The 72,089-nt window shown below is 36.6% G+C and overlaps 2 protein-coding genes across 5 annotated transcripts; both read right to left on the reverse strand.

Moving 5' to 3' along the window:
- Positions 1–10,139: 10,139 nt before the first annotated feature.
- On the reverse strand, positions 10,140–16,976 carry LOC121265041 (transcription factor MYB3R-5). 4 transcript variants are annotated; one of them, XM_041168484.1, is made up of 9 exons: positions 16,812–16,976; positions 16,220–16,374; positions 15,889–15,940; positions 15,426–15,483; positions 14,966–15,060; positions 14,772–14,875; positions 14,375–14,503; positions 12,281–13,482; positions 10,140–10,662 (listed from the first exon to the last, which is right to left on the reverse strand). In XM_041168484.1, exons 2-8 carry the CDS (start codon positions 16,363–16,365, stop codon positions 12,291–12,293), a joined length of 1,776 nt encoding a protein of 591 aa, XP_041024418.1. In that variant the 5' UTR covers positions 16,366–16,374; positions 16,812–16,976; the 3' UTR covers positions 10,140–10,662; positions 12,281–12,290. The 4 variants fall into 4 exon arrangements, with proteins under 4 accessions (XP_041024418.1, XP_041024415.1, XP_041024416.1 ...); XM_041168481.1 differs by having other exon boundaries at positions 10,140–10,666; positions 16,812–16,969; XM_041168482.1 differs by having other exon boundaries at positions 16,220–16,392; positions 16,812–16,968.
- A 5,625-nt stretch (positions 16,977–22,601) lies between these two features.
- LOC121265042 lies at positions 22,602–24,282 on the reverse strand. The gene is made up of 2 exons (XM_041168486.1): positions 23,186–24,282; positions 22,602–22,872 (listed from the first exon to the last, which is right to left on the reverse strand). The coding sequence occupies exons 1-2, from the start codon at positions 23,568–23,570 to the stop codon at positions 22,838–22,840; spliced, it is 420 nt and encodes a 139-aa protein (XP_041024420.1). The 5' UTR covers positions 23,571–24,282; the 3' UTR covers positions 22,602–22,837.
- Positions 24,283–72,089: the final 47,807 nt, after the last annotated feature.

Raw genomic sequence — 72,089 nt, forward strand, 5'->3', positions numbered from 1 at the left:
AATTGCAAGGTGATGATCTTCTCCTTGGGGTTCACGAATGTCACCCAAGTAGCCCAAGTGCAAAAGTACCGAAGTGTTCACAAGAACAAGCCTAAACCGTCCACAATGGAAAAAAATGTCAAATGATCAAAAGTTCTTAACTCAATGCCTAAGGGTCCTATTTATAGAGATTACAAAGTAGAAACCCCCAATAGGTCCATTGGAATATTATTAAATAAAATAAATGATAAATAAATAAAAATGATAAAATGATAAGGTCTTGCATGGCCAATGTGGCCCGTGACATGTTTTGGCCCTTGGTGGCCTAGGCTGGCCCATGGCATGGGCTATGGGCATGGTTGGCACGACTGGCAGGCATGTGGCTGACATGGCTAGTGGCTTGGCCATAGGCCACAAAACATGGGGTCCTACCAGTAGGCCTCGTGGGACAACTTCCATCATGTTTAATGAAACGGTACCTTTAGTAACTGGTGTTGAAACAATGCATGTAGCGGAAAAGAAAAAACCCACATAGAGAGAATTGGAAATGGGAAACAGGCATTGTTGCTAAGAATGAGACTCAAGAAGTGTCGGTGGACCACCGATCTAAGAGAGAGGAAGAGAACTGAGAAGATAATTTTGGATTGGTTGCTGGGAAACGAAGGGAAAAGAAAGGGGGTGGGGGAAGCTCCACGCAACAAAATTTAAGATATTTCTTTTCTTTTGCTCCAAATTCCCCGCAAAAATGCTTAGTAACTAGGAGTATAATCGGTCCGGTTTTAGACAAAATCTAGGACTGAACCGGTATATACTGGTTTTACATTTTTTAAAACCGATTACGCCCCGGTTACCCTCCTAAACCGGTACCTCCAACTTTACTGGTTTCGGGTCCATTCCGGTCCCCTTTTTCATTTTTTTAAAAATGTAAAAAACATATAATAAAGTGTTACTTCTTATGATAAAATGTTATTAGTAATTTAATATATATTATGTTTAAAGCATATGATCAATTAAATTTTCATCTTTAAGATTAAACTTTTATTTTACAAATGAGAACTGCTTCACACTAGTCGGGCTGGTTTTCCCACAAAAACAGCCCTCCATTCATCTCAAGTCACCTAAGGTAAAACACTCTAAGAGAAATACACCCCATCATAGACAATCACGTCGTACGTGCTAGCCTTCTCTTTCTCAACATCGTCCTTTGCCTTCTCTTCCTCGCTGGTCTCTCTGCCCTCAGTCTGACGCCGACGCCGACTCAACCATCTTTGTCCGACGCATCTCTATCGCCAATCTCCCCCATCTCCGTCGATCATCTCTATCAAAACCCAATCAACCAAAATCAACTCACAATCAAACCAAAATCAACCCACAATAAAACCATAATCCATTCAAAATTACAGTGAAAACCATCTTAAACCCACAATCTCAGATCATCAAGTACAGAGAATAAGCTCAAAATAACAGTGAAACCATCGCAAACCCGCAATCTCGAGTTGAGCTTCAACTTCGAGTTGAGCTTCGATTTCGGGCCCCTTACTCACCTCCTCTAAAAACTCCCTCACAGGATAGAGGGGGCGCGGGTCAAGGCTTAGGACGGGCATAGTTGCTGTATTCAGTCTCGAGGGCCTCGTCGCGACAGAAGGAGGGCTCGGCATATGAGGTGTACTGGGGGCGATCATAGTTGAAGTCATCGGAAGGCGTGGAGGAGGAGAGAGGGTAGTAAGTCTCATTGGATGGCGGGAGAGGCCGTTGTAGGTGAGCACGATGTCATAACCGCCCCCGTACGGTGCGAGGGACGAGGATGAGGGATGAAGGGGGGTGGTGCGAGGGACGAAGGGGGGTGTAAGGATTTCTGTGATTGAAATCAATTTTCTGATGTTTGCTGGTTTAGGATAGATATGATGGAAGGCATACGTGTAATTGTATAAGTGGTAGGCTATTTTTGTGTGAAAACCAGCCGGACCAGCTTTAAAGATTTCTCTTTATAAATTATAATAACATTATCTTATATATAATTATATTAATAACACATGATCAAACAAATTACAAATGTTCATATTTAAGATTAACATTTTATGTTATAATTTATAAATTATAATATAAAATCATTTCATATATGATATATAATTATATATATATTATATATAAAAATTTAATATATAATTAAAACTTATATATATAAATATTTTGTATAATATATAAAATTAATTTTTATATATATATTTTTTCCAATCGGTCTGGTTCGGTCCGGTCCGGTCCCGAAAACTACGGAACCGAAACCGAACCAGATCCTGCCGGTTTTCATAATATAGGAATCGGTTCTGGACTAGTCTGGTTCAAAACCGAACTAATTGGTCCAGTCCGGATCGGTTTTCCAGTTTCCTAATTTAAATTTACACCCCTATTAGTAACTGAAATTTAAATACCAAACAAACAAAAAATAGCAACAACTCACATACTAAGAAATGCGAAACTACCTCAAGAAATCAAAGTAAATCTAGGAGATGAGAGAAGAGTCGCTTATGGAGTACTTGTTCGGTGATGGCAGTGAAAAAGACAGTGGGTGGGCGGTGTGGCGGTGAAGAGTTTGCTCTGGGTTCACTGGCAGGGTACAAGGCTTCGGCCAAGAGTTTTTTCAAATGATATGCATGATACCGATACTGTAACGATGGGAGAAAAAAGATGCAAGATTAAACAAAATATGAGAGAGAGGTAGATGTCTGCGTGAGACTTTCTTTGCTACTTGAGAGAGAGGAAGCGAACTGAGAAACTTTCTTTGTGTCTGTATTTTCTTCTTCCTCAATTTTTTTAATAATAATATAAGCATGTCAGCAGCTTGCACATACAATTGTTATACTGGTGCAAGGTACAACCTATTCACTGATTTTTTTTTTACACTATCACTGGGAGGTTGTGATATAGTGTTGGAGTCAAAATTGGGCTCGGGGCCTTCTTATGCTTGGAGAAGCATCCATGCAAGCCTATCGTTGTTAAAAATAGGTTTAATATGGAGGGTGGGAAATGGTACCAGCATCAACATTTGGTGGGATAGGTGGATTCCAACACTCCCCTCTTTCCAGATCTCATCACCGAGAGACAATAATGTATGGTGTAAATCAATGAGTAACATAAGAGACCCCAGCCTAAAATTATGGAGAGAAGACCTCATGCAGGAGATGTTCTCAACCCAAGAAATTGAAGCCATCAGAACCATCTCCATTAGCTTACGAGGAAGAGAAGATAGAATGACATGGCAATTCTCCAACAATGGATAGTATACAGTTAAAAGTGGTTACCACTACCAGATGAGTGTGGATTCAGGAATAGAGGGGAAGTATCGAGAAAGCATAGTGACAAAGATGGGCGAAAGAGGTTATGGAAGGTGAAGGTTGCCCCTGCTGTAAAATTCTTTGTTTGGAGAGCCTGCAGTGAAGCCCTCCCCACTTGTGCCAACTTGAAGAGGAAGAAAGTCATTGAAGATCCCCTTTGTCCAATATGTAGAATAGAACTTAAAACATCAGGCCATGCACTATGGGGATGTTCAGCTGCAAGGGATGTGTGGTTGCATCAAGGTCCAGAAGATGTCATACCAAAATGATTTGTTCTTCAATATATGGATGTCTCTAGTGCAACAATTGGATCGAAATGAATTGGAAGAGGTGGTTGTAACATTAAAGGGGAAATGGACCAGAAGGAACGAGTGTATGCATGGTAAAGGTTTCAGGCATCCCACAAGCATATCCCAAACAACAAGAATTGAGGTGGTTTCTTTCCATGAGGCAAACCAGTCTCACCAACCCAATCTAATAGAGAGCAATCAGAAAGAACTCAAGTGGCAAAAACCAGCAGCAGGCCTCTTGAAAGCAAATTGGGATGCACCTTTGAGTTTTAATACAGGTAGACTGGGGATGGGATGGGAGTAATCATTAGAGATCACAATGGTCAGGTTATAGGTGCACTCAGGGCATCTCGGGTAATCACAAAAAATCCTTTTGATGCTGAAGCTCAAGGTCTCCTTTTAGCAGCAGTCTTTTGCAAGGAAATTGGCTTGAAGCAGTTAATACTGGAATGGGATTCGAAACAAGTCATTGATCTCCTACAAAAGGGATCCAACTGGAGCAAAGGGGAATGATGATTGAGAATGTAAGACAAATATTGAACACTTTCAGTCAATGGACAGGATCACATGCGTGTAGAGAGGCTAATATAGCTGCACACTACCTAGCTAAATCAGCTCTCAATTTCTCTTTAGACCTATATGATATTGAAGAATGCCCGCTTTGCATTCAATCAATTGTAGCTACTGAGATGTTATAAGTTTGGCTTTTAATGAGATCAATTTATCTTTAAAAAAAAAAAAAAAGAAGTGCAGTGGCTTTTGTCATTGGGTCCCATTCTTTGGGACTTTGTGGAATTAAAGATGGAATTTACTTACAAAGGCAAGCTAATACGTTTGAAAGGTCTCACCTCCACATGTAGAAGCTTAATTGATGATAGGGAAATTTCAAGAATTTCTTAAATAGAGCAAGAGGGCTTATTGTTGCAGCTGGTTTAAGTTATTTCTGCACTATTGGGACTATTGCAGTGCTAATGTTGCTGGTTGTCAGGTTATTTTTGCATTGTTGGGATAGTTTGATAAGGTTTTTGAGGAACCAAAGGGTTTACCTCTACAAAGAACTCATGACCATGAAATACCTTTGAAATAAGAAGCATTACCAGTGAGTGTGAAACCCTATCAATACCCTTATTATCAAAAGACTGAAATTGAAAAAACTGTGAAAGAATTACTAGTCTGTTGTGATTAGACCAAGTCAATCCCCATTTTCTTTCCCTGTTTTGTTGGTAAGGAAGATTGATGGTTCATGAAGGATGTGCATTGATTATAGTGTGTTGAATGAAGCTACAATAAAAGACAAGTATCCCATACTCGTGGTACATGAATTGCTCAAGGAACTTTTTGGCTCAACTATGTCATGTAACTAGACTTGAGACCAGGATATCACCAAATTCGCATGAAGAAGGAGGACATTTACAAGACAACGTTTATAACACATCAAGGTCATTATGAGTTCCTTGTAATGCCTTTTGGATTCACTAATGCACCTTATACATTTCAGGGACTTACGAATGATGTGTTCAGACCATTCTTAAGGTAATTTGTCATTGTTTTCTTTGATGACATCCTTGTTTATAGTAAGGATTTATAATCCCATTTGGTGCAATTATCCACTGTGTTGCAGACATTGGAGAAATATCAATTATATGCTATAAGGTCTAAATGTAAATTTGCTAGTGTTGAAATAGAGTATTTGAGACATATAATATCCGAGGAAGGGGTTAGGGTAGACCTTAAGAAGTTGGAATCTATGGTAAACTAGCCACTACCTAAGAATGTGTAATCATTGAGTGGGTTCTTAGGGATGATAGATTACTATAAAAAGATTTATCAAAAGCTATGGTTTAATAATGCCCATTTGACAACCTTGTTGAAGAAGGATGCATTTGTGTAGACTAAAGTTGCAATCGAGTCATTTAATCAACTCAAGGAAGTAGTGACAAAACCACCAATGTTATCATTACTTGACTTTACTAAAGTTTTTGTAATTGAGTGTGATGCGTGTGGAAATGGACTAGGACCTGTTTTCATGCAGGAGCAGAAACCTTTGGCTTTTCTCAATCAATCCTTAAAATGTAGAAAAATGCAATTATCCATGTATGAAAATGAGCTACTGGCCTTGATAATAGTAGTAAAAAAATGGAGATCTTATCTGCTTGGAGGCCCATTCATAGTCAGAACTAATCAAAATAGTTTGAAGTACTTATTAGAACAGAAAGTTTGTCAACTTGTTTAGTAGAAATGGATATCCAAGTTGCTTAGATATGAGTTTTGTATCGAATACAAGTAGGGTGTAGAAAACAAGGTGGCTGAAGCCTTGTCTAGAAGGGATAACATTGATGAGTCTATACCCTTAGCTGCCATAACTTTCCCAAATCCAATCTGGCTTGAAGAATTAAAAGTTGCTTATAAGGAATATCCATTAGTACAACAACAGTTAACCTTACTACAAAAGGGTTCCTCTTCTAGTTCATATGTCATTCTTAAATATGGCATCTGGTTTAAGAAATGAAGAATCTACATCCCTAACTGTGCGGAGTTGAAATTGAAGATCTTGTATTTTATCCATGCTAGCTCTCTTGCAGAACATTCAAAGTTTCACATATCCTTACATCGAGTAAGAGCTGACTTCAATCGACCTGTGTTGAAGGCTGAAGTTAGAATGTTCATTAGAGAATGTGATGTCTGTCAAAGAAATAAAGTTGAAAACATGCATCTAGCTGGTTTATTGCAGCCCCAACCGATTCCACAACAAATCTGGACAGATATTTAATGGATTTTGTGGAATGGCTACTTATATCAAAGGGGTATTCTATCATTATGATGTGGTGGACAGATTATCAAAGTATGCTCATTTCCAGGCCTTAAGGCATCCCTTTAGAGTAGCCAATGTAGCTTTCTTATTTCTGGATAATGTTTTTAAATTGCATGGCATGCCAGAAGCATTGTTTCATCCAAGGGATCTACATTTACTAGCTCTTTCTGGAGGGAATTATTCAAGTTACAAGGTGTGAATCTATCTTATTCTGCGGCTTATCATCCTCAGAGTGATGGCTATATTGAGACTGTTAACAAATGCTTAGAGCATTTTTGAGTTGTTTTTTAGAAGACAAGCTCCAATTATGGTTTGATTGGCTGCCATTGGCTGAATGATGGTATAACACCACCTTTCATTCATCCACCACATACTTTATGAAGTGGTCTATGGTATGCCTCCTACCAGGTTACAGGCATAGTACCTGGGGTTGACACCTGATCAAGTAGTTGATGAATTGTTGAAAAGTACCCAAGATCAGATTATGACTACATTGAAGAATAATTTGATGGCTACATAGGAGAGGATGAAGTTACAATATGATAAACACAGAACTGAGAGAGTTTGCAGTGGGAGATTGGGTTTATCTCAAGCTTCAAACCTATAGACAACATTCTTTGTAAGTTAGGTGAAATTTGAAACTGTCGCCACTGAATGGTATTGTGGTAATGTGGCTTATAGCTTCATCTTCCTTCCCAGACTCAATTTCATCTTGTGTTCCACGTTTTGTGTTTGAAAAAAAAGCTAGGCCAGCATGTGTCACCATTCTCTACCCTTCCACCAGTTGATCTACACAGAGAGCTTATGACTGAGCCTCAACAAATTCTTCAATGCCACAGTAGGGAGGTAAACAACAGAGTCTTAGTCAAAGTGTTAGTATAGTGGCAAGGTGATGGTGTTGAAGATGGCACTTGAGACTTGGGAGCCCTATTGGCAGCTTCGTCAAAAACTTCCTCACCTTGTGGAGAAGGTGCTTTGAAGGGGAAGGGTATATTATGGATTAAAGGTTTTTTTTTTAAAGGAGCAACAGGAAGTTATTCATCAAGTAGAGACCAAATGGCCAATACAACTAGGAATGTCTTCTAGTTCTATGATTACATCATCAATAACAGGAGCATGCTTAGCTAGAACATGAGCAATCCCATTGGATGCTCTTTTAACATGTTGGACAGACCAAGATTCAAATCTGTTTAGAAGAATCCTTGTATCTATGGAATAGACCAGCTTGAGACCAATTTTCACTTGTGTCATTGAGTTCATTCACCACTTGCAGGGCATCACCTTCAAGAATGTTTGCAGCTAGGAGGACAGCCTATTGAGTAGCATAGGATTCAGCAAGGCGGGGGTCTGGATATAAGGATATTTTCATCCTCATTGTTGCAATAAAGTTGCCTTCCCAATCTCTGATAGCCACACCAACTCCACTTGTACAACAGTGCCATTTAGCAAGGGAAGAGCTAGAGAAGGGGAAAGAAGGGCAATTAATTTCGTTAATCTTGTAAGGTGACGGTATCGTTTTGTTTAGTAAGAATGATGTCGTTTAATAGGAGTCAGTTTCTATCATAAATAGAGTGACATCGTTTTTTTATTTTGATCATTTGTAAACATAAGAACGATATTGTATAGTACAAGGAGGAAGAATGTTATAAAAGGGAGAAAAAAAGGAGGGAAAGGCATATCTCGAATTATACTCAGTCTATTCTTGATCTCTCTCTCTCTTGTTCCTATTCTTGGAGATTGACTATCTCGAATCCAGTCCTCAAAAGGGCCTACATTACAAGTATCCAAATAATGTTTAAAGAACTCTAGCTGAGATTTGTTCAGCTCCCTTTTAGCGGATTGCGGTATGTTTCATTAGGTGGGAATTCATCATCACATCAGTGGTGAGCTGCTGCCGCTTTAAGGATATTGTGAAAATCTACATTTCATCGTACATGTTGCTTTTCCTTATGGTTATGTAAGTAAGTAGTTGAAATTCCTCTATAAATGAGCATCTTGTGCATGAAAGGCCATCCTTTACCGATGTAGCAGTTCATTAATTCACTGATTTCTCGTGGGGGCTTATCTTTTTAAACCCCTGTTCTTTTTCTTTATGGCCTGTGCAAGTGTTTCCTGGAGTTTAGGACAGACTGGAGTACTGTCTTGAATCTTGACCATGCTCTTTAATAGGAGCACGAGTTGGCAGCAGCCCCCCCCCCCCCCCCCGCGAACGATTTTATTTTGTTGGCAAGACCTTAATAGCCATCAATAGAGGTCATTGGCATTTACCAGGAGCAGGTATCGTTTGGATGGTCTCAAGTTTGATTTTGATTATATATTACTCAATCTTAATCTGCTTTATTTTTAATTAAACGGGTTAATTTTCTCAATCTTATGATGCTAATTCCATATTGGTGTTCATGTCGGGTTCATGGGTTTTGACAAAATCATCAACTCTGAATATTGTGTGTAGTATTATTGTTTCGTAATATCGAGTTCTAATTATATATGATTTAACCTTAATCCCAGCTATTTAATTAAATTTGCATGATCTTTTAATTTTAACTCATTGATTCTGTATCCATTTTTGGATTTTCCTTTTAATGTCTTCCAATTAAACACTTGAGTTGCCTCAAATAGTCCATTTAGGTTAAATTTATGATCAAATTCACATATTTATAGGCAATGGGACGATTGTTTTGCATCAGTTAATTCTTTTTTTTTTTTTTCCTACTGTTTTTATTTTTAACGCAAAGATAAGTCAAACATGAAAGATCAAAGTTTTAAAAAGAATACTATTTATCGTTCCTTCAACAATCATCCTTTGGACCCCCTCAATTTTAGTATCAAATTATTATTGATATAGAAGTAATAAATAACAACTAATTTTTCATCATTTTGATATCTCATCAAGGGATAATAGAATGATTATGGTTTTAATGGAGGATGAAAATAGCATTATTACTCTTTTGGTATCATTGGTTGGTCTCTAACCCCTAGGGATTGGCTAAAGTGGTAAGACTTTTATTTTTGACGATATACTCTTAAGATTTTAATCCCGGTGCAAACAATTTTTATGAATCATCAGATTGAGAAATTTTCTTTGAATTATTCGATGTGTACTTACAAAAAACTCCTTACTGAAAGCTCGTGCACCATCGTCGTGCACCATCGAAATTGGTCAACACTTTGTTTCAAACATCCAATTTTAATAATAATAATAATAATAATAATAAAACCAAATTATAATTGATTCTTAAATGTCACAACTCAATTCAATTTGTATAATTTCGTATTTATTATCTTTTCTAATATTAAAAAAATAAAGAGGAAATCATGTTCCGAATTAATATGATATATATATATATATATATATTTAAATCCTTAAGAATATGATCATTTGTATGTAATAAAGATATTTCCTATTGCACAAACTCAATTGAACTCAACATTATACAATATAATAAAAATAATAAATTTTGTCAAAATTGAGTAACTCATCATGAATAAAACTTATTCAAAATTAAACTAACAGAGGTTGATCATCCATCACTCAAAATCGACTATTTAAGGAAGATTAGGATAAAAAAAATAAAAAAATAATAATAATAAAAAAAATCAGAAAATAAAAGAGAGACCATCAGAGTAGCTTGCTATTGGCTCTCACATAAAATAAAATGGTGTTCATCATACACATCTGCAAAGAATAACAAGGAAAAAGAAAGTGCCATGCTGAATACACGTTAGTAAGCACCATTGAAAGTAACACTTGGATTTTTTAAATACAGGGGGTCTTATGAGTTCAATTACATTGGTACCTCCCACTTCAAGATTGTATGCAGAAAAGAATCAGAAAAGGCATGAAACCGAAACCGGGGGAGTGCGCTAAATTTTTGTTTTTGAAAACATTCAAGCATCATTTCTCCTAATACGATGGGGTATCTCTACAATTCCAGTACAGTCAAATATATCTTCACAGGTAATTTGGGACCTTTCGCCTCTTATTCTACACTTACCAGAAGCCTACAGACACTCACTTTTGTCCATGTAGCTATGATGCAAAAAAATTGTCCGTGTACCTAGTAAAACAGCAGCGCTTGTGTCATCTGCAAGATGATAATGATGATGATGATGATGATGATGATGTCGTTCTGAGCGTGTAATGAAGTCATCCCCCACTGCTTTTGAGCAGCCTTTGTAGAATTCATAATTTGATCACCATATTGAAGGAAACGGTCAGCCAACTTCAAAACATTTCCAGCCATTATCCCTAACTCAAAATACACAAGTAATAATAATAAAAAAAATGTTAGAGAAATATAGGAGAACTTGTTCATAGTTTCATTGCATCACTAACCCAATAGAGAAATGTATAAAAGCTCAAGGAGAGAAGAATCTAGCCAATAAAATATAAACACCAATCCTCAATTTATGAACATCAGTCCATTAAAGTCTATAGATACAATCCAAGGAAGAGAGTGTTAATAAAGAAGATCTTGAGTTCCTCTATCATCCACGGATAGTCCTCGAAGGTTATTGTGATACCCCCCATACTCACTATGAGTAGTGAGTGTAGGTGGTGTATGTGATCCAACATTGCTTGGAAGGGAGAAGTTCTTGTTTTTTATAATCATTCCAACGGCTCCAATTGTACCATTGACTAGTTATTTGGAGTATGGGCCTAGATGTGGCTTGGGCCTCCCTTCGGACATTACAGTTCTATTATTTCACTCGGTTCTTGAACAATATCAGCCCAACAGGGAATTTTTGAATCGGTAAAACACTGATTGTGACTAACATATGTTACTAAGCCAAATAAATCAAAGCCGTGCTTTGCCAAGTCAAGTAGCTTGTACCAACTGTGGGTTCAAGATGCATTAAAGCTGCATCAGGTTTCTTCGGGTTCGCATTAGCTGATTAGTTGTTGGACCAATTCAGTCTCAGAACCACGCATTTGTAAAGCAGAATGTATCAACACAAAACCTAGGAATATATGCTCAAACAAAATCAAGCTTAGTTAATGGTAGCAGAGTATAATCTGATCAAATAATCATTAAACTTAGCAAGATCCAACTAGTTAACCTTGATTTATAACAGTCGGTAGACATTTCAAGTCAATCAATTCATTTATTTATACTCTAATTGACTTTGTTCTATTTGGAAAGGGAGCCACAGTTATGTACATGGATTCCAACAGATAACAGAATACGAGAATCTTATGTAGGTACAAGTTTAATTTCCTAGAAGCATTAACTATATTGATGAGTTAAGTTCCAAACATACAAGGCTAACGGAGGCAAGGGAAACAGTCTAAAGAGTCATATATCGTTGATAAGTAAATTTTATAAATAGTGCAGAGGGGTGCAACCCATGTACATAGGAACTATACAAAAAATACACATCCTACTAACTAGAAGAGGACAAAGAACAAAAGTTAATAAAATCTACAAAACTGGAAAATTGAGGACCGTTGTGGGCAGCTATCCAACAAAAAGAGATTTAAAGACGCATACATAGCTGTGACCAGGAAAAGTAACCCTAAAGTACTAAAACCACAGTGACATGTATTGAGATATCCTTCTCCTTGTATCCTAGATGTCTGTGCAAATATCCTGGATTTAAATCAGCAAGTACATTCAAAGATATGTCATAGACTGAGAAGTGATCAGACTCATCAATAACTTTCATTCAAAATATAAGAATTTCTCATTGTAGTATCCACTGTCCATCCTCAAGCAGAACAGAAACGAATTTTTGTTTTGATGATATGTTAAACAAAACGAAAAATAATCAAAGGAGCCACAGTAGAATATGGAATTAGTAGTTCAAACAAAAGATCCAATGGACCAGAACTTAAAAGAACTAGGGTTAGTGAAATGAGAGCTTACAATAAAATCCCTAGGTCACTCCAATCTTTGCTGCATGTGAGCAATCTGGAGTAACAGGGGAGCTTCCCTTTCTGGATAATTCCTTGGATTTCGTACTACTGTCGCGCTTCTCTTCGTCAAATGTGAACTCAAGTTGTTTCTCCACAGACTTGAAAACAGCAGTTCGTTTGGATCTTAACCTATACGGAGGAGATGCATTAAAAGCCTTAACATTAGCCTCACCAATGCTGTTACCATGACAAGTAGGACTCCCACACAAACTCCCATCTACAGAATCAGATTTCTCCAAATTGTTTTTACTTTTTTTCTGTTCATCAGAAGCATGAACGACATCCTCAACCAATTCCTCATCTGCTTTCACAATTTTACTGCGGTGCAGATGCTTTTGACCTTCTGTCCTCCTCTTTCTCAATATGGAAGGAGTATTAGGGAAGCTCTCAGCAGCCATTTTCAATATTGACTCAGGACTTTGCATGCTTAAACCACTGCTCTTCACACAAGGTGGAGTGAAGAAACTTATGGGCGACACAACTGAACTAGGGTTGTATTCATGCTGAATGTAACACAAGTTCATAAGACCCACATCCAATGGAATATAACTTTTTAACTGTGGTGGCTCATAGTATAAAGAACCATATGTTGGCGTTTCAAATGGCAAAGGTGTTCCATTAACTTTATCATCATCAGTTTCGCCATTGATTCCATATTTCTCAAACATTTGATCATTAATGATTCCACAATTCTCAATCTTCTGCTCACTGTTGATTGCACAATTCTCAATCTTCTGCTCGCTGTTGATTCCAGAATTCTCAAAATTTGGCAATGACCCCGAGTTGCTGCAGCTAAGATCCACATTGGATGATCCTGCCTTGCATTCTCCACATTCAGAATCAGTGGAACTATTCGGGATGGGATTTGGTGAGGCACCCATATCAGGAGGCGGGGCTGAGGACACTAACTGATCCTTGCTATTTTCATATGTCTTACAAATGTCTGTAGTTCCTGATGATGATTGGGCAGTTGAATCTGAGCCTTTATTTGAACAAACAAACAAGTTTTTATTTGCAGAGGATCTATTTGTATCTTTAGAACCATTTTGGGGACTGTTTTTTGCGATTGGTGGAAGTTTCCCAGTAGCCAAATAGAAATCCAACTTTTTCTTCAAGGAACTATTCCAGTGATTCTTTATAGCATTGTCAGTTCTGCAGAAAGAAAGTAAAATAGAGACTTCACTTAAAACTAATACATCAAAGCGAAACATCATTCATTGGATCTCAGTACAGGTAATAGAAACTAAAAGTTTTATTATCACTATCAAATTTGCTTCGGTTCTTATTGGCTTCAATTTTTGTTCTGAGGGATTCATTCAAAGAACAGATATGTATGACCTTTAATGTCTACTTGAAACTAATTAAAATGATTTCATCCCCATTGAACATCCAATCGAGCACCAAGTAAATAACACCTTAAAATCATTCTGAAAATCCCAAAAGAAATCAACCCAAATTGTAAATAGCACTGCAAGAAAGAAGTCCTCAATGCAGATGAGCAGAGTTTTAAATTTACACCTTCAAACAGATAACATAAGTCCCAAAAAACATCATTCAAAAGAACAGATATGTGTGACCTCACCTTTAACATCTACTCGGAACTAAATATAATGATTCATCCACATTGAACATCCGATTGACAACCAAGTAAATAACAGCATAAAACATTCTGAACATTCCAAAAGAAATCAACCCGAATTGTCAATAGCACAGCAAAAAAGAAGTCCCAATGCAGATGAGAACAGTTATTTGAATTTTACACTTTCATATCGATAATGTAAGTCCCAAAAGAATTGTGCAACAGTATATATTTTTGGGAACCACAATAACGAGAAGCATTTGGCTGTGTGCACACATGATGGTGGGAGAGACCAAGTATACATGTTAATATTTTACCTTGTTATGACTAATGAGATGAGATTCTATGCACATAAACCTTATTAATTGGAACATTTTCTTCTTGGTCAACCTCATTAATACCTTAATTTAGCATTCAACTTCCTTGAAAAAAAAAAAAATATATAGCTCAAACAAGAACCAGTACCTTCCAGGTAGAACCCTTGCTATTTCGGCCCATTTGTTCCCATGTACCCGATGGGCTTTCATGAGAGCTAATTCTTCATCTAAAGTCCAAGCATCTTTTTTTATATCTGGATTCAAATGATTGTGCCACCTGAAGATATCAGAAACATTGCTTTTGTAAATACAAACAGAGGTTAAACCATTTATTTTTCGTCATGTAGAAATCAAATTTTGAAGATCAATGCTATCAAAATAGAGACTCAGGAAATTTATCAATGATGATCATCATCATCATATGAAATGGGGAGAAATGACTTTCAATACCGTATTTTGAGAAATACACATGATGCACAAATGTACGACTGAAACTATAAAAATACTCAGCTAATCATAATCACTTAATAAAAGTATAAAACTACCTCTCACGGCATTGTTTCCCTATACGACCAGGCAAAGACTTGGCTATCAAAGACCATTTTGTAGGCCCATATTTTGCCACCAGTTCGATGATTTTATCGTCCTCCTGCAAAACACATAAAGAACAGGAATTTTAAAGCTTGAAGTAGAATATGCAAGGACAACTATGAAAGGAAGGAAAAAGCTGGGTGCCAACCTCTTGAGTCCATGGCCCTTTTACTAGATCTGGATTAAGAACTTTCTGCCATCGATGCAGACATTGGACTTCTGATCTATCAGGAAAAAACTCAGCTGCAAACAATTGAATCCATATATTAGACAGGTTTCACTAATTATAGAAAAGAGTATGTGTGCTAAATATCACAAATTTAACATTGGATGGTACCACAAATTTAATATTGTGTATCCCTCGATCTATATATTTTTTTTATAGATGATGTATTTATTCTAACTATTTAATTCATGATGTATTTAGTTCACCATTCTAAATTCAGAGTAAACATGTTTTCCAAACAGAATCATTGCTACTTTAGTGCAGCATGAAAATGGCCACGTAAAAATAGGAATTCACAACCAACAGCTGCATTCTAAGAATGTAGACAACCGAAGCAGCAAAAATTTTAACCATTATCAAGGCACTACTGAGGAAGAGAGACCTATTTTCTTCCAACTCTTCCCCTTAAAAGCTGCAACAGCATTTCTTAACGTCTCATCCTACAGAAAGTGAATATGTTGTTAGTAACATGTGCCCAGAAATTTTAATAATAATAATAATAATAAAAATCTGAAGCAGCACATGGCAGCGCTACAATAAGTGAACACAGGAGAACATATGGCAGCGCTATAATAAGTGAACACAGGTGAACGCAAGCATGTCTGAGCTACATCCATGTGATAGGACAGCAGTTTCAAAGATCTTATCAATCCACACGTATGACACAGACAAAATCGGTGGTAAACCAGTAGTTCCTGAACCATACACCTCGTAAAATCTATTCAGATAAGATAAAAACTGCTTTGCATCGATCTCACACTTTCATAAGCTGGCTGACAGACAGGATCGTAGGAAAACCTACTCCATCATAATATACAGAACTTCGTATAATAGTGAATACTAACCTCCTGTGCAGTCCAACCGCCCTTTGCTCGCCTAATTGGGCCAGTGGCCCTCCTGCAAGACCAAGTTCACATAATGGTCGTTAGCCAGATAATTTACTTAAAGGATAGCAACCGATGAGAATGGCCACAAAGCACTTCTAATAGACAGAGTACAGAAACACAATTAGAAAATCAATTATACACTTAAAGATGATTAATAAAAATAAAAACTCTATTATTTTTAGAAAAGTCCATACAAGACACAGAACAAAAAATCATTATCTCAAAATTCGAGCAACAGCGCATATAACTAAAAATAAATTCAAAATTAAAGTAGTTGAATGGTTAGTACCGATTAGAAGGTGATGTTGGAGCCGGGCTACACGTCCCTGGGGACTTGAGAGTTGCACTACCACTGCCTTCGGATACAGAGGAGCTGGAAGCAGCCGTCGATTGCTTATTCTCAAGACAACACTCTTCCAATTTCACCTCAGCCATCTCATCCTTCTACAAACACAATCATCTCTAAAACCCAAAATCCTAATGAACAAAAATAGCAGTGCAAAACTAAATAAATAAATAAACAAAAAACTATATAACAAAACAAACCATAATCACCCAAAACCCTAAAAATCCCACCCGTGGCGAAGATTTACAAAACCCCACCGCCAAAGACGAAAACAGAACATAACCCAGATCTTACAATCAGTTATCAGATCAAAACCTACGAGTAAGACCAATAATCCGATAGAAGAAACAAAGAATTTAGGATTTCTAAAGAAGACCCAACAAATATTTTAAAAATCAGAACTCCAGGTATTCGAGAAAATCCAAAACCGGTTCGGAAAAACACTAGAAAAAAAATAAGGAAAATAAAATACAGAAGAACCGCTTTTGGAGAACAAAAAAGAAAGAAGAAATTGTTTTGCGGAAGTAAAAAGCACCTCTGCTCGCTGAGAACTGGCGGGAATCGAAGTGGAGCTAATCGAAGAGACCGATAAATTGGAGCCTAAGAAAAGCTTCCCTGGGAAAGAAAACGAGCTTTCGTTTCGAAAAATCCTCGCCCGTTGAAACGAGAGAGAGAGAGAGAGAGAAGTGAAAAGAAATCTAATTGTATAAATATTTATTTATTTTTAGCAGATATAAGTTAACGGATACGTAAGTAAAGCACCGACGTCTCCGTTGATTATTACCGTTATCAAATTCCAGGGAGTGGGGCACTATCGGTTAACGGCCGTTGACGGTTCGTCAAAACGTTAGGGATCAAAGTTTGAACCTCAAACGGCACTCTCTCTCTCCCTGAGCTCCTTCCAAGTTCCAACCAAGCAAGGGTGCCGCGTTAAATGTCGAACGTGTTTGGAGATTGTGGTTCGCGGGTAATTCTCGACCGTTGGATTGAACATTAAGGTCGGGCTTTGAGTCAGTCTTTTGGGTTCGGCAGGAAACCTTATAACTATTTACTAACAATATGGGATTATTGTGGGGTTTAGGGTGTTTAATGTTTGTGTCTATTTGTTTTACATCTCTATTTCTCTTATAAACAACGGAGTCCAAACAAAAATTCTAGCTAAAGAATATTTATTTTTAACCGAAGATAAATTTCATAATTTGAGAATCCAAATTTGAGAATCCAACCCACAAAAACATAAATTAAAAAAAAAATATTTATAAGCCTGTAGGTAAAACATATATTTTATACTGTTAATGTAACATGATTTGATTTGTAAAAGAATTTATAAATTTAAATTTTACAAATCAAATCGTACCATAACAATGATATGGATGGTGTATTCTCACACCGACTTGTGAATAGAATGAATCAAATTATGAAAAATTCTACTCATCATCCCTACACTATACGCCACACTTGATTTTTTTTTATCATTTTTTTTTTCTCTTATCAAGTATGTGGTGTAGGATGATGAGTAGAAGAACTCAATTAGTTTAGAAGGAATAAAACAAAAAAAATAAAAATAGAAATAGAAATAAAAATAAATATGATGTGTGGTGTGTGAGATGATGAGTAACAAAACTCTTCAAATAATGGTGAAAAGCGATGGAGATGTATGCCCATTTATTTTTCCTTCAATTAAACTTTTACTAGAGTTATTAGGAACGAATACATTAGATCATCATCAATTAAGTTGATTAAGAGCTTAAATGTCGATGATATCTTTGGAGTTTCGAAGGTTGAAGTTAAAAGGTCGCCTTGTAACTGTTGAAGTTATAGTGATGCAAGCAAGCTCGAGAACCAAGCTTCTTGGTGAGTCATTAACCAATAACACTTGAGATTTCTATCCCTGCGACTGAAGTTCAGCAACATGATCTATTATATTAAGAGAAAAGATATTTGCAATCGTATATTATTCAATCGTCGCATAATCACTTCAACATGATTCATCCCGCGTCCCCCTCCCTCTCATCGCAGCCCCTCTCCCTCTCCTTTCCGTTTCTCTCTTCTCACGTGAGTCCTTGCCTTTGTAGCCCAGATTCGTCGCCACCGTCGACTGGGCCTCCCACTGCAGCCACCGAACACCACCACTGAGCCCTTCCTCCTCTCCCAGTCCGAGGCCCGTAGCTCCTCCCTCTTCCCTCGCACGCATGCCCTCTCTTTCTACACAATTTCCCTACGTCGCGGCTCAGACCCGCCACCTATGGCCTACGTCGCAGCCCACGAGCACGCCGAACCTCCACCCCTCAGCCATACTCTCCTTCCCCAGCCCACGCCGACCTTCCTCTCTACCTCACATGCCCTCTCCCTCACGGCCAAATATGCACCACCGTAACGCCACCTCGACAGTCGATGACACCACTAGCTCCACCATAGCTTCCCCTAGCCACCACCTAGTCAACCCAAGGCCCCTCTCTCTCTCTCTCTCTCTCTCTCTCTCTCTCTCTCTCTCTCTCAGTATTTCTCACCCACGGCCTTAGCCACCCTAGCACCATCGTGCTCCTCATGCCCTTTCCCTACATCGCGGCTTAGATCCGCCATCATGAGCCACCACGAGCCTCCCCATGACTACCTCTTTCAGATCCCACAGAGGATGGGCGATGCAAGGGTGGGGGAGAAGATGGGCAATACAGGTGCAGGTGGGGGGGGGGGGGAGAGAGAGAGAGAGTAAAAAGAATTTGAAATGGGTTGTCTACAGAAATGAGAGAGGAGGGAAAAAAAATTTTTTGCCGACATGTAAGGTGTGCTCCGACTGCTGCCAAATAGTGGTTGATCCGAAGATTATTTCTTAAACTTATGGCACTCAACAAAGAACACTATTTAGATGTATTGTCGCATGTCCAACAAGCCAAGCTTTAACTTGAGGTGATACGAAGTATGATTTTTCAATTTCAATCTGACCTTTAGGTGCACAAGCATGCGCATGGTTTAACATTGTGGACAAAACCACAACCTTCTTTTTTGAGCTATGAAACATGATCTCTGTGGTAGAAGTAAATAAATTGTCCCCATATGCAAAAAGGATGCAGGAACCATTACCATAGCCATGAATTGATCAAAATTATAACTAGGTCACAAACTGTGTAGCCCATCTAACCCCAAGTCATACTATATAGTCTTTTGGTGGCACTACAATCTAATGTACATATATGATCATAACTAAAAGGTTAATCTATTTACCGTGTAAATGATCATAACTAAAAAGTTAATCTTGGTAAATTATATGTACATATATGTATATACACGATGAAATCTTCCTTGCATGCAGTATTACCATCATCTCAAAAGGCACGCCGAACATTCCAGTCAACCATTGAGGTTGTGAATTTTCTGCTCTATGAGTCTTATCCAGACAAATTGAAAAAGGCAAATAAGGGGCATTAGAAGGAGATAATTCGGTATGTTGCGCGCGCACGCACACACATAGTAAGTTATCAGTCCTTAGTATTTTTCTTCTATATTCAGATTTGTGTACCGCTTTTCAGGCACAAAAATTGTTAAGAACTCAATTCTTTGTATTTCAATAATCTATTTTTACATTGAGAGTGGTCAAATAAATAGATACAAGGAATAAATCTATTTAAGGTAACTAATTTAGTATGGTATGAATGTATAATTACAGAAGTAACGGCTAATTATCCTAAATCATGGTGTTAAAAAAAATGGAGAAGATCTTGGCTTGATTAATGGAAGTAATCTGTCAATACGCTCCCTCAAGTTGGCGCATGGAGATTCGTAATGCCCAACTTGCATAAAAAATGGTGAAAAAGATCATGACCCACTGCTTTGGTGAAGATGTCAGCAATTTGCTCATGGGAGCAAGTGTGAACAACGGTAAGAAGTCCAGACCGAATTTTATCACAAACAAGATGACAATCAATCTCCATATGTTTAGTGCGCTCATGAAACATAGGATTGTGAGCAATGTGTAAAGCAGATTGATTATCATAATAGAGGTTGATAGGCTCGGGGTGAGAGACACTGAGATCAGTGAGAAGTTGTTTCAACCAAGTGAGTTTGCAGGTGGTGACGGCCATGGCGCGATATTCAGCTTCAGCGGAGGACCAGGCCACGGTGGTCTGCTGTTTTGTACGCCAAGAAACGGGACTGGTGCCAAGCTGAACAAAGTAGCCTGTGGTGGAGCGACGAGTGGTGGGACAGCTGGCCCAATCAGAATCATTATATGCAGTAACATGAAGAGTGTTGGCGGAGGGGAAGAAAATGCCTTGTCTAGGACTGCCTTTGAGGTAACGAAGAACTCGAGTGGCAGCCTGCATGTAAGGAGCACGAGGAGCGTGCATGAATTGACTGAGAATGTTCACTACAAAAACAATGTCAGGACGAGTAATAGTCAAGTATATGAGACGGCCAACAAGTCTAAGATAGAGAGAAGGATCTGGGAGGAGAGAGCCGTCATGTTTGGTGAGCTTCAAGTTTTGTTCCATGGGGAAGGAAGCGGTTCGAGCACCGAGTTGTCCTCTATCAGATAAGATTTCAAGAGCATATTTGCGTTGGTTGAGAAAAATACCTTGAGGTGATCGAGCAACTTCAAAACCAAGGAAATATTTGAGAGGACCAAGATCTTTGGTTTTGAAGTGTGTGGAGAGAACACGTTTGAATACCTCAATTTGGGAACGATCATTGCCGGCCACTAGAATATCATCGACATATACAAGAACAAGAATGACACTGGCAGAAGTAACCAAGGTGAATAAAGAATGATTCGCCTAAGATTGAGAAAAACCTGCATCAAGAAGCACAGTAGTTAGTTTAAAAAACCAGTTGCGGGAGGCTTGTTTGAGGCCGTAGAGGGATTTGCGGAGACGACAGACGGGAGTCTCTCCTTTTGAACAATAGTTGGGAGGAGGGGTCATGTAGACTTCCTCATCAAGGTCGCCATGTAAAAAAGCGTTATTGACATCAAGTTGGTGAATGATCCACTGGCGAGAAGCAGCAACAACTAATAAACACCGAACGATAGTCATTTTGACAACAGGAGCAAAAGTCTCATGGTAGTCGAGGCCTTCAATTTGAGTATAGCCTTTGGCGACTAACCGAGCTTTGTATCTTTCGACGGAGCCATCTGCTTTGAGTTTGGTTTTGAACACCCATTTGCAGCCAATGGGTTTCTTTCTAGGAGGAAGGGGCTCAAGGGTCCAGGTGGAATTATCTTCAAGAGCATGAAGTTTAGCAGTCATGGCATCTCGCCAATGGGCATGACGAGTAGCAGCGGAATAAAAGGTAGGGTCAGCAGAAACAGTGAGAGCATTTAAAAAAATAAGATGAGAATGTGAGAAACGAGAATAAGAAAGAAAAGCAGATAGAGGGTGAGCAGTACCTGAGGTCGATGCAGCAGGTGAGGATGCAGTGGGCTCGGTGTGTATGGTCGGGCATATATAGTCCTGAAGATATGCGGGTCGAGTAGTGGTGCGACGAGGACGATGAGGAGGAGGAGAAGGAGGAGAAGGAGGAGGAGTAGGAGGAAGAGGAGGAGGAGAGTCAGAAATAGTAGAGGTAGGGGTAGAGGGTGGTAAGATGGGTTCAGGGACTGGGAGGGGAAGAATAGGAAGAGGTGTAGGTGAAGGAGTAGAAACATCCTAGAAAGGAAACTGATATTCGTGGAAAGTGACATCACAAGAATAGAAGACAACCTGAGAGTCTAGATTATAGAGTTTGTATGCTTTATGAGTGTTAGGATAACCGAGAAATATACACTTAGAGGCACGAGGAGAAAATTTGTCACGAGAAGCGTGGAGAGTTTGGGCATAACAAAGGCAGCCAAAGACGCGTAAATGGGCATAGGTTGGAGGGATAGCGAAAAAAAGTTCAAAAGGAGATTTATTTTGAAGAAGTCGACTGGGAGTGTGATTGATGAGATAGGCAGTGATGAGTACACATTCACCCCAAAATTTCAAGGGTAAGTGAGCTTGAAAGCGCAGACTACGAGCAACATTCAGGATGTGCCGATGTTTACGTTCCGCAACACCATTTTGTTGTGGAGTTTCAACACAAGTACGTTCATGAAGGATGCCGTGATCATGAAGATAGTTTTGAAATTTGTGAGAAAGAAATTCTTGGCCATTATCAGTTCTAATAATTTTAACCGTGGTTTGGAATTGATTTTTGATAAGAGCCAAAAAATGCATGAAATAAGTGTATGCTTCAGATTTATAGCGCATGAGATAAATCCAAGTAGTGCGAGAAAAATCATCAATAATGGTAAGAAAATAATGAGCACCACAAATAGAAGAGGTATGATAGCTACCCCAGATATCGCAAAAAATTCTATTAAAAATCATAGTACTTTTATTAGCGGAAATGGAGAAAGGTAGTCTAGTGTGCTTAGAACGAGCACAAATGTCACAATTAGAAATAACACAAGGATTATTGAAAAGACTAAGAATAACTAAGCGGGAAGGATGGCCTAGGCGTTGGTGCCATAAGATCTTATTAGCAGTAGTTTGAGTGGAAAAAGCAGTAATGAGTTGGGGCCGATACACATAAAGTCCATTGCAAAGCTCACCCGCTCCAATTAGCCTCGTCGACTGTGGGTCCTGAAAAGCAACAATGGAAGAGCAAAAAGAAATAATGCAAGAATTAGTATTTGTAAGTTTGGGAACAGAAAGGAGATTAAATAAGAATTGAGGGACAAAAAGAACACTATGCAAAATGAGGTGTTCGGCCAAATGACAAGTGCCGACACCCTCAATGTTTATGATATGCCCATTTGGTAAAGTGACCTTCTGGTCATAAGAGAGGGGAGACAGAGTAGAGAAGAGGCGTCGATCATGGCAGAGGTGATTGGTGGCACCACTATCCACCACCTAGTCGGAGCGCCTGTCAAAGGAAGGAGAAGAAGAGACTTACCCATGAAGTTTGCGGATGGAGTGTTCGGTTGAAGCAGATCAAGGAGTTTTTGGTACATATCATGGGTCAAACCAGGAAATGGAGATGAGGTGGAGACTTGATGAGCCATCGATGCTGAGGTTGATGGTGGCTTGCCGAGGAGAGACAGTCGTGATTTGCCATGGGTGTCGCGACCTGCTGGGTACCCGTTTACACGCCAACAACGGTCACGGGAGTGACCCATTTTGTCGCAGATGGTACATTGCAGGGGCTGTTTCGTGGGTCCACCGGAGTGAGCAGCAAGGATGTGGGCGTCCGTCGGTGGTGGCCTGAGGTGGAGAAGACGTTGCTGCTCTTCCTGAAAAGGAATTGAAAAAACTTTTGTGATGGGCGGAAGGGTTTCCATGGCTAAGATCTGGGTTCTGAGTTGGGAGAAAGAGTCATTGAGGCCAAGAAGAAATTGATAAACTCTCTCATCTTCAGCTTGTTGCTGCAATTGTTTGAGGTCGTTGGTTTGTTGTAAGTGACTGAGTTCATCCCAAATTTACTTGATTTGGTTGTAATAATCATGGACAGAATGATTGTGTTGCTGCAGGGAGGATAACTCACGCTTGAGATGGTAAATCCTGGCATTGTTGCCATGGCAAAATCTGGACTGGAGATCGAGCCATACAGCTCGGGGATCAGTGTGAAATTCAAGGGAGTTGGCGATGGAGGGACTGATGGAATTTAGGAGCCAGGTAAGGACCATGTCTTTAGTTTGATTCCATTGTCTATAATCTGGAGAGGTAGTTTCAGGTGGGATAAGAGTACCATCGACAAAAACTAGTTTGTTTTTTGTGTTAAGAGCACGGGTCATGGCTTTTTGCCATTTGGAAAAATTGTCACCGGTGAGAAGGCTGGAAACAAGGATAAGGCTAGGAGAGTCAGATTGATGGAGGATATAGGGAGAGAGGACAGTGGAAGAGGAAGAGGAAGAAGAAGCCATGGGGGTCTCAGGTAGGGAGGGATCGTGATTAGGCTGATACCATGTTAAGAACTCAATTCTTTGTATTTCAATAATCTGTTTTTACATTGAGAGTGGTCAAATAAATAGATACAAGGAATAAATCTAAGGTAACTAAATAGATGCAAATAGACGTTGCTTCAACCATGGCACTAATGAACTAGAAAATAATTATACATGCTTCTCATTTGAGTCTCAAGAAGAAGTTAGAAAATGGCAGGAAACGGTTGAAGTTTTGGACGAAGCTCATAAAAATCTGTTTAATTTCTTTAACATGTAAAAATGAAGATCAGGTGCAACTACAAAATTTATAGAAAAAATGTTTAGTAGATTTGCCGAAAACACAACTTTCACAAAAGTCAGTAGTATTATTCAAATAAGTTGAAGATGGTAGGGAAGTTTTAAGCAATTTAGTCATGTGTGACCAAACCTTGCATGCATGCCATATACTACTGGAAATTACTTTATTTCAAATTACCGCAATACAGGTTGATTGGGTATAGACCATCGACCCCTTACGTATCATCCGATTGTTCTTCAAATCCGTGACAATGTAACTCCTTGGATGGAAGAGATAACAGTGATGATTAGTTGGCAACTGAGAGACATAGAACACATTTTAATTAGTATGTATACTCAAAAGATTGACTAGTTTATCTCCTTAATTTTGCAATATTCTAGGATCAACAAAGCAAAACATGGCCATTCCAAATGGCTCCATTTACATTCGAAACTCACATCAACTCATCTCAACTCATCATTACAACTTTTTCTAATTCTCACACAAAATATAATAAACAATTCAACTTTTTCAAATCTTAAAATAATAATAATAATAATATTCTAATAATATTTTATTTAATTTATCTAAAATAATCTCAACTCATCTTAACTTATACCTCCGAATTCAAACAGACCTAATGAACATTAACCCGAATAGTACCAATACCACTAGTGGAGTACTTAATTAAAATTGTTGTGTGACCACATAATAATGATTTGGGAACGGTGGCCAGTACGTCAGTAGTTCCATATGTAATTTTCTAAAACAGTGGAGACAGCTAGTCAAAACTAGGAAAATTAAATTGTTTTTACCAATTTTGGACTATATATATTAACTAATTGGCGGATCACATACGACTTTTGCTCAATCTATAAAAAGAGCAGGTTATAAATATTCCAGCAATAAATATTGTATTCAACCAATTTATTACATAATATCTTGTAACACCATGTTCTCCAATAAGGTTATTTTTAGAATTTTCGAAAAATCGGTGTGCTACTAAACTTCGACTTAAAATTTTATCTTCTTAACAAAACACCAGATATAAAAGATTCTATAAATAAATAAACCAATCTTTATCAAATACTTTAAATAAAAAAGAGAGTCTGGGAAAACATTTATTTAAAATCAATAAAGTATTATGTGCTTATCAAAATAACTTATTACACTAAAATCATAAAACGAAGCATAACATAAACTCTCTAAGCCTCTGTCTTGCCTCCCTTGTCTTGCAGTCCTATCCTCATAAAAATCATCACGTGGGGTGGTTAAAACATAAAAACATACAAAAATAAGTCGAATACTTAATAAGTAACATATCATGCAATAAACATAATGCACATAAGGTTTCTTAAAAAATATGAAACTCATAAATACATGCGTAAATAACATGAACTTATCTTTCACTTATCATAGGCCGATATCCACTGTTGACCCCGTGAGTTAGGATTAGCGATCTAAATAGATTGCAATTTCGCCTATGGTCGCAGGTTGTGAAATCCATATATAAGGAAGACACACTAGGTGCACTACCACTATGTACAACCTGGCAATGCAATATGGCTATAACATATGGTACATTCTTCGTATCATAACATAGGCCGTTACGTATCTTATCATTCATACTTCATCATAATTATATTTGCATACTTGTCATATTATAGATTTCAAATGAAATCGCATTCTTTCATAAAATGTCATGACACATGTTTCCTAACATAAAATTATGGTTTTTGTAAATCTTTCGATGTATAACTCCTTTCATAAAATCATAAATTTTTATAAATATTTTAATGCATAAATTTTCACATAAATCATAGATTTTCATAAAATATTTGATGCATGTTTTGCAACTAATACGAAACTTATGCATAAAATCATGATATTTACAAATTAATCATGACTTGGGTACATGCATAATACCTTTTATAAAAGACTTGTCGTTTACCGTACATACGTGTAAGGGTATGATTATGCTACTTACCTCGCAGTGTTAATCTAATATTTTCGATATGAAATCGATCATGTAAACTAGAAGGAGAGAGAAAACGTGAGGAATACTGGTAGACTAGAGGTGCTCTGCATGATTTTGGGTAAACAAAAACTACATTGAGGCTTGAAGAGGAATGAGATACACGTAAAGTGCATAAGGCTGAGTATATATATATATATTTATATATATATATATATATAAGGAGTCGGTTTAAGAGCTTTAATGTGAAGATGATTTGTAGTATTGTAAGAGAGTTCTATTGGAGCATGAATCCTAGTGGAAGTTGGAGACTGCATAGATTAGAGATTGAGAAGAAAGTCGGTTAAAGAATTTTAACGTGAAGATGACTTGTAGAGTTGTATTCCTGTTTGAATAGAATGATGACAAGTTCGAGTTGGACTCGGTCATAATCATTCAAAAAAAGAGTTTGAATTTAAAAATATAATCTAGTAGTTCATTCAATATGGGATTAACTGTGACTGAGAATGCATAAAGGACTTCAATTAGTGATGATTTTAAATTGAAATAAATTTCTAATTGCCTATCTTTAAATTCTAAAAGGAGTCTAACTTGTTCAATAAATAATGAATGAGATTTAACCTAGTTATTGAGTTTGATTAAAACTCCTAATCAATCTCAATAATCTATTGCTCGTGGGCTTATCCAATATAACCCATTAAATATAATTTAGGCCCAATAAAATTATCAATATTTCAACCTTAGTATTATTAGGCAGGATCGTTACATATCTACTTAATTATTTGAATGGAAAGTACATACGAAAAATGACAGTAATAAATTAAAGTTATTATTCTATTACATATCCTAATAATTATGCTCATAATTAACGTCTCCGCATACCTACTTGTCGATCTGCTTGTATTTGTAGAAGAAAAAAAAAGAGATGAGATGAGAATTTTGTAAATAATATTAAGATGGTTTGTGAATAGTAATAAAATAGTTATGTATTTTTTAGATTTTCGAAATGAAAGACAAAAAATTGAATAAAAAATATTATGAGTTTAAAATATTATTATTTTTTATAGCAACAAACATCTTCATTTGAGATAAGCGATTACAAACATTTATCAAACCATAAAACTTGAGAAAGAAAGTCTGGGATACAATCTCACCATATTTCAATATTTTCAACTCTCCAAGCATTTCTAGTAAGCTGATTAGCTGCCCTACTACCCTCTCTATACACGAGAAAAGAACAACTTGCAAAACAACTATTCATTCTCTGCACTTCACTAAAAAGATTACCAAGCATTGAATTCAACATATTATTTTGCTGCAAAGATTCGAATAACAGTAAGCAACCACTCTTCATCTTAATATGCGAAATGCCCATAGTGGAACACAATTGCATGCCTCTGAAAACTGCCAATAGCTCAACTGCTTCTGGCTTTTCCACATCTGATTCAAGTTTAGAAGCAGCCATTACCATTTTCCTAGATGAATCTCGTAATATAGCATCTACCCCTGCCTTATGTATATCTGAAAACATAGCTCCATCAGTGTTGAGCTTGAGTACACCAAGAGGAGGAGGCTTCCAACTGAAATGATTTCGAAACTAAACCTGGGATTTAACAGAGATAGATTTGAAACTATGCACAAGTCCCAAAGAATGAGTAATTACATGTCAAGGACTCAACCTTGTTTTGTCAAATTCCATCTTATTTCGCCTATACCAGAAGCCCCAAGCAAGACAGAAAAATAGAGCCAAATTATTTAAGTCCTTGCTTTCAACAAACCACATTTCCAAATCAGTAAAGGTAAGAGGTATAAGATTAGCCAAAGAAGGAAAGAACTGAACCCATGAATCTCGAAGCTGGCTGCAGCTAAAAACTGCATGTATAAGATCTTCAATTGGATGCAAACAGAACTTGCATGTAGCTTCTGTGATCACCTGTTTCTTCACCAATTTATCATTTGAAGGTAGACTATCTTTACATGCATGCCATGCAAACACTTTTATCTTATTAGGGATAGGCATCGTCCACAAACATTTCCATAATCTCTATTGTCTCCCCATTGAAGAAGATTCTACTGTAGCAAAAACAGTTTTGGACATAATAAGCTTGTAACAACTTTTCACTGAATACTGCCCACTCCTTTCCTAGCTCCATATCAATTTATTAGCTTTACCTTCTAGAAAAACCATAACTTTCATAATATCAGCCACTAACATTGGATTGAAGAGAGTTCTATGCTTTTGAAGATCCCACCCCTAGTGTCCTCATTAATAATAAAAGCCACTACATCATCCTTGTTCTACATCTCTAAACCGAGCTCAATACCCAAAGACTTATGACTTGGAACCCATTGATCATGCCATAATTGTGCAGTCTTCCCATCTCCAATCCTCCATGTACATCCCTCCCTCAACCATCTCTTAGCCTCCCAAATACCCCTACACGTATATGATGGACAATGCCTCAAGCTAGATTCCATAAAATTAGACTTAGAAAAATATCTAGCCTTGAGTAGTTTATGTAAAATAGAATCCTCATTTTGCGTTAACCTCCACCCTTGCTTTGCAAGAAGAGCAAGGTTGAAATTTCTAAGGTTCTTGAAACCCATCCCTCCTCTAGCCTTCCCTTCACACAAGTTACTCCAACTAATCCAATGAATCATTTGTTCCTCATTCTTTTGTCCCCACCAAAACTTAGACATTAAGCCCTTTAACTCTGAATAGAAACTAGTAGGCAAAAGAAAGTAACTCATGGAAAAAGTTAGAATTGATAATGCAACAACCTTTAACAAAATCTCCTTACCCCCTTGAGACAACAAATTTTCTTTCCAACTTGGTAAATTTTACCAAACTCTTTGCTTGATAGACTAAAATGCCCTTGATTTTGATCTACCAACTATAGGAGGTAACCCAAGATACTTCTCATACTACTAAATTTTACCATTATCTCATAGCAATCGAATGTATTGCCTTAACTCCAACCCCACATTACTATTAAAGACCATTGAAGTTTTCTCCTTATTAATTTTCTGCCCTGAAACACTGTCATAAACATCTAACACAGCTTGCACTCTCCTATTCTCCTCCACATTAGCCTTACAAAAAATAACACTATCATCCACAAAAAGTAAATGATTAATGTTGGGGGCACTCTTTCAAATTTTAAGCCCATAAATATCCTTTCTTATCCCTGTTGCATTCAACAAAGAGGTAAGCATTTCAGTACAAAAGAGAAAGAGATAAGGGGACAAAGGATCCCCTTGTCTCAATCCCCTACTAGGAAAGATTGGCCCTTTCGGTTCTCCATTAACCAACATAGAAAAAGAGACTGTTTTAACACAAAGCATCACCAAAGAATTAAAATTTGACTGAAACCCCATCACCTCCATCACCTTTTGGAGAAAACACCATTTTGCTCTATCGTAGGCCTTACTCATATCCAATTTCAATGACGTATACCCTTGTTTCCCTTTCTTCTTATGCTTTAAAAAATGCACCAATTCATAGGCAATCAACACATTATCTATAATTAAACGGCCAGGAACAAAATCACTCTAACTCTCCCCAATAATGCTAGGTAAAATAGCTTTCAATCTATTGGAAATAACTTTAGAAATGAGTTTATATGCCACATTACACAAACTAATGGGCCTATAGTCAGCAACAACAATAAGAAATTTTTTCTTTGGAATGAGAGTGATGTATGTATGATTAAGAGATGGAGGAAAATCACATCAATTTAAAGCCTATAACATATCTCCCTGTACTAAGGGTCCCACCACATGCCAATATTTCTGAAAAAAAAAAACTGGGGACATCCCATCAGGGCCTAGAGCCTTGGATGGATTCATTTCAGACAAAGTAAGTAGCACTTTAGCTCTAGTATACCTCTGACTTAGCTCCTCATTCATGGTTGGTGTTACTCAATCAGCAAGAGTTTCAAGAAATTTAGTAGAACCCATTGGATTAGAACTTTTAAATAGATTCTCAAAATAGTCTAAAAGAACCTTATTCCTTTGCTCACCAACCAAACCCCTTCTCCATCTTTTAATCTTCCCAATCTGTTTTTTCTCCTCCTCTGAGATGTCTTCATGTGAAAAGACTTTGAATTTTTGTCACCATCTTTTAGCCACAATGCTTTGGACGTTTGCCTCCACATCACCTCATCTCGTTCCAACCATTTCTAAACTTCATCTCGGGCCCTTGCATGATCTGTTTTAAGTTCCCCTAATAGATCAGAGACATTCAATATCTCCATATTTTGTCGTGCCAAATGTAATTGCTTTTAAACATTACCAAAACAATGCTTATTCTAGCTATCCAATTGACTCCCACACTCCTCGATCTTATTCATTACCTCAAACATGCTATTCCCCCTTCTCCTCTCCTCCATTAATAATATCCTCACAAGATTGTTCTCCTACCCACATTTCTTCAAACTTAAACTATCTTCTAGATTGAGTATGGCCCCCTTCCCCCTCAGTATTAACCAATATAGGAACATGGTCTGAATAGGCCTCCAAACTATGTGTAACAGATGCATTTGGAAATTTACCCCAAACATGGAACATTTGCTAAAGCTCTATCTAGCCTCTCGCTAGTACATTGAGACCCTACCCTTTGGTTACTCCATGTAAATTTATTACCCTTAAACCTCATATCCCTTAAATCACAATCATTTCGCACATACCTAAAAGCAGAAATTTCCCAATTCGACCTTGGTCTCCCTTCCCATTTCTCATGGTGATGCCATAGTTCATTAAAATCACCAATCACAATCCATGCCTCACCATTATATCTACCCAATTGTCGTAACATATCCCAAGTTCTAAACCTTTGGCTAGCTTCAAGAAAACCTTAAATACTAGCGAAAAACCAAGACCCTTTTTCAGGATCATCTTCAATCAAAGCATCAATATGACAGTGTGAATAATTAAGAACCGATAAAGAAATATCCCTTCCCCACAACAAAGCAAGACCCCCTTCCTTCCACGACAATCAACCACTAAACAGTTCACAAAACCTAACTTATACTTACATACCTCAAATTCATGTGCCTTAAGACGTGTCTCCTATATGAACAGGATTTCAGGAGCTTCCATCTTCACCAAATCACAGAGGGCTCGAATGCCTCAAATGCCCCGTGGGTTCCCAAGCCCACGACCATTCCAACTTATAATTTTCATTGGCTATGGTAGTGCTGCTCAATAGCCACCACTGATCCAATGTTAGCACTTTAAGAGTCCTTGGTCATCGTTCCACCATCAGAAGTACCTCGCTTGCTAGGTCTGACATCTCCACCTTTATCTATGCGTAGCACCTTTCTCTTTTTGGGAAGAAAGAGCTGTTGAGAAACATCATGTTCAGAACTGGAAGGGCTAGAGAGAAACATCAGTCATTTCCGTTTTTGGCTTATATACCCATCCGGTCTTTCATTCTTAACAGGGCCCATACTAAGACTTCCTTTCACTTGAATAGCCCATCCACTTGAACGACCTGATTTGGCCCATCCATTTGAAACCCTTATGCAACGATTCCTAACTTCTCACCTCCATCTACAACCATTCCCACGTTTTCAGCCAAAACACAATCCACCAAATTTGCATAACTGTTAGGGGCATTTATCTCAATCCCCTTATTTTGCTCCGAACAACCAGGAGCAGTTACATCCACTTTTCTGGTCATCGCAATCCCCCTGAGTTTGAAACATCTGGTTGAGTATCACGTCTACCAGTTCGAAAACTATCTCTTCTTTCCCAGGAACGGCCATCACGGAATTGATCACCATAACTTGATGCCCTTAACCAAGCACCATACGGGAGGAACTCTTCAATATCAACCTATGCAACATGCTTCCTCAACCCACACTCCTTATCCCCATGGCCCAAACAACCACATAAGTAGCATAAATTTGGTAGTCTCTCATAAGAGAATCTTACCTAGCAGGAGACATCATCCCCCATTGAAAACTTAGTACCTCTTAACAAAGGTTTCAACACATCCAAGGTGACTCGAACTCCCAGAAACTCCCCCAAGCAATTCCCCTTTATCCAAATCTACCTCTTCAACCCTCCCTATTTTCTTACCAATACGGGCCCCCACACGTTCATTTTGAGCCCTCAGAGGAAGATCATGAATCCGTACCCAGAAAGTAGCTTCCTAGATCTGTATTTTATGCACCTTTTTACTCCCATCAACCTCTTGCACCAACACTAAGTGCTTATCAAAGGACCAAGGGCCCTCTCTCAACACCCTTTCCTTATCACACATATCGTCGAATTCTGCAAGGAAGAGGTTCGCATTTAGATCATGAAAATGCACTCCTCGCACCGGACGCTATGCTCTCTTTATTTTTAACTTGAACACTTCATGATTATAATGCTTCTTAGTAAAAAGAGTCATAACCAAACCCTTTCCTTGACACAGAGAAATATCTTCCAATTCACAAGATTCCACAGCCGCTTCCTCATCCTCCTATTCAGTCAAAGACAACCACTTATACAACCAATCTAGATCATCCGCCATGCCACTGTCAACACCAAAGAACAATTGAGAATTGATGGAAAAAGAAACTGCACTTAGGTAGAGAAAATACCTCTACTCAGACCTATTGTCTCAGAGAGGAAAAAGTGTTTATGTGGTATCAAATTTAAGGAAGAATATTAATCAAAGGTTAAAATATTTTTAGAATATAATTTTTAATATAATTTTTGTTTTGAGATTTGAAAAAGTTGAATTATTTTTTTACCTTTTGTTTAAAAGTTCGAAAAAATTATAATGATTAGTTTGAAAATATTTATGTTTGAGTAGTGTTTGGAAAGTATATGATATGATATGAGATGAGAATTTTTACCCAACACCCCTATCGACTGTTAAAAGTGAAACTTTGTGTGGCAAAAAAAATGAATTTGTGAGGCGTAACCATCTTTCCGCAAATGATAGTCTTTTACATGTTAAAGAAAAATGAGAAAGATTTTCATTGCCAAACATGCTCTGAGACGTTTTTATGGCTATGATCATTTGCGTACTAGCAAATTATATAAATATAGCTAGATATTCCATGCCCAAGTGAAAAACTTTTTTTCTTTGTCACACTACAAGTACATTTTTTTTAAGAACCGGTAGCCACATGTCTAATAGTAGCCCTGTCCCAAGTTTATTAAAGAAGCATTCACTTGTGGCGGAGGAATACCGTGGTATAAGAAAAGCATTTGGAAGATTACATCAATCACTCCCAAACACAAACCACCAAAACAACCAAAGCAGAAACAACTCTAAACATGCCTAGAAAAAACCTCTAAACATGCCTAACAAAAAATAAGAAAAAAACAAACCTTCAAGATGCAAACAAACCACAAAGCCGCACCACCAAAACGACACAACATCGATACTAAATCTGAATGTAAGCTAAACCCAATTTGTCCAATCTAGCACGGCCTCTAATATCACGAGGAAGACTCTGAATATCTAGGTAAAACATATCCACACCATGTGCGCCCTCCTTAGTTAATGAGTCTGCCACTTAGTTCCTTTCCCTGAAGCAATGGTTAGACTCAATTTCCATCACCTCAAGATGGTCAACAGTAAGGTCCCAAAAATCCCACAAATACCAGAGGGAGCAATTCCTGGAATGAACCCAGGAAACAACCACCTGAGAGTCACAATCAATATCAACCTCCCTCCAATCGGCAATTCTGCAAAGACGAAGCCCTTCAAGCAAGACAAGGGGAATTTCAAGACGCCTTAGAAGCCTAGAATCCCTGATGCTCAACTTAATAACTTTGGAGATACTGTCCATCACCACATGCACCCAAAATTTAATCGAGTGCCAAACTTCATTGACGGACTCTTTCCTATTTTCCAGGCTGTACATCTACGTTGCCACAATCTCCACACAACAATGGACGAAAGTAAGCCGTCGAAACCAAGCTGAAATGCGTTCCCTACAACTTTGAATAGCCACAAACGGAATCCCCATCTCAGCGGACACTTTCCTCCAAAGGGCACTAGCAAAATCTCCACTACCTAGGACATGATTAAGATCTTCACATTGCCGGTTCTTGCATCAATTACAACAAGAGACGACCAGAATACCAATCTTGCGGATTTGATCAACCACACTTAGGCAATTAAAGTAAGCTTTCAACATACAAATAGATATCTTACTAGGCAACATTTATTCTAGATCCAAGATGCACCATCAATTTTTGGGAATCTAACACGAATAATCTCCCAAGCCGACCTGGTAGAAAAATCTCCGTGTTTATCAGGGGTCCAAATCAACATGTCCTCTTTATTATTCACACACACCAAAGCCATAACCTCACTAGCCAGTTGAGGACTGACAAGATCATTGAGTTTATTTGAACCACTAAATCTTTCACCCATAGATGAGACTCTGAGATGTGATTCACCCTCATACATAAGGGTTCGATCTCCATAAACTTGTCATACCAAAGAGAGACCTTTCCTTCCCTCACTTTCCATTTAGAATTCTATAACAGCAATGGGATACGTTTTAGAACATTATTCCAAAACTGAGAGCCTAGCCGCCCCTCTTGAATCAAAGAAATATGATTATTTTTCAGATATTTAGCACGAAAAGAATTAGCCCAAAGAAAGTCCTGCGTCAAAAGTTGCCAGCCGAACTTTAGAAACATAGCCTGTTGAACCTCACTGAGGTCCCTTACACTCACACCTCCCTTTTCACATGGCATACACATTTTTTTCCAAGCCTTCCAATTCCTTTTCTTTTTCTCGCCCTCTTCACCCCATAAGAAAGTGGCAAAAATGCTAGTCAATTTCTTCTTCATTGTTTTAGGCATATGGACCACTAAAAGTAAATGGATAGGCATGCTAGTGAGAACGTTCCTCAAGATGATCAAGAACCACCTTGCGATAACAATCTATTTTTCAAACTCACCAATTTTTTCGCTACTTTCTCCACAAGAGGATCAAAATGAGCAACTTTGAACCTGCCATCAACTATAAGAGCTCCCAGGTAGGTGAAAGGGAATTGACCCTGAGAGAAACCAGTATCAGCCAAGATTTCTCTAGTATGACTAGGCAATGACCACTTAGACTAGTAAACAACAGACTTATCATAATTAATCTTTTGTCCTGACCAAGCCTCTAACATATGAAAAATCTCCATCAAGGATCTGACCATGCTTTTAGAAACATTAGTAAAAACCACAATATCATCCACATACAGTAGGTGAGACAATAATGGAGCACCAGATGGCAGAGAAAACATTTTAATTCTCCCCTCCCTCACCTTCTTAGAGATAAGCCGAGATAGGACTTCCTAGACTAGGATAAATAGGTAGGGAGATAAATGGTCACCTTGACGAAGACCCCTATTTGATTTAAAGAAACATTTATACGTACCATTCATCATGACAGAAAACCAAGGAGTGGATAAACAATTCCAAACAAGCTTGCAGAAGTGATCAAGAATTCCAAAAGAGTGAAGGACAAGCATCAGAAAACTCAAATCCACTATATCATACGCCTTGCTCATATCAACTTTCATGAGCAAATGACCTCATTTTGCCTTCTTATGCAGCAATTTAATAACTTCTTGTGTTAACGAAATATTCTGAAAAATATTGCGCCCCTTTACAAAGGCACCCTGCTCTAGAGAAATAAGCTTGCCAAGGACCAGAGATAAACGATTAACCAGTAATTTAGCAAAGACTTTGTGAATCACATTACAAAGGCTTATCGGTCTAAACTTATTAAAACTCATGGGATTAGGCACCTTTGAGATCAGCACAATAAAAGAAGAAGAGTAGAATCGAGGCAGACTTACACCTTGGAAAAAATCCTTCACTGCAGCCATGATATCATGCTTAATGAAGTCGCAACAAGCAATGTAAAAAGCAGACCCTAACTTGTCAGGACCAAGGCTAGAGTCTAAAGAAATGGAAGTAAACACCTCTCTGACCTCAACTTTCGAAGGCTTTTCTAGAAAAGCATCTCAATCACTATCCACAAAACACAGTTGAATGAGAGATGTCAAATATGGAATTTCACCATTCCCAGACTGACCAAGAGATAACTCAAAATGCTTCATTGCCTCTCATGAACTTGTTCCCGTGAAGAAAGATTTACCCCTTTAGAAATTCGCATGGACTTTATGCTCGAGTTCCTACGTCTTTGAGCAACAGCAACATGAAAAAACTTAAAATTACGATCCCCCTCTTTAATCCACTTTTTCTTAGCTTGCTAAGTAAGCCACGCATGTTCCTTTTGCATCCAAGAATCCAACACACCCTTGGACTTCAACAATTTGGTATCTAACTAGTTAGAAAAGCTAGTTTGAAGGCTCTCTTCAAGAACTTCAATCCGCTTTTCAAGTTCGTGGATGCAGATATCCACCCTGCCAAAGATATTTTTATTCCAAGCACCAAGGATGACTTTCATCTTCTTAATCTTCCCAACTAGAATAATCAGATTATTAGTTCCCGGTGTCTCCACACACCAAGCCTCTTGAGCCACCCTGAGAAAATCATCATGTAATAACCACATATTCTGAAAATGAAAGGGAGCTGGACCATACCATTGGAAGGAAGGCGTCAATTGAAGAAAAATGGGTGAGTGATCTGACGTAATACGATTGAGAAGCCTGGCCTCAGCACCTCCACACTTGACTGTAAAGGCATTATTAACTAAAATACGATCAAGCTTAGCCCAGCTACGAGCTAGACCCTGTTGCCCATTACACCAAGAGAATTGTTTACCAAAAAGGTACCACTCTATCAGTCCACAATTGTCAATGCAATTATTAAATTCACTAATAGGCAAACGGGATCTCGGGTTCTCACCCCTTCTTTCAGAGTCAACACGAATAATGTTAAAATCTCCCATTACAACCCATGGAATACCCGTGCAAATTATACTGCTTAAATGATCCCATAACTCATGATGCGCAATCATCGAACATTTGGCATAAATAAAAGAAGTCATGATAGCCTCCCCGTTAAGAGAGAACAAAGTTGTGAAGGATTGGTTAGTCACAGCTACCAAGTCCATGTCTATATCCTCTTTCCAACAAAGCCAGATTTTGCCTCCCACTTCCATATTGGATGTAGACTTGTGAAACCCAATACAAAACGCCCACTTTTGAATTTTCTCAACCGCCTGAAAAGGCTCAGATATTGCCAAAATCGAAATATTCATCTTATGGATCAAACTACATAACCTTCTCTTGGAAGTGCCTAACCCGCAGACATTCCAAATTGCAATATTATCAAACATTAAAAAAAGTTTTTTTTTTTTTTGGAGGGGGGAGGGGGAGGGAGGGGGAAGGGCTAAGGCCCTCTTAGATCTCCTCAGCTCAATAGGTCTTTCTTGTTTGGATACTCCTTCCCCTATCAGCAAGTCACCAAGATCCGAAGTATAATCTTTATTAGCATCAACCACCGGTAATGTTTCCTCCTCCGATAAAGCTTTGAATCTATTTTGACAAAGGATCCCATCAACCCTGCCAAACTTCTCTTCCACTTCCTGTTCATGCGTAATATCTTCAACATCACCTCATCTTCAACACCGTTATGAACCTGGCAAGAATCTATGGTAACATGCGGTATGAGACTTTCAATGGCATGACTGTTGCCAATTGGAATCACTACCCCTTCCCCACTTTTGCATGTTCTCCCCTTGTCCATGCTATCTATCTGGGCCGGCTAACTCACGATCAAAATTTCTTTACCTATCTCCACTGTACTGACCCCAGGCTTGCTAGACTTAGCCTTATCCTGAGACTCATCAACCTTATTTCCTTCCTCATGCATTGTCTCAACCACCAGATTCTTCCTTTCCACTTCCTTCCAGACTTTGGTATTATCCTTTTTTCCACCCATTTTCCCATGCTTATTCACATCATTACTATGTTTAGCACGTTAACCGCTTTTACAAACAACCTTGGTATGACCTTGTCTAAAACATTTGTGTAACGCCCCGTCCCCGAGGGTCTAGAGAGTTAACTCAAATTACTTGATAATCAACTCCAACATTGCTAATACTCTTCCAAAAGCTCCAAATCCAACGTAAACACTTCAAATTTAATTAAGCACACATACTCATATATAAAATCCTCAATACAGTAACTCCAAAAATTACCAACTTCTCTACATGTCACTTAAACTCACATTTCAACAATATAATTATAAAAAATCACCAATATTCATCGAAAGCTTTCTATTCTCAATCCACTATTCTTAAGTCATCTCACCCAATTCTTCATGGTCCTGATCGTCAGCTGAAATATTCAAAAATTATCTGAAAATATTGGAGATAAGAGGGGTGAGTTATCAACAACTCAGTAAGCAGAGAACATATACTAGTATGTAAACATGAGCCTTTTTAGAAAATTCCGTATGCAGAAATAAAACATTTTATTTTTATATGCAGATCTCATAAGCGTGTTATCAGAAAATCAGAACGACTTTTCAGACTCAAAAATTAACTGTTCATATTTAAAGATACTTTCTATATTCAAAGACTATTTTCATATTCAAAGACCATTTTCATGTTCAACAACCAACTGTTCATATTCAAATATCTGTTTCATAATCAAAGATCTTTTTGGTATTCAAAAACCATTTCCATATTCGAAAACCAACAGTTTATATTTAAATATCCGTTTCATATTCAAAAACGCTTTGGCATAACATAACTGAACATCTTCATCTTATCATATCATATCATATCGTATCATATCATATACTATGTTTAACCCCCGTGGTAAGGTTGTGCTATCCCCGGTGGCCAAACCAGACAGTATCATATGGTGAAACTTCCCCTTTTTCAATCTCGAAGCCCCGAGTGTGCACACATGAAAGAACACGTAAAAGACTACTTTGTTTCCAAAGTGGGTGCACTCATATCATATCATATCATGTTGGTACAACCATATCACGTGAACCAATATCATCATATCAGAACGATATTCAGAATCAGATTCAGAACAGATAAGTATGCCAAAGTTTTATCATATCCATATCATATCAAAACAAGTGCGAAACATATTCATATCATTTCCATTTGATAAAAAAAAAACAGATCCAAATCATTTCATACCACATGCATAAAAATTCTCAATGATATCATATTCGCTCTTTTGCATATTTCAGAAACATGTCAAGTATTGCTCATGTCAAAAACATTTCTTTTCTCTTTCATGCGTATCTCATGAGTGAATGCAAAACATATACTGAGGTTGTTTTTCACTTTTTCTTTTTAAAACAACATGCACATTTTTACAAACCAACCTCAGTTCATTTCTTTTTATGCAAATCTAGCATAGGGATCCCGCTTACCTGAACGACTTAGCTTTTCCAGAATTTTTCTCAAAAATGTCGAGTCGACTATAAATCGTTACCCATAAAAATAATCACGTAATTTTCGTAAGTTTCCAATCAATCACGTATTTCGATATTTAAGCCTAAACTTCTAAAATAACCTATCTTAATTCCTCAAAACTTAAAACCCTCATAATTCCAAAATATATCATCATTTTCTAAAATCATCAATATCCACCGTAACCAACGTCAAACCCAAAACACCAATATTTAAACCTGAAACTGCCAATAAATCTCACATCATAAACCAATCACACAAACAACTCCTTAATCCAATCCAACCGACCCCCTTACTCCTCGGACTCAATCCGGTACAACCAACCAATTCACAGTAAATATGAGTTAGCGCAAAATACATTTAAATCTCAAAAGTTCTTTGGAAAAAATACTTACAGCGCTATATTATAATTTCTGAAGGATCACAGAGTTGCAAGAAGTGGTGGCTCAGTAACGTAACAATGTAAAATACACTGTGGCTGGGTCTCAAAAACTCACTTTTGAACGGAGACAAACCAAGACCCGAAATTAATAAGGTAGGGCTTAGGGATGTCGGTGAAGCCAATGGTGGTGGTAGTTTGCCATGGGTGGCGGCGTAAAGGGCGGTTTAAGGCGAAAATGCTCAAAACGAAAATGTTGATGGATGTGCTTCACCGGTGGTAGATCAGAGCTAAAGATGGGTGCATTGGGTTGCTAGGAGGTCGATGATGAAGTGGTGAAGAAATGGTGGCCGGAGGTGGCGCGGCGGCGGTGCTGGAGCTCAAGATGTGACGCGGCTTTGATGAGTTCGTGGGGGCTAACGGCGGCGCGAGGAGGCTGAAAATGGAGGGAGGTGGTCGCCGGAGGGAGGGGGAGCTAAAGGGCTGGGCGGTGCAGGCCACGGCGGCGAGGCGACGGTGGGCTGGGAGAAGAGAGAAACGGACAGGGAGGGAGAAGAGAGAGGGGACGCGCGCAGGAGAGAGGAGAGAGATAGGAGAAAAGAAATGGGGGGAAAAGAAAAGAGGAAGAAAAGAAAAAATGAGGGAAAAAAATGAGGTTCAATCATCACGTCTTGGGTCACAAACTGATCCAACGAAAATTATTTCAAACTAATAAATTTAAATAAAATAATTTAAACACAAAGACTATGTAAAATAAAATAATTAAATCCAACAACACGATAATTTTAAAATCCACAAACAATTAATTTAAATTAAAGAACAATTTAAATGCAAAACAATATTTAATATTAAGAAAGCACACCAAAACAGATTTCACAACTTAAAAATCATGAAATAAACCGATGAGAAACCCAATAAATTTTAAAACAAGAGAACCAATATTTTAAATTAATTAAAATAATCATTTAGTTAAAATACACTAAAATACGGAGTATCACAATTTGTCACAGTAAAAGCCTGGCTTCTCATATATAATCGGCTGCCATATCTGATTTGAGTTGCCAACCATCACAGGAAAGCTTGCAATTGGATCATCCTTGAGGTCCGCTTCAACGCACAACCTCGCCCCTATGGCACGTGTTCTATAAATTGTCGCATTATCTGTGCGCATGAATTTACCAAACCTTGTAGCAAAACTTTGAAGGCAACCCAACTGATATAGGTGCAATGGAAGACCTGGCAAAAAGATTCATTGGGGAGCAATGGAGGGTTCTTTTTTAACATAAAATCCCACCGACCAACTAAAAAGCTTGAACTGAACTCCTGCCACCACCCGACCTTCACGTGCCCATGCATGGAGATAGTCTTTCTCATTCGCTAAGTGCAAGAGGATGTGAAAATCATCCATAAAGTTTATCATTGGCACCTTACTAAACCCCCATGATTTAATAATATGTTTCGGCAAAACATCAATGGATGGTCTAGTGTTCATAAATTTTAGGACCAAAGCAAATTTTAAGTCTTCGGCTACCCTCGCCATCTCAATGTCCAAAAAAACAAATCCAAGTTCATCATTAATTACCTTAGGATGCCAGATTGGGAATTTGAATTTTGGAGGAGGGATGGCCATTGCAAAGCCTCCACAAACATTCTTTAATTGCTTGCCTCATTACTATTACCGGCCGAACGCTCTAGCGCCACCAAAGGGGGCCCTGCCGGATTATTCTGCTCCAGCCAGCCGGTTCCAGAGGCCACTAGAGGGCCACTCATCACCACCCACAAAGGACCTGCGCCGCACAAAGGAAACCCTAGCAGAGCATACACACGTTACGCAATGGGCAAACGATTGTTTTCACACTACAAGTACTTAATGTCTAAATTTAAGTCCTTATGTAAATTGTAATTAGACAATTAAATTAATATGATTATTTGGTAACGCTATAATTTATGTCTAGGTTGTTCAACATTCAAATTTGCACATAATACCGCATGTTGTATGACCGAATAGAGATCAATGACACGTACAATTCACGTACTGATCAAAATTATGAATAGGTGATAAGTTGTGTAGCCCATCTAACCCCAGTCATATTATAGTTTTTTGTTGTCACTACAATCTAAGGAATAGAACTCTCAATTTCGCTATAATTAATGGATAACAACCATTTTATTATAAAAGATAGGGTGTTTTGCTCAATGTATTTCTAAGGAGGATTAGATTAATAAATAAATTAGAGACAATTATTTTAAAAGTTTTACACAACTTCTCAATAGGATATCATCATTATAAAATATAGTTAGATATTGTAATTAAGACAGTTACTTTGTATAGATTTATACAACGTTATAAATTTCTAATTATTTGGAAAAGAATTAAAACCCTATTCGGTGGCAAGTTATTTTTATTATTGCCTACTCAGTGGTCTGCTTTAGTTACTTGTTGGGTAACTCAAAAAACAAAATATTTTTACACCAATTCTATATTCGTGTGTGTGCGCGCGCGAGGTTACCTTGCAATTGTAGTGATTGCTTAATTTTCTTGTAGTCATAAATTAGGTTAATTTATGCATTAGTTTTCTTTTTCCTTTAGGCCTGAAGAATGGAGAATTAAATATTGACCACATTAATGGAAGATTCAACCTGGTAATGTTTACTACTTATTCTAATAATACTAATTTTTATTGACTTGTATTATCTCTAAAGCAAGGTAATAAGTTATTAACGAAACCAATTCAAATATGGACATCAAAACTCTATGGTATCAGTTTACCATGTAAATGATCATAACTAAAAAGTTAACCTTGGTAAATTATATGTACATATATGTATATACACGATGAAATCTTCCTTGCATGCAGTATTACCATTATCACGAAAAGGCATGCCTAACATTCCGGTCGACCATTGAGGTTGTGAATTTTCTGCTATAAGAGTGTTATCCAGACAAATTGTAAAAGGCAAATAAGAGGGCATCAGAAGGAGATAATTCGGTGTGATGCATATATATATATATATATATATATATATATATATATATATATAATATGTGTGTGTTAATTACATAGTAAGTTATTACTCTTTAGTATTTTTCTCCTATATTCAGATTTTTGTACTGCTTTTCAGGCACATAAATCCAAATATAGAGGACGAATACTAAAGGGGAAGTGTACATCTCTAGTTTCTAAAAGCAACTGCAATACAAATAGGGAGAAGAAATGTTTCTCATCCAATTAATATTCATGAATGATATGAGATTGAAACAGTGGAACACTTCTTAGATGTTTCAGATGAGAAATTTCTCGATTATGCAAATAGTTGCTTGAACCATGGCATTCAACTAGAAAATTATACATGGTTCTCATTTGATTCTCGAGAAGTTAGAAAATGAGAAACAATTGAAGAAGTTTTAGACGAAGCACATAAAAATCTGTTTAACATGTAAAAATGAAGATCAGGTGCAAGTATTACAATTGTAGAAAAGAAGTTTAGAAGATTCGTCGAAAACACAACTTTCACAAAAGTCAATAGTATTATTCAAATAAGGTGAACATGGTAAGAAAGTTTTAAGCAATTTAGTTTGTGACCAAGCCTAGCATGCCATATACTATGGAAAACTTTATTTGCCATTAGTGCAACAGGAAAAATGGTTGCAAGACTTGAGTTGATTGGGTATACACCATCGACCCCTTAAGTATCACCCGATTGTTTTTCAAGTCTGTGACTATAAAACTCCTTGGATAGACGATAGGATAACAATGATGATTAGTTGTAAATTGGGAGACCTACAAGACATTTTAATTAGTCTAACTATTCTTCAACACAAAGTATGAATGTTATTTGAATTCGATTTAGTATGTAGACTCAAAAGATTGACTAGTTTATCTCCTTTTTGCAATATTCTAGGTTCAACAAAGTGAAACATGGCCATTCTGAAACAAATAATACTATCACGAAACATAGTATTACTATTATTGTGCTAATTATTTTGGATGTCCAACAACTTTAAAAATTCTACTATATGCTATACCGTGACAAAAAGAAAAAAAGAAATCATCATTTGTGGGAAATGGCAAGTGATTTCCTAAAGAAGTCAAGGATAGTACTAGTTGCAGGGTCCTAAACATTAACCTAAAACGAAAATACTACTACTAGTGGACTTTTTTTTTTTCCCCACAAACAAGCATATTATAGATATATTAAACATTTATAAGATATGATAGTCAACAGGGTGGGAGGCCCTAACATTCAACCCAAACCAGCAAAAACAACACAAGAAAAAAAAAAAAAAGTGGGTTTTGGGCTCAAAGACTTGACCCCGACCCAATTCCCACAAGGGGATGCCACTTAAACCATTTTTGATACAGTCCGATAAACGTTCTGTGATACTACGACTGAAAGTCGCAGTGACGTGATTTGTGCGGCATTTTACTGGTCTGGACTGGCTGTAGGAGACTTTCACTACCTCGTTTCTACGATCCTTGGTTAGGGGAAAAGAAAGCATAGGCAGAAAGCAAACAGGAGAGCCGTCGAATCGTCAAAGGATGACAATTAGTGATTATGGCAGCGCGTGAGGGACACGCGCCACGCTGGGAGTGTGGCAATCAGTCGGATCTAAAGGATCTAGGGTCGTTGGCCCCCAGAATGCAGCGCGTGGCGGCAGCAGTGGCGTGTGGGTCTCACCCGTTCTTTGATCCGCACATGTGGCTCACGTGCCGCTTCGTTTGGCAAAATTCTTCAGTCGTCTGAAGAATCGGCGGCTGGGGAATCCTACGGTGGGGCGCGTGGTGGTTCTTGGGCTTCGGTAGGCAGCAGATCGGTGTTTCTCCTTGCTTTGGATGGAAAACAAAAAACATTAAAAAAAGAAGAGCAGTACAGTATCTAGACTAGCTAGATGAGATGAGGGAGGGAGGAGCCGAAGCTCCACCCGCCCTCTGGGTGGAGGAGATTGAATTTTGTTGGATGGATTTTGGCTGGGTAGAGAGCGAAACGCTGGGAGAGAAAACCGGCTACTACTAGTGGACTTAATTAAAATTGATGTGTGACAAAAAATTAATGATTTGGGTGAGATGGGTTCCCAGTTCCATATGTAATTTGCTAGTGGATACTGCAACATATATTGGTATTTTCCGCGCGCGAGTACTAGTCGTGGAAGAAAGACCTAAAATCCTTTATCACAAGGCTGTAAAAAATATGGCGTCACAAAAAGTCATTAATGGCGGCAAATAGCCGGATTGGAGACGATTAGTCATAGCCCGGAAAATTAACCTTTTTACTAAATTTGGACTACAATATAATGCAACTAATAGGCAGATATACTACTTTTGCTCACCATGTAGAATAGGTTTTAAATATTCCAGCAATAAACATTGTATTCAACCAATTTATGACATAATATCTACTTTCTATTATTAATTTGAATGGAAAGTAAATACGAAAAATGACAATAATAAAGTTATTATTCTATTACATATCCTAATAATTAAGATCATAATTAAGGTCTTGCGAGTACATATAATTGGCTCTCGCCTGCTTGAATTTGTAGAAGAACAAAAAGCAATATATCGACCGTTTATTAATCATAACTTAATCTTAATTGTTGTAAGAGACACTACAACAAAACAGAGTTTTTGGGACAAAAAATTTCATCCCAAAAAACTACGATGTCTCCCCAAAAGATTTTTTAGAATGAAAACAAATCGTCCCAAGGTCGTCCCAATATCACTGTCCTAAAAAATTTTTTAGGACGAAATTGAACAAAACCATTCGATAGAGTTCGAATAGTAAGTTTTTTTAGGACGATTACATTTTTAACTATAAAAGTATGTTCGAATGCATTAGGTTGAGTGGTCAATCGAAAACAAATTGTTCGAACGTGTTGATATAGAGAAACATTTGACCGTTAATTTAGTGTTCGACCATACACTATGTTCGAATGCATGCTGTTGCGTATTCGTACATATTTCTAGTACAAGTCCTTCAAACGTTCGATATAGTCTTTGGGCATAGATGTAATGTTCGACGTGGTCAGAAACCATTCGAACAAGGAGTTCATTATGTCTGACTGTTGTTTGAACGATGATTACATATCCTACTAATTTAATTAAGATCATAATTAAGATCTCACACCTACGTACAATTCGCACTCGTATGCTTGAATTTGAAGAAGAAAAAATGGGATATATCAACTGTTTATTAATCATAACTGAATCTAAAAGACTCCCTGCATGGTCCTAAATAATCACATCAGGCTATGCAAATTGAAGAAATCATGTTGAGGTACTTTTAAATGTAAATTGAGGGAACCTGGTATATAACTAGATATATAGTTTGGGGTGCATTAACATGTTCTTAGTTTTCTCGGCTATAATCGCTGTCGACCTCGACATCACTAGCAAACTAATATAACTATATATTGATCCACCCAAAGGAAATTGTTTTTGTCACACGTACAACAAGTACTACTTAATTTTTAAAATAAGTCCGTACGTAATTAGATATGGTTAAAATTAATATAAAATATTTGGTCAAACTATAATTTACGTCCAAGCCATTAAACTACGTAGCCCAATATCTAACCGGAAGTCATTAAATTATCAAATTGATTCAAATACACTCAAATTGATCAACAACATGTACTCCATCTAGCTTTTGTTAGCTCATGGCCGGCCGCCTTATTCTGGAAACTGAATAAAAGAAGGAAAAGAGAAAATAAAAGAGAAATAAAGAAGAAATACAACTATAGCTTGACTTTTTGGAATTTTTAGATTTTTCTAAAACTACACTTTAATTTTATTTAAAGGAATTAATTAGACTCACATTATTCTGTTAAAAACTATATTGAGTATATGGAATATATAAAAGAAGAGCATATGGAATATATAAAAACCAAATTATTATCTTTATATACAAAAGAAGAGCATCTTACGCAAAATTCAGTAATGAATAAACTGTTCAATGCATTAAATATTGTTTTCTAAATTTGAAAAATATATCTGCTATATATATATATATATATATATATATATATATTGCTACAAATTATGTGCAATTAATATTGTCGAAAATCTTTGGTAGATTATATATGTGATATTAAGAAATTAATGCAAACACCAACTACAAGATTTAACCTTTAATATTTAATTTAACACATTCTTCATCATTATATATTGATCTAAGATCAAACGGTTGTTGACAGTACTTAATTAACTATATACTATACTATTTACTACTACTAATAGAATTAAGTTGACATGTACAACAATCCGTTTATATTTATTGATATAAGATGGCTGTTAATCGTATACAGTTATCAAAATCATTTAATCTTCTAATTGATAAGATTAATTTAGTTTAGACCACCTCACATTTTTGTTGTCTTTATAATGGGAGCCATCTAGGACTGTTCATCCTGGTTTTGGCCCGAAAATCCGTGTATACCCAGACTAAAACCCAGGTTTCAAATCCAAGTCAGAATCAAGACCAAGTTAGCCTCGTCCGGAACCCGAATGAATCCAGGTTTTCGGGTTGAACCTGGTTTTTTATTTTAAATTAGAATTCACAAAAAAAAAAAAAAAAAATCAGATAACTAGTATAGTATTTCTTTTTCCTAATGCTACGTGAAAAAGATTACCCAAATCTTTCGCTCTTCTTTTGCTGAGACTGCCATTACAATTGTCATTCTCGTCTTCAGAAGAAGAAGAAGGCCACGACGAAGACGACATTAAAAAGGGAACAACTTAACAAGGATAAAAAGGTATAGATAAAGACAAAATGTGAGGGACCCAAAAAGTGGATGCCAGAACAAAAAGGTATAGTCGTAGTTTTATTTCATTTGTGGGAGGTGGGGCTTCTTTGCTTTCCCGCACTGCAAAGACGGCTATGGCAGAATAAAAATGTATGAGCAGCGCTACATCTCCCGAGAGATGTAGCCCGAAAGTCCACCGAATAGGTAAAAAGTATTTTTTTATTTTTTATTTTTTTTATTTTATGTATTTTTTTAATCATCATAAATATTTATAAAAAGAAATAAAAAATTTACAATATCAATAAAAAATACTTTCTTAATCATTAAATAAAAAAAAAAAGATTTCGGGACACATCTACGAGGCATTTAGCATTTCTGAAAATATATTTTTGCTTTCTCTATACTTCTTCAATCTGTGCGGTTCTAAGGAAAAAGATTATGTAATATTTGTGGAGTATAACTTTTGGAGGGTTCTTCTGGGCTTTGAAGATTACGTTAATGGCAACAAGGCATCTCGTAATTAATACTGTAATACTATGAAATGATCGCAAAATTTGAACAAGAAGAAGTTGAATCCAGATAAAAAAAAAAAAAAAAAAAAAAAAAAAAAAAAAAAAGGGTACCAGGTGTACCTAGATTTTACTATGCGGGTATCAGCTCTGGTTTGTTCTGGGCCAAAACCCGTAACCGGAACCCAATTATCAGGGTTTTGACGGGCCTAGGAAAAAATACGACTTGGATGAACAGTCTTAGAGCCATCATCATGATCATTGATCATTAACAGTTTACCATTTTCTAGTTAATGCTAACGAAATCAAATTTGACGTCGTCGAACGTTAACCTTTAACCGTTTTCTATTTAATGCTAATGAAATTGGATTTGATATAATATATAATTCATTAATACAAAACTGTTAATAGTTAATTATCATAAGCAAAATCACTCAATGCATCAATTATTTTTGGCATCTTTATATTTGGAGATGATTATAGAGTACTTCACGACTTCTGATGTATGACAGTTAACTGTAATTGAACATTAGGACAATACATGAACTCTATCCATTTATTATGTTCAGCCAGATCAAATGTTGACATGTTAATTATAATCGAAAAGTTATTGTAGTATAGAAATTCTTGTTCTTTTGATTTTCATTAATGATGATCAACAATATCATGTAGTCGTATTATGAAATTTTGTACTTTTTTTTCTTTGGGAGGAGGAAATTTTGTATTTAGGTGGTAGCTGAATCATTTTGAAGTTCAAATGTTCATTTTGCAGCGAGCAAAAGTAGCCGCAAAACACCTATAAATCGTCAAGATACATTATTTCCGGCGACAATTTGCCCGCCGGACAGTAGCCACAAATTGTCTAGTGCAAAAAAAGAATTTTCTGGTAGATTTTTTGAGTTAATCAGATAAGGTTTTTTGCGGCGATATATATGGTATAAAAAAATCGCCGATAAAAATGTGTACACAAACTTAATTTTTTCACCGGTAAGAATATCATATTTTCCGTCGAATAATTATGAAATTTTGTATTTCTTTTTTTTAAAGAAGGAAATTTTGTACTTAGGTGGTAGCTGAATCTTTTTGAAGTCCAAATGTTCATTTTGATAGATTATGGGTAATATCTTCATTTTGACAAAATATGAGGCTAAACGGATCCAAACTCTTGGTTAGCACCATTAATAATATTAATTTTAAGTCAAATTAAACAAGTTCTTCTAGTCAGCTTACTACAAGAAAATGTCTTTTCCAGCAATTAACCCTTATTTGTGGCGATTTTTGTCTCGCCGCTGAACTTCAACACAATGTATTCGAAATGCTGATGCTGACATTACTATTCACTTATTTGCCGTGAATTAATTTGCGATGAAAAGTAAAATCGCTACAATAGATACTTTTGCAGCGAATTAATACTTATTAGCGGCGAATAAAAGCATTGGAAATAACCTTCTACAAAATTTATAAAAAATGGTAGATGATTATTTACGGCGAATCTTTAGTCGCTGGAAATGAGCAGTTCCAACATTTGTATGCGAATCTTTAGTTGCTGGTATTTTTGGCGCTGAGAAAAACTATTTTTCTTGTACTAGCTTTTGTTTTAATGGTGAGTGGAGGCCAATTAGTTATGTGAATTCTCTAATGTTTAAATATTCCATTACTAAGAAAGAAAGTAGAAAAGATAAGAGAATAATGTTTAAGTAGATATATTATATTGCGGTGCATTTAGATGTTTAATTTTCATAGTGTATAAATTAATAAAATGTAAAATAAATAGACGGCCAGTTGTATCTATGCATTTAAAACGTAATCTAGGTGAGCTTAAGCATATCTGCCAAGTTGAACTATATATGGTATTCCATATATAATTGGTAGGAAAACAAATGTTTGATTTTCTTACTTAATCATCTACCATTTTTTATATGGTATTCCACTTCACTAGCAAATTAATTATGGCTAGCAATCTCACGTAAAATATTACGTCTTCTTTTTTCATCCTACAATTTAATGTTTAAGCCTTTAATTGGAAGTTTATATTAGCACAATTATGCTGAGTGTTTAAATCAATGACAATAACATTTGAAAAAAAAAAAAATCTCAGAACTATTTACCAACTTTAAGAGTCTCGACCCAAAATAAATAAATATATAAAATAAATTTACAATATCCAAGGAGACAACCCAGAACCTTAAATTACCAGCTCGCCACCTCGTCAACGAGCACGTGGCTTCCAAGTACGTTTCTTCATGCACGAAGATTAATATAAATAGATGGAACTGTACATGGATGAAGGTCACTTCCATTTCTCTCACACACACACAAGCTCTGTCTCTCTCTCTCTCTCAAGAGTTCTCTCTAGGGTCGCAATGGTGCTTATTTCTGAGATCAGCGCTCATCAAAATAACACAGAATCAGATACACAACTCATTGTGCCATTTGCATCGGGATGTTGGAAGGGTTGTTACATCGAAAGGGGGCAACATAGTTCCCTCATGCGATTAAAAATAATGGAACATGAGGTAATTTAGCTAGCTAGGTTTCCCCTACTTTTGAATGTCTTGTTAAAGTTTATATATAAAGTGTGGAGTTTTAAGCACATAAATGGTTTTTTTATGGCTTAATCTCATTTTTGGTGGGTTTGTTCCTCTCTCGCTATCTCTTCAAGAAGAGTTTCATGGTTTTGAAAATCTTTTTGGTACCCTTTTTTCATCATCTTTCAAAAGCTACATCAAACGCTGCAAAGCAAACAACTTTAGGTTAAGGGTAGCCAAGAAGATGAAGTACTGCATGCACAAGGGAAGTGGTAGTTTTGAGTTTACATGAAAACAGATCATAAATAGTATGATACATGATATTCCATGATATCATATTTGATCAGCATGTAAATCTTCAAGGTTCATAGTTTTTTTTGTGGGCTCATTTTTTTACAAAAATCTTATATAAAATTTGCGTATTTAGAACTTATTCTTAACATTACTCTTTAATTAAAAGAAAACAAAAACGCATGACTTTTATAAAATATACTAAAATATCCCCTCTTAGCCTGATCTTCCTTCTTTTCCTTTTTTCGATGTTCAAGTGAATGTCTCGTACAAGCGCTTATATCATCCCTTTTGAGTGTTCTGTTTTACAAGTTTCAGAAGCCTATGACAGCAGAAGATTTGAAATATCCTTTTTTCGATGTTCAAGTGACTTTCTCGCTTTACAAATTTCATGGATTTAAATTTTGACAGCATTGCGAAACACAACCATTAATCCCTATGCTTATTCGAGCGCCGAAGCTAGATTTGACTCACATGTGGAATGCACCGATTTCAAAGCTTATGGAGTGCTTAGAAAATGCCAGAACAATAATATATATCCGGAGAGATATGGTAATATGTTTTTCCGTTTGCCTAACTTTTCATATTATCTGTTTGTAATGAAGTATTGTTTTCGAAGCTGAAAATGTATTTTTTTTTTTTTTACATATTGCTACAGTAATTTGTGATGGATATCATTTTCTTTTAAATAATATGTATTAGTGTGGTAAAACGTACCCATGATAAGTGCAAGAAATTCAAACAGTTTTCTGAAGAAATAAATCAATGCAAACATGGACCACCAGATTTAATCATCAATACTCGAGTTTAACAGATTCTTCAACATTATTTACATAAGATGTATACAGTGTACAAGAGATGATTGTTGACACTCAATTAGCTATATACTATTTACTATTAATTAATTACAAGACACGATCATCGATCGTTAATCGTTAATTAACCATTTGCTATTTAATACTAATGAAGTCAGATTTGACATAATCTATTAAGATTGGACTATAGTCATTAATACAAGACTGTTAATTATCGTTTACCGTTAACATGAGAATCACTTCAAAATAAGTAAACATCACATACTTTTTGTCCGTAATTTGAGTTTATTTAAAAGGTATTGGAGTTTCTATAGCATTGATATATAGAAGATAAATATTGCAACTATATATGTGGCGACTCGTTTAAATTAGTTTAAAAGTCGCCGCATATTTAGCACATGATATGCCATAGGATTGAAGACTAGTCACCATGCATAGATATTAATGGTGTAGAAGGCAACATTTTCCTCATTGAATTTGGTAAACATAGTAACTACGGTTAATTACTGTCTCAAATTCTTGCATTAAGAATTATGGTTTAGATATTGTAATTAAGAGAATTACTTTCACTACAAGAAAATTGATTATTTGTGATCAGTTAATTCTAGCGAAATGATTATTTACAGTTAAAATGAGTGTTTTGATCACAAATGGTCTTTTCACCGCAATTAAATGGCCACAAAAATCCGTTTTTCTTGTAGTGTTTTTACGTCTTGAAAAAAGTGGAATTCCTTCTATCCGGCTGGGATAGACAGTAATTGTTGGGTTCTTTTTTGGGTTTTGTCAATATTGGTGTTTGGGTGGGTTATTGTAGTTTTATCCTTCAAGTTTTTGTTCGGTTTCCTCCGCCATAAATGAGGGATAATAAAAGTGAGAGGGGATCACTCATAGACATGTCACTCCTTCTCTTGTTTTTATTTTTTATTTTTTTTAAAAAAAAAAAAGAGAATTACTTTGCATGGAATGTACACAACGTTCTAAATTTAAGTTGTAATTATTTAGAAAAGAATTAAAACCTTATTTGGTGTCATTTCCAAGATGTTTTATTTGGCTACGAAAAGGTACGTGATCAGTACGGGAAAGACTCGTTGGGCTCTCCTATATACATGTATAAGCTCTCTCTTGTTCTACCACCTTCACACAATCTCTCTCTTCGTTACTGATCTCAATCTCTATCTCTATCTCACTCTTGCCATGCAGGTCAAGATGTCACTGATCTCGAATGAGCACAACTTTCAAAATTCCGGTAATGACTTTGAAAACTTCACAACGTGGGAGATAGAACCCTATGTTCCAAGTCCAGTACAGGATCAGGGTTTATGCACTAAAAAATACCCCGACCATAGTCGGCTAGTGCAAGTCCTCAAAGAAATGATTGTCGTAAGTTTCTTGTTCTATTAACTTGATTACATGTTAAGTTTAATGTTGGTCGAACAGGAGTAGTACTACAACATGATTACATATGCAGGATATATATGATTTTCACAACCCATGCTAACTATTTCTCATATTTTATTTGAAATAGCAATCAACGTCAAAGTTAAGACAAACATCGGTTGCGCAAACAGGACAAAGAACAACAGATGGTGTACTCGTAGCTGTCCCAAAATCCTATAATGCAGCAGATCACGATTTTCCCATCAATGCTATAACACCGAATGTGGTAGCCAAACTAATTACAAAAGTCTTCCATTAGATTTTTAATTATACACATAGGAAATATATATATATATATATATATATATAGCATCATTAACTTCATGATTTTTGCAGTTGCATCTCAAATCAGTTGCACCAATATTGCAGGAAAAACATACACCAACTCATCTAGTTGGAGAAATTCGGGTATCCTTCCAACTACCTGAAGATTGTGACATTGATGTTACATTAATGGTGGATAAGGTATTTTTGTTGTAGCCTATTTATTGATTTGCTTTAGTTACTTGTTGAGTAACTCAAAAAATAAAATACTTTTGCATCATTTCTATATGTCTATGAACGTATGTATGTGTGTGTGTGACGAAGTTACCTTGTTTTTGTAGTGATTGCTTGATTTTCTTATAGTTACATAGGTCGCCAACACATCAGTTTTCTTTTTCTGAGAGGCTTGAAAAATGGAGAATTGAACGCAGGCAACGTAGTAATGGAAGATTTGACCTGGTAATTATGTTCACTTTTTGTTTTGGTAATACTAATTTTTATTGGTTTGTATTAACTTTAAAGCAAAATAAATTATTATTGAAACCAATTGAAATATGAACATCTAAAATCCTATGGTGTCTAACTATTTACCATTAAAAGGATCATAACTATAAAGTTAGTTTTGGTAAATTATGTGTACATTTTATATGTATATACATGATGGAATCTTCCATGCATGCAGTATTACCATCACGATAGGGAATGCCGAATGTTCAGGTCGACCATTGAGGTTATCAATTTTCTACTCTACGAGGCTTATCCGGACAAACTGCATAAAGCAAACAAGGGAGCATTAGAAGGAGATAATTCAGTGAGTTCATGCATATGAATATATATATATATATATATTTGTAAATTATGTTGATGGTACATACCTCTTTTCAGGCAGATAAATATGATTATAAGGAGAAAATACTAAAGAGAAAGTGGATATCTCCCATTTGTAAAAGCAGTTGTAAATCAAAAAAGGAGAAGAAATGTTTCTCACCCAAAAGTCATGAAGTATATAGAGCCGAAATAGTGGTGCACTTCTTAGTGGCTTCATATGAGAAATTTCTTAGTTCTACAACTAGTAGCTTGAACCATGGATCAAGCGAAGTGGAAAAGTATACAGTGTTCTCATCTGAGTCTAAGAAACAAACCAGAAAAAGAAAAGCGGTTGAGGAATTTTTAGATGCAGCACATAAAAATCTTCTTAATTACTTTAACATGGAAGAAACCACCCCCAAAAGGTAACCGCACTGTTGTTAGTTACTTGTTGTGAACTATGTTTCCTATCTAAAAAAATAAAATAAAAAATATCTTATTGTTAGTTTACCTTTATTCTCTCATTGATAGTAGGAATCAAGAAGAGGAAGAGACTTGAGCCAAAAGGAGAACGACAAAGCTGTGTAACCCCAGTCCAGGATTCTACTTCAACTCCATTGATTAATATATAGGAACCAAGAAGAGGAGGAAAGTTGAGCCAAAAGGAAAAGAAAAAAAGCAGCGTGGCCCCAACCCAAGATTTTATTTCAGCTTCACTAATTGCAAGAACCAAGAAGAGAAACGTTGAGCCAAAAGGACAAGAACAAAGTAGTGTAGCCTTAGCCCAAGGTTCTAATTCAACTTCGGTGATTGCGAGAACAAAGAAGAGGAGTGCTGAGGCAAAAGCAAAAGAAAGAGGTGAAATATGTTTGGATGAAGCACATGATAAAAATCCGTTTAATTTCTTTAACATGTAAAAGAAAGAGGTGAAACTACTACAATTATGAAAAGATGTTTAGTAGATTTGCCCAAAACACAACTTTCACAAAAGTAAATAGTTTTATTCAAATATGGTAAACATGGTAAAAACGTTTTAAGCAATTTAGTGTGCGACAAAACCTTGCATGCAATAGTGCAATAGGAGAAATGGAAGAAAGACTTCTGGATTTGATTGGGTACGTATAGACCATCGACCTGCATCGACCTCTGAAGTAGCACCTGATTGTTCATCAAATCTGTGACGATGAAACTCCTTGAATAGAAAGCTGGATAACAGTAATGATTAGTTGTAAATTAAGAGATCACAACACATTTTAATTACTCTAACTATTCTTGAATGCAAAGTAATTATCTTATTTGAATTCGATTTAGTATGTAGACTCAAAAGATTGACTAGCTAGTTTATTTTCTTTTCGAAATATATATTCTGCGTTCAACTATATATACGAAACATGGCCATTCACAGCAACCTGAAAAATTAATTACCTTTTTACCAACTATGGAGTACAATATGTATATATATATATATATATATATGTATATGTATGTATGTATTGCAACTAATTGGCAGATCACATACTACGAATTTTGCTCACCATATATATATATATATATATATATATATATATATAAGATCACATACTACGAATTTTGCTCACCATATATATATATATATATATAGAGCAGGTTATAAATATTCCAGCACAATAAACATTGTATTCAACCAATTTATTACATAATATCTATTTAATAATTTGAATGGAAAGTACACATGAAAAATGACAATAATAATTTAAAGTTATTATTTTATTACATATCCTAGTAATTAAGATCGCATAATTAATTGCGAAACACGTTCTGAGACGTTTTTATGGCTATGATCATTAGTGTCAACCTCCGCATCACTAGCAAACTATATAAATATGGCTAGAGATTCGATCCAAATTATTTGAAAAGCTTTTCATTTTTTGTCACACTAAAAGTACTTATAAATGCCGAAATATAAGTTCTACTTGTTATACGTAATTTGATATTTAAATTAATATGAATATTTAGTCATGCTATAAGTTATGACTAAGTTGTTCAACATTAAAATTAGAACATAATACCTCTCTTAGAACACAAAGGTCCTATACAAGTCACCATCCAAATCCTCTCTGGGCGCTCCCACGTAGAGGTTCTCATCCCTGTCTTGTACGGATTAGGTTACCTTGTATTTGTAGCAATTACTTAATTTTCTTGCAATTACAAAGGTCACCGATGCATCAACTTTCTTTCTCCGAGAGCCTTGAAGAATGGAGAATTGAACACAAACAATGTAGTAATGGAAGATTCGACTTGGTAATCATGTTTACTACTTGTTCTGATAATACTAATTTTTATTGGCTTGTATTATCTCTAAAGCAAGGCAAGTCATTAACGAAACCAATTAAAATCTGGACCTCTAAAATCCTATGGTATCTATTTACGTACCGAGTAAATGATCATAACTAAAAAGTTAATATTGGTAATTATTTGTACATACATGTATATATATGATGGAATCTTCCATGCTTGTAGTATTACTATTACCACCATCATGAAAAGGCAAGCCGGACATTTCGATCAATCATTGAGGTTGTGAATTTTCTGCTCTGAGTCTTATCCGGACAAATTGCAGAAGGCAAATAAGGGGCCATTTGCTGTGTGTTGGTGAGTGCTCTGGCTCCATGCCTTCGTCCCTGCCGCTCCTATCATGCCTCAATACCCTTCATATCATCCAACCCCGGTCTCCATGTTGGTGAGGCTTGAATTTAAATATATAAGTTCTAGTTATATTAACTATATACCTATATTAGTATATATGATAAATATATAGATAAATGAATATTTTTATAACATATGTAAAATATCGGAGTTAGAGGGCAAAGTCGGAGTCGGAGTCAGAGTTGGTCCAGCAACACCTTCGGACTCCGACTGAAGAATTAAAAAAAACATCCGACTCTGACTCCATTCTTTAGGAGTTTGAGTGGAGCAGAGTTTTCGGGTTTTTGCTTAGCCGTACTCATGGGAGATACCTTCACATAGACCCAATCTCCAACTTCAAAGTCCAAATTCCTTCTTCTATTCTCGACTTAACTCTTTTGTCAACTCTGCGCCATTCTCATTCTTTCTCTGATCACTAGAACCTAGTCTTTTATGTCCTACTAGACTTATGATCCAATCACCTTATTTTTCCCTACCTCGTCCCAATACAACAGGGATCTGCACTTCCTTCCATACAAAGCTTCATAGGGCGCCATCTAATGGTGGCCTGGAAGCTATTATTGTAAACGAACTCTACCAGAGGTAGCTGATTCTCCCAATTCCCTTCATGCTCCAGAATACAAGCCCTAAACATGTCCTCTAGAGTCTGTGCGTCCTCTAGGTCTATCCGTCTGTTTCAGGATGGTAGGCATTGCATAATTTAAAACTGGTTCCTATCAAGCTCTATAGAGTTTACCAAAATAGGGACGCAAAGCGAGGATCTCTGTCAGACACGATTGTCCTTGGTACTCTGTGCAATCTGACGATTTCTGACACATAAACCCTAGCCACTCTTTCCAAGGAATCAATGTTCTTGATTGGTATGAAGTGGGTGCTCTTAGTCAACTATCACCCATATAGTATTATTCCCAACAGTAGTTCTTAGAAACCCGACTACAAAGTCCATCGAAATGTCTTTCCACTTTCATTCTGGAATTGACAGGGCAGTAAAACACCTACCAATTTCTATTGCTCTAGCATAACTAGTTTGAATAAATAATATATGTTCACAAACTCTGCTACATCTTTCTTCATTCATTCCTACTAGAAATATTGTTTTAAATCCAGGTCCATCTTCGTGATTCCAGGATGGGCCATATAGGGAGTATTATAAGCCTCCCTTAACACCCTATCTATCTCTTAAATCCAAGTTGGCTTGAATTACTCTCCGATCATGTAATACAGGGTCTCATCTTCTCTGACCCTGAAGTCTTGTAGCCCTTTTGACTTCTCGATCTTACGTATAACTTCCATCAATTTAGTACTGTACTCTCTTTGATGGTTCTTTTGCTCTCCCCAATCTTAAGGGTTGATCTCCTAGACTGAGGTCATAATGTTTTTCTGACTACGGTCACTGATCAGTAGACTTCTCATACTGTTTAGAAGAGATCCCATTTCTGATGACAAAGCGGATGAATCCTCAGTTCTAGTCTTGCGACTTAGTGAATTTGCTATCACATTAGCCTTCCCAGGATAGTACTTTACGTCGCACTGATAATGACTGTTCAATTCTAACCACTTTCTCTGTCTCATATTCAGGTTCTTTTACTCAAAAAGGTATTTGAGGCTCTTGTGATCCGTAAAAACTTCACACTTTTCGTTGTACAAGTAATGTCTCCAAATCTTAAGAGCAAAACCTACGACAACTAGCTCCAAATCATGGGTAAGATAATTTTGTTAATGGTCCTTCAACTGACGTAAAGCATAAGCGACTACCCATTCTTCCTACATTAGTACACATCTTAGTTCTACTTTGGATGTCTCACTATACCCCACATAAGACATATAGGGCTTTGACAGTGGTAGTACCGGTACTGTTGTCTGTCTTTTCTTTAGCTCGAAAAAACTAGTCTTGCACTTATCACTTTAAACAAACTTCACATTTTTCTTGGTTAAGGGTAGTAAGTGGTTCAGCCAGTCTAGAGAATCTCTCCACGAACCTTCTGTAGTAACCGACCAATCCCAAGAAACTCTGAATCTCTTGTACATTGGTTGGCTTCTGCCAATTCATCACTGCCTTAATCTTAGTAAGATCAACCGCTACTCTTCCACTGAAAAATAAAGTGACCCAAGAACTTAATCTTCTAGAGCCAGAACTCGCACTTACTGAGTTTGGCATACAACTTTAGATCTTTGAGTATGGTTAGAGCCATACTAAGGGGCTTTTAATGTTCTTCCTCGCTCTTCAAATAAATCAGAATGTCATCGACGAACACAACAACGAAACTATCCAGGTAAGGTCCGAATATTCTGTTCATCATATCCATGAATGCTACAAGAGCATTGGTTAACCCAAAGGGCATCACCAAAAACTCTTAGTGGCCATACCTTGTCCTAAAACCAGTCTTTGGTATATCCTATTCTCTAACCTTTAGCTGATGGTATCCGGATCACAAATCTATTTTTGAAAACAACGATGCTCACTGTAGTTAATCTAATAGATTGTCGATTCGAGGTAACATATATTTTTCTTTTTCGTCACCTTGTTTAATTCTTGTAGTCAATACACATCCTCATTGAGCAATCTTTGTTCTTCCTGAAAAGCACAAGTGCAGCCCACGGCGAAGAACTCAGATGAATGAATCCTTTTTCTAACAGCTCTTCTAACTACGCCTTTAGTTCCTTCAACTCTACGAGAGCCATATCATATGGTGCCTTGTATGTTGAAGTCGTTGCAGGTTCCAACCCTATTCCAAATGTAGTCTCCCTATTGGGCAGTAATCCTGGTAACTCATCAGCGAAAACTTCGGGAAAGTCTCCAACTATGGGTATCCCTGGAACCTCTTTAGTCCCTACTTATTTGTGGACTACCATCACCAGAAATGCTAAGGCACCATCCTCGATACACCTCCTAGTTTGTAATGCCAAAATCACTAGAGGGGTGGCTTTAACCGATGTTCCTACATAGCTAACCCTATCCCCATTTGGGGGGGGGGGGTTCAAACACAACTTCTCTCTTCTAACGGTCTATCTTAGCATAGTCCTTGAACAAACAATCTAGCCCTAAAATCATATCAAATTCCATCAAACTAAAAACCATCAAATTGGCCCTTATTGCTCTATAGGACACTCCTTAACTATTCAAGTACAAGTTACAGTATTCCTGTCAAGAATTGTCAGTACTACTTTACGGGATAACAACTCAGTTTGGAAACTACATATCAGTACAAAGATTACAGACACAAAAGATTGCAACGCGCCCAAATCGAATAGTGCACAAGTTGTGAATCTCAATAGATTGACATTCTCTAGCATAGACAACAAAGTAGTACTACTATTAACAGTAATTCTACCAAACATAGATAGCTTGACGACGTAGAGGTCTTAGAGAATTACCAACAATGACACCAACTTCCTCTGTTTCTAGAGCGTAAGCATCTACATGTCCTGGAGTGATAGTGTACACTCGTGCTGGTATGTGGGGCTGCGACTTTGGCTTGTTATCAGTTTTGGAAGAGCTCCAGTGCCCTGAGCTGCATTGGGGCATTCTCTAATCATGTGGATGGGTTGTCTGCACTTGAAACAGATTCCCACTGCTTAACGGCATTCCCCAGCATGGTACTTGTTGCCCTTCACACATTGTAGGTTCGAGGGTGTAATCTGTCTCCCAATTACGAAGCCATTGCCCTTGTCTAGCCTAGCAAATGGCCTATGTACAAAAAAGTCCTCTTTCAATCTGAATTAATCTGAGCGACCAAGCACTTATGTTCTGCCTCAAAAATAGTGGCTACGTTGACTAGCTCTTGATAGTTCTCGATCCAAAAATAAGTCACCTAGCTGTTGATTTTTAGCTGCAACCTCCCTAAAACTTTTGTGCTTGCATCTTTTCAGTAGGAATCAAGTGAGGTACAAACCTCCTTAACTCTATGAATCGAGCAACATACTGCTCCACTGACATGTTGCCCTGAACCAAAGATGCGAACCCCTACGACTTTTGTTACTTAACCGAATCTAGAAATAATCAGTTTTCTAGCTCCTCTTGGAATCTTCCCCAACTTAAGGTAGCTAGAGTTCCTAGTTCCCTCTCCAATAGCTATCATTTGGTATCCCACCATATACCGGCTTTACCTTGCAGCAGGTAACTGGCATACAACACCTTCTGATCCTTAGTACACCCAGAAATTTCAAATGTTGTTCGATCCAAGTCGATCATCCACTTATTTGCTCTCGTGGGCCCTTCGTTGCCCAAAAATTTGGGTCATAGTAAACCAAGAATTTCTTATAGGGACATTCTTTGACTTTAGGTCTATGCCCCTGCACTTACTGCTATTGCTGTTGTTGTCTGAGCACCTCTGCCAGGAGATGGATACCCTTTGTCATGCCTTGTCCTCCGTCCATAGGAGGATTCTATTCCTCCTAATTGTTGCCTTCAACACGATTTCTGGGTAGTCTTCCACACACCATTTTTCAATCTTAAGACACATGCTCACGTGTATCAGATTTGCGTGCCTTACCCAATACTTCAAAAAATTCAAGCCTTAAAATTTCAATCCTATGTTGGTACTAATGCCAAAGGACTTGTGGGTTTACCCAGATATGTATTGTTCTGATACCACCCTGTGAGGTCCCCAAACTCTACTTGGGATTTGATAGGCATTGAAGTATCGAGACATACAATACAAGGTCACATACCCCTGGGCCCCGTTCATGACAGGTAAGAATGCAATGCACTTAGCATGCTTCTAACAATATGCAGTAAATGCAGTGGATAGTTTTCTTTTTAGCAATACTCATTATACTAGAATACTAATCCCAAAACACAAACACTTTCCCATTAATATTTACATAACAAAATTCATATCATCGGTCCAACTATTCTATAAATAAAACAACATAGTACTAGAGACATAACTCCATAGTTACAGACAAAATAGAATTTTAATCTGAACGATAAGTCACTCACGCTGCTTAGCTATACGTTCCAAAATAATATCTCAGAACTGGAGGATTGACTCTAAGAGCTCCTCCCTGGCCTATTAGACCTCATCCAGATGGTCACGCGCTATTCCTCTGCTCCCTGACACATTGTCTACCATAGTGAGATTTATAAAATCTCAGGAAGTATAGCTCCTAAGCTTCCAATAGTATAAATAAGCATGCATGACAGTAAGCATGACATGTATCCTTGATGAACATGAGCTTACTTATGCATAACATGACTTAGAAACATCGTAACTTAACATAAATATGGCATGCTCGCTTGCGTGAACATGAAACATTCATTCTATACATGTGTGTTTACGTGATAATGGGCGCTCCGCGACTCCTTATAGACCATGTGCTCCTATAGGTACCACACAACATCACAGGTCCTTACACCAGCTGTGAATATATCTTGATAGCTTGTACTTGTAGCATAAAGTTTGACCCCACTAGTGTTGGGTGCCTAACTTCGCTTCAAAATCCAGTTTAATCGGACCCATTCGGAGTCTGATGGATGGTTTCTTGTCAATCCTAGGAGATTCCACTCCATTTTAAACACTCCAAAGTGGACATGAGAGATCCACTTAATAATCTCACATCCTAGCATTTGAGGTCGTCATAAAACAAAGTAACTCATGCATGACTTAGAAATATTTTTGTGACATACTTGTATGCTTATAAGATGGCATTCATGATATGAACCCGCGGGAATGAAATCCCTTGAACCCACAGTCAATTTGAAAACTCACCCAAGAAAGCCAAAAATCAAGTCAATGGATGGAGAATCTAGACCCGATGAGAACTCATTTCAAGAACCTAAATTACATTAAAATCTAGACCCGTTAAAAAACCCGTCTCAAGAACCCATATTACAAGGAGAAACGCCACAAAGGTTGTGATTTACCTTTAATAAGTTCAATTAAGAACAATAGGAGTAAAACTCTACTCACAATGAATAAATTTATCAAATTTCATAAACTTATTAAAATGAGGCAACAAAGAGTATTTAAACCAATAATTAAAACTCTAACCAAAATAAAGCCTTAACTTCCAAAAATACCCTTGAGTGAATAGTGCCGCAGCTACAATACGGCGCTACAGTAACTCGGCTACAGTACTAACCCTAACCCTAGTTTAATAAAATAATAACTTTCCCAACATGCCCTTGCATAGGCCCCCCTTAAGTTCTTTCCATAATAAACTCAATTATTTTAAACTAATAAAATAAGTCCTTTAAATGAATCAAACAAGTTGAAAGCCTTCAAGTGCCCAAAGCCTTTAAGTCATGTTGTTACCCTCTTCCATAACTTATCAAATGAATGAAAACTTGATCTTCATCCTTCAAGCCCATCTTGAATGTTGGGCTCATGCTAAATTTGTCCCAAGTGGATTGCATCAGTCTTTGCATTACTTCCTTGATCATCTTGGCTCTTGACCTTGTAATTGGCCCATCTGAAAGTTGTAAAGGATCTTTAAGACTAAGCCCACGTTGGTTCCCATCATTCCCCCTCTCCTCAAAAGGATTCCTCGAATCTCCACCTGCATCAAAAGGAAAATGGTTAGTAATATTGAAAATAGCAGAAACAGGATACTTACCTGGAAGATCCATTAGATATGCATTATCATTAATTTGTTCAAGAATTTGGAAAAGTCCATCCAAACTACTCCTATCATCAACAGGTAAAAGTGTTAAATCTGAAAGAGTAAATTGATTAAATCTATAAACAATTTCAAAAGGAGAATATGAAGTAGTAGTATGCATGGTCCTATTATATGCAAACTCTATAAATGGAAAACAATCCTCCCAAGTTTTTAGATTCTTATGAACAACAGTGCGTAAAAGTTGAGTTAAAGTCATATTAACTACTTCAGTCTGACCATCAGTCTGTGGATGACAAGTAGTGAAAAATAAGAGCTTAGTACTCAATTTCCCCCACAACACCTTCCAAAAGTAGTTAAGGAATTTAACATCCCTATCAGAAACAATACTCCTAGGTACACCATGGAGTCACACTATCTCCCTAAAAAACAAGTCAGCTATGTTTGTAGCATTATCTGTTTTATGGCATGGAATAAAATGTGTCATCTTACTAAATCTATTCACAACCACAAAAATAGAATCTCTACTCCTTTTTGTCCTAGGCAACCCCAAAACAAAGTCCATAGATATGTCTACCCATGGCTCACTAGAAACGGATAAGGGTGTATACAACCCATATGATAAAATCTTAAATTTGGTCTTTCTACATGTAATGCACCTTCCACAAATACGATTAACATCTCTCTTCATCTTAGGCCAAAAGAAATGTTCATGCAAAATGTCTAAAGTTTTCTTGACCCCAAAATGACCACTCCAATTATATACAAACTCAATGAAAGGAAAGCAATACTCCTACAAACGTTCATGCAACACTTCAATGAATGGCAAATGATACTCCCACAAACGTTCATGCAACACATCAATGAATAAGAAATTATATTTCCACAAACGGTCATGCAACACGTCATTGAATAGCAAATGATACTCCCACAAACGTTGATGCAAAATATCAATGAATGACAAATGATACTTCCACAAATATTCATGCAACACGTCATTGAATGGCAAATGATATTCCCACAAACGTTCATGCAACAACACAAAAGTCTTCCTTAGATCAAGGTTACCTAACAAACCACCATGTCTATCACACACAAGCAACTTACGCATAAAACTAGTAGGCACACAAAATTTATTCTCTCTAAACAAGTACCAATCTAGTTTATAGAACTTACCAAACGATGCTTTCTCACATGTTCCATACTCACTAGCAAAGTCATCATCATTAGCATGTAATTCCTTATCATACTCAAGTCTCAACAATTTTGCATTTAAAATGAAGACAATGACATACCTTCTTGCTAAAGCATCAACAACAAAATTTTCTATACCTTGTGTGTATTTGAATACATGAGGAAAAGTCTCAATACAATCCTCCCACTTAGCATGCATTCTAGTCAACAACTTACCTTGTTGTCCATTCAAGTGTGTCAAGGACTCATGTTCTTGAAATAAAGGTCAGGTAGGAATTGTTGCACCAGGCACAAAATCAATGTAATGTTCTATCTCCCTAATAGGTGGCAATCCACTAAACTCGCCGCTAGGAAACACGACCTCATATCCCTGCAACAAAGAGACAACAATACTAGGCAAAGATGGGTAAGTTCATTAGTATTAAGACTCGCCTTAGCATATGAACTCACTTTTCTCTTTGTTTTTTTCTTACTTTCTTCACTCTCTCTTTTCTTTCCACTCACTTTTCTGTTTCACTCAGTCTTTCCCTTTCACTCTCTTTTTTTCTATCATTCTTTTTTTCTTCATCTTTTTTTGTACTCTCGACCTCACAATTGTTTTCCAACTCATTCTCTCTTTTTCTTGAGGTCTTAGCCTCACCCACATCTTTTTTCTCTCTCATTTTTCTCTCTCTCCCCTTTTCGACCTCACTATTTTCTTTTTTCTCAATCTCACATTCACTCTTGCTTTTTAACTCAATTTCTTTTTCACTTTTTTTTTTATCACTCTCACTTTCATTCTTTCTTCTTTGATCACTCACATTTTCACTTTTTCTTTTTTGATCACTCTCACTCTCACTTTTTCTTTTTTGATCACTCTCATTTTCACTCTTTCTTTTTTGAGAAATCTCACTTTTGAGTTTCAATTGGTCCCCATGAACCTGTGTTGGAGTTAAAGGAGCAAGTTTGATTATTTTTCCATCATTCTCAAAACTGTACATGTTCCTTAACCCATCATGTATCACATTTCTATCAAACTGTCACGGTTTTTCCAATAAAATATGACCGGCATGTATAGGCACTACATCACAAAGGACCATATCCTGGTATTTTCCAATTGAAAAGGAAACTAGCACTTGCTTATTTACCCTAACCTCCCCACAATCAATCAACCACTGCAACATGTATGGTCTAGGGTGTTTCAAGATAGGTAAATTCAATTTCTCAACTAAAGTAGTGCTAGCCAAATTAATATAACTCCTCAAAGCAATAATCATACTGCATGCCTTGTTGTTGATGTGGCATCTAGTATTAAAAATGTTCTCGCTCTGCTGCTCTGTATCATCCATCTTAATTTGTGTATTGAGTGCACGCGTAGTAACAATAGAATCATCATACTCTTCTTTCTCATACTCATTTTCAACACTAGACTCACTTCGCCTCCTATCTCTCCTGTCCTGTAGATTTATAATTACTGCATCTTGATGATCTATCATATCCTTCACTTCACCCAACACCAAGCTCAACCGCTCAAACTGTTGTTGTATGGATTGCAACACAAAGAATAAGTTATCTACTATCCCCTTTGGTGAAGAGCCACTCCGGTAGATATTGTAAAGTGTTGCACAAAAGAATGTTGGTAGAAAACCTCACACACTCCCTTACGTGTTTACACTCGAATAATGGCACTCCACTCGTATTTCACTCTTAAATGGCTTTTTCCTGATAATAGTCTCACACTCTCTTGCATTTTATCTCAATAGTTTTCTCGCTCAAGTTCTTTAAGAACTAATTGAACTAAAATCAAGATAATACAACCTTGTATTATTCCAACCAGTAATATAGATCCAAGAAACAATGAATGAATAAAATGACACGAAACTCAAGGAATTTATACAAGAAAAATAGTAATTATAAAACAAAATACCAACTAGAAAGATGCATTCAGCCCATTTGATGATAAAGCTCAATCAATAAATGTATTTCCTTATCTTTGTTGTAACTATGTAACAACCTTTGAATGTGCTACCTCTTCTTATCTTCTTCTTCTCTTCTTCTTCTTCTTTTTTTTTTTTTTTTTGAATTTTCTTTTCTTTTCTTTTCCTTTCTTTTCTTTTCTTTTCTTTTCATTTGTTTTCTTTTCTTCTCTCTTCTTCTCTCTAATTAAACCACAAACAGCAATACTCAATTGTGAAAATCAAGCAATTGAATTCAAGCACACAAGAATTGACAATGAAATAGGAGCGAATCAATGGAACGGCACTCCTAGCAATTGACAAACTTAGAGAAGCAGGAAAACCTAGAATTTTGAAACCCTAAGTGATGCAAATTTCAGCCAAACCCAAAAACCCTTAAAATTTCAATAGCCTACTTTTTGTTTAAGCAAAATTTTTTTTTTTTTTTTTTTTTTTATTTTTTGCAACCCTAGAACAATGTAGCCCCATAATTAAATTTAAAGATAAAAGAATTAAAAGATAGAATCAAACCTGATTAGAAACCTTGCTCTGAATACCAAATGATATGAACCCACGGGAATGAAATCCCTTGAACCCACAGTCAATTTGAAAACTCACCCTAGAAAGCCAAAAATCAAGTCAATGGATGAAGAATCTAGATCCGATGAGAATTCATTTCAAGAACCTAGATTATATTAAAATCTAGATCCGTTGAAGAACCCGTCTCAAGAACCCAGATTACAAGGAGGAACGCCACAAAAGTTGTGATTTACCTTTGATAAGTTCAATTAAGAACAAGAGTAAAACTCTACTCACCATGAATAAATTCATCAAATTTCATAAACTTCTTAAAATGAGGCAACAAAGCGTATTTAAACCCAAACCTAATTAAAACCCTAGCAAAAATAAAGCCCCAACTTCCAAAAATACCCTTGAGTGAATAGTGTCGCGGCTACAGTACGGTGCTACAGTAACTCAGCTACAGTACTAACCCTAACCCTAGTTTAATAAAATAATAACTTTCCCAACATGCCCTTGCATAGGCCCCCTTAAGTTCTTCCCATAATAAACTCAATTATTTTAAACTAATAAAATAAGTCCTTTAAATGAATCAAACAAGTTGAAAGCCTTCAAGTGCCCAAAGCCTTTAAGTCATGTTGTTACCCTCTTCCATAGCTTATCAAATGAATGAAAACTTGATCTTCATCCTTCAAGCCCATCTTGAATGTTGGGCTCGTGCTAAATTTGTCCCAAGTGGATTGCATAAGTCTTTGCATTACTTCCTTGATCATCTTGGCTCTTGACCTTGTAATTGGCCCATCTGAAAGTTGTAAAGGATCTTTAAGACTAAGCCCACGTTGGTTCCCATCAATTCATGACATGTAACAGATATTCAAGTAATAGATATTTAAAATGACATGGCTTGGCATACTATAAAGCGATTAAATAAGCATAAATAAATCATGAATATAATTAATGAACCGTACCACCTTATATACATAAAAATACCAAAAGTAAGTTAGAAGTTAACTTAAAGGAATCCGTGCATAAAGTAAGCATAGTTTGTGCTAAAATGAGAGATATTCTAGGGTTAGAAATTCTCACTTAATTATAAAAATAAAACTTACATACTTTGGGCTTAATTTGTAAAATTACCCTTAACTTATGAAAATTGCAAACGGTCCCTAAAACCTACGACAATTTTCATACCTCATGTAAATTTCATTCTAAGTTCATTTATGGACTTAGAATTTACAAAATCTCACATCTAGCACATAAACCTCTCTTGGTCGAACCTAACTAGGTCAAAACCTTACCTAGTTTGCTTTTGGCCATTTATCACACCATCATGTCAAAAAAATTAAGCATTTTTCAAAATCATAAACTCAACATTTCAAAGAATCACAGAAAACATCAAGATTAGGTCAAACCAAACCTAATCTTGGTGTTTTTGGCCTATCCGTTGCATCCTAACACCAAGGACTCTAAAAGTCCACAAATCTCATTTCTAACATGTTAATCATTCAAACCTAGTTGATAATATGCTTGACTAACAACAAAAATCACATTACTCAACAAATGAGAATCGACTTGCATAAAAAATCTTGAATCTGAAACATAGCATGCATGATTGGCTTCTTTCCCTTGAATGATGGCCCCCTTCTTTAGATTGACTCTGTTGTAGCACTCTATAAGCACCCTTAACAAAATAAATACCATTCTTCTCAGAACCCAAAACAAAGACTCATCTGAACATGTAGAGACATTCATCTTCATAATCTGTTGAACCACATTTGGATTGAATAAAGCTCTTAAGGCTTGAACCTTCCACCAACCTATATTTTCATCTATTAGAGACTAAACTTAAGTTTTCATCAATCTCAACATCATCGTAATGGATATCATGCAAAATTATAGTCTAGAATCCATGGATCTTTGTAGACTCTCACATATTTCCCATTGCCCACACGCCACCTACAACCTCTTTCCATACATTGAACAGCTTCCCAAATTCCCTTCCACACATAGGATGAATTAAGACCAACTTTGGCTTCAAATAAACTTGTGTTAGGGAAATACCTTGCCTTATAAATTCTATATAGAAGAGAGCCCTTGTTTCTAATAAGACTCCATCCTTGTTTGGCTGAAAGAGCCAAATTAAAAAGCCTTAAATCTTTAAAACCCATGCCTCCTCTAAACTTTGAATTACAAAGTTTCTCTCAACTAACCCAATGTATTTTATTCCCCTGAGATTGATTTCCACGCCAAAATTTAGCCATCATCATCTCTAATTCATAACACAAGGATTTAGGAAACAAGAAACAACCCATAGCATATGTTGGAATGGACATTGCTACAGCCTTAATAAGAACTTCTCTACCCCTTTGAGACAACAAATTTCCTTTCCACACTTGTAATTTATGCCACAACCTCTTTTTAATACCCGAGAATGCCTTTTTTTTTTTTACTTCCCAATCATAGAAGGAAGACCCAAATACATCTCATATTGTTGAGTATAGTTGCCTATTGAGTAAAGTCCCCCCCCCCCCTCCAAAGTTGCATAGTCTCAGCTTTTAGGTCATCATTCACATTCCTACTAAACACCATCGAAGTTTTGTCTTTGTTAATACACTGACTCGAAGCTCTCTCATACTAGTTCAACAAAGAGTGGATTTTTTCATTAGTAAAGACATTAGCTTTACAAAATGTTACGCTATCATCCGCAACCAACAAATGATTAACTCTAGGGGCTCCTCTACAAATTCTAACACCTTCCACTACCTCCCTCCCAACAGCTCGCTTTAACAGAGAAATAAGATCTTCAATACACAAAAGAAACAAGTAAGGAGATAAGGGGTCTCCTTGCCTTATTCCTCTACTTTATATTACCTTTTGGACTCCCATTTACAAGAACTGAAAAAGAAATTGTTCTCACACACTTCATCACTATATTTATTAGTCCACTAGCAAAACCAAGAGCCTCCATCATTTTTTCCAAAAACACCCATTCCATCCTATCATGTGCCTTGCTCATGTCAAGTTTAAGAGACATAAATCACTTTTTTTTTTCAGTTCTCTTGTATCTCAGAAAATGCAACAACTCATAGGCTATTAACACATTATCAGAAATTTGTCTACCTGGAACAAGAGCACACTAAGAATCTGAAATCACTTCTGGCAGTACTTTTTTTAGTCTATTTGTAATGACTTTTGATAGAATCTTATAAAGTACATTACAAAGACCAATAGGTCTAAAATCTGCTACTATAAAGGGAGAGGTTTTCTTAAGAATTAAAGTGATGAAAGTATGATTTAACTTCCTAGGAAACTCTCCAGTATTCAAGGCTAAGAGCACATAATCAGTAACAGATTTACCTATCACAGGCCAAAACTTCTAGAAGAAAACTGGAGACATCCCATGTGGTCCAGGAGCTTCTGGTCCAAAACTTTGCAATGAATTGAATACAATGTATGCATCCTTATTTATTAAAAAAAATTATATGAAAATGAGATAAAATAAATCTCTATCAAATCCATTGACAAGATAAATCATACCTCTTGATTAGAATGATACGCAAATCAAATTCTTGATTTTATTTTATTCTAACATATCCAAACTTAATGTGGAAAATTTTGAAATCTAAGCATAGACTTCGTATCCGTTGATTAATCACTAATGAGATGGTAAAAGTGGCAGTAGTGATGAAGTGACAGTTGAAAATGAGAGAGTGACTAGTAATTGGAATATCAAATATGGAGTTTTGACTGGCCAAGGGTTGATAATGGGACAAAGCCAACAAAGGGCTAACAATATATTAAAAGATTGAGACAATAGTGGGTATTTAAGAGTAATGCTAGATACAGTCATAAGGTGTATAAGCCTCACACAGTCCCTTTGAAAAAGAGTAGGGTCAACTATTAAAAAATAATTTTTTCATATCGGTTCTAGATTTATTTATTTTTTTCAAAGAAATGTATTAGACTCGCAAATCCTAGAACTGCAAATATCATTTATTAATAGGCTAAATATGGCCATACGCAACTATGAGATCAAAAATGAAAAGATCAACAAAACGGGTATGTGGCTTCAAGCTATGTTCCCAAATACTATAAAAAATAATTGGACTAACAGAGAATCAAATTAAAGAGGCCAACAGCTAACAAAGATGCTCGAAAGGCATTGATTTGTTACAAAATATGGCTCAATCTTGGTAAAGATTTTATGATAGAAATAACATTAGAGGAATAATGTAACAAAGAGAAATATTTCACGGTAACGTTAACTATGGGCTCTAATGCCATGATAAATTAGAATGTAATAGATATCAAAACGAAAAAGAGGACGACAATGAGGGAGAGAAATTTCAAGACTACGCTTTTATTATTTAGTGTAAATTAAAAAAACAAGGAGTAAGTCTTTACAAAGCAATTATATAGAGATGTTCTAAGGTAAATATATTAAAATTCAAATTTCTCGATAAGATGTATATTTTGATAATTATGAAAATCATATATTTTAATCGGAATATAATAATCAAATGAAATTTTTTATTAAGAATGAAGTGGATCTCATAACATTTATTAGAATTTAATACTACTCAAGCAATTCACGGGTGCAGTTATAAATGTTGCAAGGTCCACTTCATTTGTCT

The sequence above is a fragment of the Juglans microcarpa x Juglans regia genome, chromosome 5D (genome assembly GCF_004785595.1).
Source record: "Juglans microcarpa x Juglans regia isolate MS1-56 chromosome 5D, Jm3101_v1.0, whole genome shotgun sequence".
NCBI classification, from domain to species: Eukaryota; Viridiplantae; Streptophyta; class Magnoliopsida; order Fagales; family Juglandaceae; genus Juglans; species Juglans microcarpa x Juglans regia.

Coding starts and splice junctions, on each gene's coding strand:
- LOC121265042 (XM_041168486.1), bottom strand. CDS start 23,570: ATGGAAACCCTTCCGCCCATCACAAAAGTTTTTTCAATTCCTTTTCAG. Junction 22,873..23,185: donor TCCATCCGCAAACTTCATGG/GTAAGTCTCTTC, acceptor GTTGCTTTTCAG/GACCCACAGTCGACGAGGCT.
- LOC121265041 (XM_041168484.1), bottom strand. CDS start 16,365: ATGGCTGAGGTGAAATTGGAAGAGTGTTGTCTTGAGAATAAGCAATCG. Junction 15,061..15,425: donor GAAGAGTTGGAAGAAAATAG/GTCTCTCTTCCT, acceptor AATTGTTTGCAG/CTGAGTTTTTTCCTGATAGA. Junction 14,504..14,771: donor GGGAAACAATGCCGTGAGAG/GTAGTTTTATAC, acceptor TGATATCTTCAG/GTGGCACAATCATTTGAATC.